General features: G+C 50.6%; 1 protein-coding gene and 1 long non-coding RNA gene across 5 annotated transcripts; both read right to left on the reverse strand.

Annotated features, from left to right (window-relative positions):
- Positions 1–3,088: 3,088 nt before the first annotated feature.
- Positions 3,089–8,334, reverse strand: LOC121143907. The gene is made up of 3 exons (XR_005881209.1): positions 7,938–8,334; positions 7,609–7,703; positions 3,089–3,297 (listed from the first exon to the last, which is right to left on the reverse strand). It is a non-coding gene; the product is annotated as an uncharacterized LOC121143907 (long non-coding RNA).
- A 10,922-nt stretch (positions 8,335–19,256) lies between these two features.
- On the reverse strand, positions 19,257–46,574 carry Fgr (FGR proto-oncogene, Src family tyrosine kinase). 4 transcript variants are annotated; one of them, XM_021232671.2, is made up of 13 exons: positions 46,517–46,574; positions 33,913–33,975; positions 32,302–32,510; positions 31,607–31,709; positions 30,004–30,102; positions 24,832–24,935; positions 24,436–24,585; positions 22,644–22,799; positions 22,373–22,552; positions 21,954–22,030; positions 21,508–21,661; positions 20,386–20,517; positions 19,257–20,299 (listed from the first exon to the last, which is right to left on the reverse strand). In XM_021232671.2, the coding sequence occupies exons 3-13, from the start codon at positions 32,495–32,497 to the stop codon at positions 20,091–20,093; spliced, it is 1,560 nt and encodes a 519-aa protein (XP_021088330.1). In that variant the 5' UTR covers positions 32,498–32,510; positions 33,913–33,975; positions 46,517–46,574; the 3' UTR covers positions 19,257–20,090. The 4 variants fall into 4 exon arrangements, with proteins under 4 accessions (XP_021088330.1, XP_005079605.1, XP_040612364.1 ...); XM_005079548.4 differs by lacking the exon at positions 46,517–46,574 and adding an exon at positions 44,438–44,590; XM_040756430.1 differs by lacking the exon at positions 46,517–46,574 and adding an exon at positions 40,020–40,189.
- Between the last annotated feature and the right edge of the window lie 23,921 nt (positions 46,575–70,495).

Consider the following 70,495-nt stretch of genomic DNA (forward strand, 5'->3'; position numbering starts at 1 on the left):
CTTGTACATTTTGGAGGTCCCGGAGGAGTCAGGAGGCGTGGAAACCTGGGGGGGGGGCGCTGTATGGTGAGAGGAAGTGGAAGTGACCTCTAGGAAGATGAAAGGCAGAGTCCTAGCCTTTGCTCAGGGGTACACCTGGGGACTGCCCCCCTAGAAGCCCTCTGCTGTGGGGTACCTCACACTATTAAGACAGGCAGGGACATCTGTCTCCAGTTGTGACTGGGCCCCAGGAGTACAGCTACTTCCTCTGTCCCTGGGGAGCAACAAAGACTCTCAACCCACCCACCTGCTTTCAGATGGTCCAAGCAGAAGCTTCCACGAGGCTGCCTGGAGGGCGTCACCGTGTGTGAAGAGGCACTGGCTGGGGGGGGGGACTACACAGAAACAGTCCTCATGGAGACTCCTTTGAAAACCACTGCCGCCAGGCAAGAAGGAGCAGGAGGACAGGGGCAGGCAGGTCTGTCCTTGGGCTGTCTGTGTGGGTCAGTCCCCAGCTGCAAGGCCCCTGGTAGCCCTTGTCATGTTTTTATGCTGATGGTCCCTATTCAGGCTGCAGCAAGGCCTTGAAAAACACCCATGCAAGCCAGGACAACAGCACAGCCTGGTACCTGCAGCTGTGCTCACCTATGCACACCCCCTAAGTTCAGACAAACACCCACACACTTCCATATACAATGTGCACCACTGCACCCTTACACATGTAGCTCACCCTCAGGCTCCTGAACACACACACACACACACACACACCATCTGGCTTAGCTACTCATCTCTGTAAAACCCAGTATAGCCACATACCATCTTGTCAAGGCAACCTAGAGTCAAGGTTTCTTTCTTTTTTCTTCTTCTGGTAACACCAGAGATTGAACCTGAGGTCTTGTACATGTTTGGAAAACGCTCCATCATTGAGCTATAGTCCCAGCCTCTCTTTATACTTTATCTCATAAACATGCATCCACATTGATACTTGCCAAGCAATCCTCTCTCTCTTGCACACACACACACACTCTTTCTCTCTGTTACATACCCCATCTCACAGGTGCTCAGTCTTTCTTACATACTCCACAATAGACTCACGTGTGTTCATGTCTGTATGCACACACACCCTTACTGCTCCTCAGGTAGCCTTTCTCACTACTCAATCCTCCATAGCACCTTTGTGCCCAGGCCTTGCCTGGCCTTCTTTGGAGAGCTTCTACCCATCGAGGAGATCCTCTATCAGCTGGGTCAGAATGGGGGTCCTCTGCTCAGGTATGACTCTCACTGTATGATGTCAGAGTTTGAGCTTGTGACAACACATCTGAGACCTCACAGTAGGCCCGTGCGTCACCACCTGGATAGCTAAGGAAGCACAAGCATGTTATCTGTTACATGGTAAGCGACCAAATGGAGGGGCTGGAGAGATGGCTCAGCAGTTAAGAGCACTGGCTGCTCTTCCTGAGGACCTGGGTTCAGTTCCCAGCACCCACATGGCAGCTGACAACTCCTTGTCATCCCAAGATCCAGGACCCTCATACAGACACACACACAGGCAAAACATCAATAAAATAAAAATGAATAAAAAGCTGAGAGGGAGGGAGGGAAGGAGGGAGGGAATATAAAGGTGAACCGCCAGGTCACAAAATGTGTATGTACGGGTGGGAGCCAAGGGGCGCATTTACACAGAGGAACACTCTCCAGCAAGTAGGGAGCATGAGGACCTTTCCTGAGACGAGCAAGTCAAACATTTCTATGCTGGATTAGGGGCCAGGAGAACTCACTCGGCAACCTCCCCTTCCAACAGAAGAGCAGAGAAGAAGGGGCTCGGAAAGGCCCTGCTCTCCCTCTCTCTCTCCCTGACCTCTTTTAGCAGCTGGAAATTGAGCCAGGGGTGGAAGGAATGGAGACTTGGCTGGCTGGCCTGGGGGTTTGGGGAGGGACCAGGCAGAAAACACCTTCCAGATTCTCATCAAATTCCTGTTTGTGGTTTGTAGCCTCCAGTCAGTCAGCCAGTCTCTCAGTGTGTCGCCCCCCCTTTCCGGGTTTCCCCCTTTCTTTATCTCTTCCTGTTTCTCAGTCTCTCCCCATCTTTCTCCTCACTTACACTGTGTCTCCTCAGCCTTTCCGTTTTTCTGACTCCACTCTCTGCCAGCACCTCTGTCTGTCCGTCTCTCCCTGTCCCAGTCCATCTGTCCATCTCTCTCCGTCTGTCTGTGCGTGGGTGTCTCTGTCCATCTGTTCTATCACCCATCTGTCTGTGCTAGTCCTTCGAAAGGTACCCCCACTCTCCTCTTAACTTCCCCTAGGTCAACAAAGGCCTCTCCTGCCTCAGGTCGGGGAAGGGAAGTCGGTCAAGACCTGCAGCTTCTGGCTTCAACAGCATCTGGGAGACTCTGGGAGTTGAGGCCAGCCAGCTGCAGAAGTGGCCCCTCCCTTAGGCTCCCAGGCCAAGGATCCCAGAGCAGGAAGACCAAAAGCAAGGCTTTACCTGCAGCTGCCTTCATACATGGCTTAGCAGGATGCTCAGTTTAGCCTTCCTTCACTAGTCTCTAAAGTCAGACCCTGTAGGAGAAGGCTCCTCAGTGCCCACCTTCCTTAGGTCCTAGCCAACAGGAAGAGACACAGGGATCCTGGGAGAGGGAAAGGCTAGGCCTTAAGGGAAGGAGGGGTTGGGAGGCAGGGCTTCCTGTCAGCTGGGCAGGAGGGGCTCTTTCTCTCCTCCTTTCCAGGCAGTCTCTGGGGACCCCTCCCAACTCCAGGCACTAGGGGCTATAGTGATAGTTCCTGTCAACTCCAGGAGGCCATTTCTACCTCCTATCTACCCACAGGGATATGGGGGTGGGGGAGAACCACACCAGTATCTCGCCCAGAAACAGAGGATGGTTTGGGCCATGTGTGGACCTTGTCCAGTCAGGGCACTGACCATCCTGAGAAGCACAAAGCGACTTACCCACCGCTCACAGCTTCCAAACTAGAAGCTACCTTACCACCCCCCACACACACACGCACGCACACACACGCACACACACGCACGCACGCACACACGCGCACACGCACGCACACACGCGCACACGCACGCGCGCACGCACGCACACACACACACACACGCACGCACACACGCACAGTATCCTAGTGTCACTGCCCACTCACTTGCCCCTACCGCAGGGGCACACACCCAGAGATTGGCTGCCTACCTTGCATTCCCAGCAGGCTCCAACAGTACCCCAGCATCCAGCCATCATCTTAAGGCTGCACCTCCAACATTCTTCCAGCCTGCTGTGTTCACTCCCTCCCCAACAGCTCAGAGTTCAAGTCCCACAACTGACAGAGAAAAAGAGGCACAAGAGGGAAGGGATGGGAAGACACTATCATCCTCCTGAAACCCAGGGGTCAGATCAGCAATGAGACTGATCCAAGAAAAAGACGCAGAAGGGACAAAATAAGGCTCCTTCCTGACCTACCTCAGGCAAAGTCCATATTGGCTGCACCCTACAGTGACACTGGGCTGGGGCCAGGGGCTGGCTGCCTCCCTCCGCAGCTCTCCTGGCCCCTGGCTAGGCTCTCTCCCTCTCCCCCTTCAGAGCAGCCCTCCCTGCCCTCTCCCTCCAAGCTCTGGCTCTCACATCCTCAGCTCTTGGAAGCCTGACTCACTGTTTCCCCTCCCTGCCTCCCTCCCTCTCCTGGCAGCAGAGCCTCCCCCTCCCCTGAGGGGGCTCTGGCCACAAGGGTGCCTGCTTGCTCTTCTCCCCAGGCTCCAGCCCCCCTCTGTGCTGAGGAGGCCCCCCTGCAGCTGATCTAGCTCTCCAGCTACAGTGAAGTAGTGCACAAAACACTGGCGTTGCCACAGTGTCTGTGACCCTGGGCTCCCCTCTCTAGATGTGGATTCCTCCTGACAAGTGGGAAGAGGCAGGACCCCAGTGAATGATGGCAGACACCTTAGGGGTGCTAACGTCCCCCACTTTTATAACATGGGTGTCTCCTAGCGCAGGGTACCTGCCAACCTGTGGAGTGTTCCACGGAGCCCAGGTCCCGCCCACAGGTCCCAAGACCTTAGCCTGGTTCCCAGACATTTGAGAAGAACAGAGAGGAAAAGCCGCTGTGGCTGGCAGCTTAGTCAAGACCCCTGGCATTCCCCCCCCCCCCATCCTGTGAATTCTTCCCTCTTCTTTTTCCCACCTGTCCTCCCCATTTCCCAGAGACATTTGCGCTTATCTTTCCGCCAAAAAACACTCAGTCATGACAGTGAAGACCTCAGTGCCTCCTTGAGTCTGGCTATGTATAGGCAGTGGGACGTGCCTAGACCCTCTGAGGTTCCTGGGGCCCCCTGCTGAACCCTGAGATCTGGCGTTCCTTGCCTATTTTCTCCCTAACTCTCTTCAATGGCTACAGCTCTACCTTTCCCTCTCTTCAGCAGCATGTGGCTGTCTGGGTCTCCTCCCCCACCCCCTCTCTCCCCCTTGGGGGCCCATCTGCTGGCATTAGCAACAGTATTACCCTTGCTTCAACTAGCAGCTCCACCACACCTAGGCTTTGCCCCTTCTCTGTGTCCCAAGAGATCCCAGCCACCAGAGACAGAGCTTGGCTCCATCCCATAATAGTGCATCTGCTTGACCTCACCCAGCCAGACCAGAAGGGCCAGGGCATCTGGTACACAGGCATGGCACCCCCTGGTCTTGGGAGGCTGGCAGAAGACATGGAGCTTGCTCAAGCTCCGCCCCCTCACACACACACACACACACACACATATACACACAAACACACTTGCACACAAGCATAGGCGCACAAATTATTCTGGGGGTTATATAGAGAGCAAGGAGGGGGAAATCACCAGAATCAAGGTCCAATGGGGAGCAGAGGCATGCTTCAGGGTGACATTCCCCTAGGGCTCTACCAGGGCACCCACCCCAACTGTCTTCTGCCAGGAACAGTCTGCCCCAAAGTCACAATGAGCTAGAACCCCTACCCCTTAACATCTTTCAGAATCCAAGTCTAACCTCCCTACTGTGTGCCTCTATTAAACTCAGCAAGCAGGACACCTCTTCCTGCCAATATCCAAGCACATGGCAGCGGGGGGTGGGGGTGGGTGGGTAGGGGTGTCTGCCCCCCCACCCCATCACCAAAGGTCCCATCAGTTGAGCTGGGAACAATATAATTCTGGACACCTCACACATTAAAACTGAGAAACTGTTTGCCCACATTACCTGGGGGTGTCAGGGGCTCCCTGACCCCACAATCTTGTCCCAGACCCCCCCAAACCAACAACCATAATAAACAGCAAACTCTCTTTCTCTCTGACAACAGATTTCTCCAAGCCCAACAGCTCTTTCCATCACTACCTCAGCCATAGATCACATTAAAAACTCACAGAGGGCAACTTAAACACATCACATTTGTTTCTCTCTATATTATTTCAAAAGTAACGGCATTAAAAATGGATTTTAGTACAGAAAATAAATATCAGCACGTGGGCCTGAAGCCCAGGCGGAGAAGAAAGCCCACCAGGGGAATGTCCCTGAGGGCTTCGGCACAACTCAGGCTCTAGCCAGGGAGGTGACTGAATGGCCAAACTGCACCCTGGGGATGCCTGGGGAGGGGGCAGAGTCTGCCCTACCTGGGCACCTGCTCCAATGCCAGGCCAAGTGGGTGATGAGTCACTAGTTTGGGCTAATGCCCATGGGCTCCCAAAGCTTATACCCTCACCAGTCACTGCCACCTCTGAAGGGTGGGGAGCTCTGGGGCCGTAAGTTCATCAGTCTCTGGGGGTTACTCCAACTATTGACACGGGGGAAAATGAATTCAACTTACTATCCAGTTTGATTTTCCATTACTATAAAAATAAATACGCATCTGCTCAAAGGAAGGCAATAACAAGTGGATGCATGTGCTACCTCGAGGGTCCCTCTACAGCTGACCACCACAACCGAGCCTGCCTGCTCCTCCCGCGCAGGGAGGGGGGTGGACAGGCTGGTAATCTTTCACTTACAGCCATACACACCGGGCCACACCGAACAGGAACAAGTCAACAATAGAAACACCCCAAATGCCCCTGGCAGGACTCTGCCCAGGCCTGGGCTCATGCCCCTTCCCTGCCAGCGGCAACAGCAAGAGCGGACAGAATGTGGCCACCCTGACCCGGAGGCAAAGCTTGTCCTCACACCCTGAGCTCAGCCCAGGGAGCTGGGGCCAAGTCCCGCCTGACACCAACTGGTCCAGCGGGAAACGCCTGCCCAGCCAGACAGGCACAGGCCCCCCAAGGGTCCCTCCTTGTGCTCAGGGACCAGGCTGGTGCAGCCCAGCCCTGCCTCCCAGGGTGACGCCTGGGCCCAAATTCAGCTGGCCCTGCCAGTCAGGCACTGGTGCAGAACCGAGGGCACCAGGCTCAGCCCCTCCCAGCCCAGCCCCAGGGCCCCCAAGCTGGGAGGGAGGGGAGGCTCCCCACCCCTCCACATCTGGCCCTGGCCCCTAGGGTCTGCGGTAGAGAATTCCCGCCCCCGCTTCTCTCCCTCCTCCTGCTCTGTGCGATCTGTGCCCGCTGCCCGCCTCAGGGACAGCCCCAGCTCCCGCCTCCGGCCAGCAAGGCCCACATCCTTCCTCCCTCAGCTGGCCCCTTTGCTTGGCAGGAGGCTGGGGGGTCAGACTGCTGGGGAACCCTCCCCCCAGCTCCCATCAGTCCTCATCCCCAGCCCCCAAACTCTGGGTTGCTGTCCCTTTTCCTGTAGAACAGGAAACAAGGTTATTTCCTAGTCTCAGAGCCAGCCCCCTGCCCCTCTGGCTCTGCCCGGGGACCCAGACCCAGCCGGGAAAGGCGCCCTCAGTCAGAAAGCAGAGATTCAGCAGCTCACCCCAGCTCCCGACCTAGGGGGCTGACAGCTGTCACTCAGCACCCCACCCCCTGGGGAAGAGGGGGCCCAATACAATCAGAGCCCTAGAGGAAACGTATTGATAGGCGATTATTTATTTATTTATGCAAAAGTGAGCCGACTTTGTTCGCCAGGTAACCGGGCACGCGGCCCAACCCCTCTGGCCAGGCCGCCCCCAAATCCCTCCTCCACCCCACACCCCCTCCAGGTCATTAGGTCCCCGCCCCTCAACTCCCAGAGCGCCAGCGGAACCTTGGGATTTGGGGGCTGGAGGGGAGGGGCTCCTCCCTCCGCAGTCTCCCCTTTTCCCAGCGCCTATCCTAAAATCCAGCCTTGTTCTCCGCTCCCACGGTCCCCCTACATCCCACCCCCCCACATTCTCAGCAAGCTGGAGAGCAAATTGCAGTTTTAAATCCAAAGGCGGAGGGAGGGGGAAGGAGGAGGGGGTGCGCGGCAGCGCTGGGCGCGCACCTCGCCCCCGAGCCGGGGGAGCCGCGGGGCGGCCAGGAAACCCGAGAACCCCCTCCCCGCCCCCCCTCCCCGTCCACCTCCCCCTTCCCCTTCCCGGCGCTGCCTGCCAGGCTTCGAGCCGAGCCCAGCCGAGCCGCGGGCCCCGGTGGAAACAAAGACCGATCGCACCGCGGGCACCGCAGCCACGGGGTCCGGCGGACCGGACTGGGGGCGCTGGGCCCCCCCCTCAGTGCGCTGCACAAAAGAGCCTGACCGGCCGGTCCCCAGCGGCGTCTAGAGCTGGGCAGGAGGCGCTACTTACCGGAGTGCTGGGCTGCCGGCTCCGTGGGTCCGAGCCAGGCGAGGGGTTTCGGGGGGCGTCTATCTTCCGCCAGCGGCAGCGACGCGGGCGCCCGGCTGCTGGGAAGAGGAGTCGTAGAGGAGCCCTGAGCCGCCTGCCGTCGCTGACAGCATGGCTCGCGCCTCGGCTCACATTCTCCGCCGCTAACTCTGCTGGACACGGCCCCCCGCTCCCGCGGCGCCCCCCACCACGATCACTCCTTCGCTATCTGAGCCCCACTCGCTCCCCCAGCCGCGCACACACTCTCACAGCCCTGGACACCCCCGCCCCCAACCCCCCCAATTGCAAACCTGGGAGGGAAGGCGCCCCGCGTAGTCCTCCTGCTCCTCCTCCGCCGCCCTCCTCCCTCCCGCTCTGTCTGTCTGTCTGTTTGTCTGCCTGTCTCTATTTCTCGCTCTCTCTGCCTTTCTCTGCTCTCCGAGCTGGGTGGGAAAAGGAAATGAGGACAGAAAGCAGACGCTGGCTTTGGGTGGTGGTAGCTGGATTCCCTCTCTCCCTCCCTCCTCCCTCCTCCCCTCCCTCCTCCTGCCTTCTGCTCTCTCCGCTGCGAGCGGGGCTGAGCGCAGCCTGGCGGGTGGCTCGCTCTGCCCGCCCGCCCGCCTGTCTGTCTGTCTGGTCTGCCTCGCTCGCTCGCTCCCTCCCTCCGTCTCTCGCCCTCGCCCTGCCTGCCTTGCCTGCCTCTCTCCGTCTCCACCGCCGCCGCCGCTGCCTCTGCGAGCTCGCCTTACCTTCGCTGCTCACCATCCGGAACCCCAGGGGGGAGCGCGCGCAGGGCACGCCGGGACTTGTAGTCCCCACTCGGCCGCTCCGCGCGCTGGGCGGGCGGGGTCGCTCCCGCTGCTCCGACGGCGCGGCCCGAAGCGGACCCTGTGCCTGAGTCTTCCTGGCCGGGATGAGTCCCGTTTTTATCTAGGACTGTTGATCCTCCTCCAGGGTTAGGAACATTCCCAGCGTTCCGAGGCCCCTACCCCGGGCTCTGGCTGCGCCGAGGTTGCGGGTGGTAGCGCAGGGGCGGGGTCTGAGAATGGAATGAGTGGAATAGGGCATCAGAGGATGAGCCAAGAGGGCTGCGACTTTCTGGGGTGTCCCAAACACGTAGAGAGGGATCATGGAGAGAAGTGAGGACCGACATTCTCGATTTGGGGACGTTTTTCCTTTCAGAAGAGGCTTCTGGCGAGAAAACCGCTCTGGAAACGCCAAAGCCTCCTCCGCACTTAGTGGCCCTTCCCCTCAAACTCAGCCCTGGATTTAATTCCTCCAGCGCCTACTTTTTGTTGTCCAAGGGCGACGAGGGCGCAAAAATCCTGGGCAATTCATAGATACCATGCCTCTTCCCGAATTTGAACAACTGTTTGCAAGCCGAATTCAACAGTTCTCCGGCTCCTGCTGCGGCGTGGGGGCTGGGCTCAGCACTTTCACCTACCTCCTCGTCAGGTCACATCTGTTCTCCAGCCCTTGGCTCTGGGCCCCCTGCCTTGTCTACCCCACAGATGGGAATGTGCGCCGCTGAGGAAGGCTTTGTTACCCCAGGGAGGTGGCTGGACAGCGCGGAAAGGAGAATTCCTGCGGCTGCCATTTACTGAGCACCCGGGCACCACGAAGCCCTTGAGCATCTCAACAACCCTAGAAGACCTTATTTCAATTATAGATACAGGAATTCTGAGGCCCAGGTGTCCGGATTCGAAAGTGGTGACTCCAGGCTCTGGCTAATTCCAAAGCTCGCATACTTAACCCTTGGGCAGTGGCTAAGAGGGGTGGTCCCCTATGTCCCCCTTTCTGGATGACCTTCCCGTGCGTCCGCGTGTCCTCCTTGGCACTTCAGTAGGCAAGTGTTAAGCTGAGGTTTGCAGGAGACACAAATGAATAATGCATGATCACTGCTCTGCTACATGTCTACTGACGGTTCCTGAGCAGATCCCGACTTCACAACTGTGTCTGACATGCCTTTGCCCAGTGGCTGCTGGCTTGGTCCATCTTGGCCCATGTCCGGACCTCCTCTGGCAATGCCCTTACTCCGTGGCTCACCTGCTTCTGAGCCTTCCTTGGACTTTGAGGGTAATGGCTAGTCAACATGTGTCAAAAGTAGACATTCTGCTAACCACAGCACATTCTCGCCACCCTCCCGGGACCTTCACTCCCCCCAGCCCCCTCCTATAGAACACCTGGAATTTTTCCAGAAGACAAGTAACAGGAGAGGTGAAAGGCTCTAAAAAGTATACCCACTGATGTGGCATCATGTGACCTGCTGGGGAGGCCTCAATCTAGAGGCAGCTTCTCTTACTAAGTAACCCTGGGAACTGATTATGATAAGGTCAGATATTAATAAAAGCAGTAGGTATTTGTAGCTTCAAATCCCAGCTCTGAGGTTATCACGAATAAATGACATTTTTGGTGTCTTGTCGTGCAGACCCCGGTGCAGACTTTAACGCTGAAGAGAGTGAGAGAAGCCCAGGGTCCCCCAGGTCTTAAATCTCATGCACCCTTACCACCCTGAGGCTCTACTACAGGATGCGAAGACCCTTACTGTTTAAGTTAATTCAGGGAGAGCACGGGGTGGAGTAATACAGGAAAGCATGGAAGCAGGGAGAAAGAAGGCTAGTGAAAGGGAGACAGAAGTTAGGGAGAATTTTCCGAGTATGCCCTCTCCACTCCAAGCTGCTTTAGGTGTCTCCCTCTGAGGACATAGTGGGAGCCCCAAAGTGTTGCAGATCACTGGAAACAAAGCACAGCAGAGTCTTCCTGGAATTTAGGAACAATTTTTTTTTAAATGGAACCTCTCCAAAGTATGTTGGGGGTTCCCCAAACGCCACACATGAAATATTCTGTGGGCTGCTGCTGCCACCTAGTGTCCAATCTGCAGATCTGCATCAGTAACCCAAGCTGAAAAGAGCTGAGTCCCCGAGAGTTTCCATCTCTTTCTGGTCTCAGCTTCCTTCAACCACTTTTGTTTCAATGGGGGAAAAAAAAAAACCTGGTATATTCAATCTCCAGGAAATCTTGCTGAAAGTCCAGATAAAGATGTGTGGATCGGCCGGGCATTGGTGGCGCACGCCTTTAATCCCAGCACTCGGGAGGCAGAGGCAGGCTGATCTCTGTGAGTTCGAGGCCAGCGTGGTCTACAGATCGAGTTCCAGGATAGCCTCCAAAACAGAGGCTCAGAATAAAAACAAAAACAAAAAACAACAAAGATGTGTGGATTGAAGGTTTTGAAGGCCCTGTAAACTGGGACCCAGGGACGCCTGATCTTGCTTTTATTTATTGTGTGTTCTTGTAGGAGGCTTGGATTCCCCATGAGTAAAACAGTCAGGTTGAGATGAACTTAATATATCGAAGCCGAAGTGCCTTGCAAAATACACTGAGAATAGTGGTGCATGCCTATAATCCCAGCACAGGGGCTGTGGAAGCAGGAAGATCAGAAGTTCAAGGTCATCTCTGGCTGTACTGATAGACATGGCTGACCTTGTCTCCTTGTCTCCAGACTCTCTCTTGAAAACAAAATCCTTTGAAAACTGGCAAGGTACAGGAGAGTCCTAAAAAGCATGGCAATAATTGACAAATCCCTGGGATTCATGCAAAAGGAAACAGAGGTGCGGACGTCCCCACCTAAATACAGAGGTTCTGGGTCTTCTTGGGGGGAGGTTTGGGTCACAAGAGAGGAATCAGCCTAGTCCATACAAGAAGAAAATGGACCCTAACAAGCTTCCCTGAACTTTCCGGAGTCACTAAGCTGCAGATCCAAGAACAAGAAGCCCACTGGACTGGAGTCATTAGGTCCCCACCTCTACCAGCCAGAGCTGGGGCCCAGGAGAACAGGAAAGGAGGAAGCCCTCTCACAGTGGAGACTCAGGCCCCCAAGTCCCCCATTAGCCCTCCTTCTGAGCCCAGCCCCTCTGCCCTCCCCTGTGCAAGTCCTCCCACATTCCTCCAGGCAACAGGAAACCCCAGCTGCAGCCCAGACTTCAAACAGCTCCTCCCTCTGGGGCAGGGGGTGTGGGAGGAGAGGCCAGAGGCCACAGGGCAAAGGTCAGCTTTGTTCCTGCCAGAGGTGGTGAGGGACCTGGAGAAGACAGAGGGGGCAGGGTAGGGCCCTTGACAACCACACGGCATGTGTGTAAATTCCTGTGCCCGTCAGGGTGTACAAGGTCCTGCATCTAGGGGTAAATGTGTGTCCTTGGCTTGCGTTCAGTTGTCTCTCTGACTGTAGGTCAGATCGTTGTTGTCTGTCCTTCAGTACTTAGCCTGGGACATGGCTGATAAATCTGGAGGTGTTATCAAGTCTATCGATATGCCGGGTGCACAGGCCTGTTCAAAGCTAATGTCCTGTGATTGTGACCTCGTGCGGTGCTGTGTGTTCCGAAGGCGCCTCCCTTGCCTCTTCTCCTGTCATCCTGCCTCCTCACTGGTCACCAGGGGTTTTCTTCTGAAAAGTAGATTTGGCTGGACACAGTGGTTCATGCCTGTGCCCCTGCACTCAGGAGGCTGGAGGTGGGTTTGAGGCTAACCTGGACTACATAGTTCCAAGCCAACCTGACCTACAGTGTGAGACTCTGTTTCAGAAGCAAAACAAAACAGGGCGCTGGAGGAATAGCTCATAGGTTTTTTTATGGCTGTTCTTCTAAGGACCAGAGTTCAATTCCCAGCACCCACCTCGGGCAGTCTGGGGGGGGGCGGTATGCCTTTAGCATTCACAAGCACTGTGTGTATGTGTACACACACACACACACACACACACACACACACGCTTAAAAAAAATCTCACAAAACTCTACTTTGACTTCCTGTTGCCTGAGGGTTAGAACCCCAGCAAATGTATGGCTGGCCAGAGCCCTACCCCACAAACTGTCTTCATTTTTAGGCACTAACCCCCTGGAAAGTGTAGTCCCTCCTGTCAATCCTCCCTAGTGTAGGTAATGTTTTTCCCAGAAGTTTCATTTCCTGCCTCTGGGTTCACTTAATTCGCTCTCTTGCTCCTTTAAAAAAGGAAAAAAACAAACGTTTTGAAGTGGGGCACTTTGATACAGGGTATCAGGTAGCCCAGGCTGGCCTGGAACTCACTGGGTAGCTGAGGATGACCTTGGATCCTCAATTCTCCTGCCTCCACCTCCCAAGTGCTGGAATCACAGGCTCACTGCAGCAGACTGCCCCCCCCAATCCTTTCCTTCTCTCACGCCTTTCTTCTTTGAAACAAGGTCTCCTGTGCACCTCAAATTCACAATCCTCAAGTGTATCACCATGCCCCGTCATCCCCCCTTTGCCTGCATTTCAAAAAATTCTATATGTATGAGTGTCTGTCTGTGTGTGTGTGTACCATGTGCATGCCTGGCACCCTGAAAGTCAGAGAAGGGCACTGGATCCCCTGGAACTGGAGTAACGCATGCTGGTGAACTGCCGTGTGGGTGCTGGGAATCCAACCCTGGTCCCCTGGAAGAGCAGTCAGTGCTCTTAACTGCTGAGCCACCTCTCCAGCCCCTGTCCTTTGTCTTTGGTTTTTGTTTTGTTGGTGTTTTTAGACAATCTTTCTGTGTGGTTTATGTAGTTCCAGGTTGGCCTGGAACTCACAGAGAGCAGTTTGCCTCTGTGTCAGAGTGCTAGACTTAATGCCACCCCCCCGCTGGTTTTGTTCTCTTCTCTCCTCTGATAAGTTCCTGCCCAAGCCTAGTATGGTGGCATACACTTTCAATTCCAGCAGAGGCAGGTGGATGTCTGTGGCTTCGAGGTCAGCCTGGTCTATGGGGTGAGTTCTGGGACAGACCTAAAGTAGTGAAAGCCTGTCTTAGAAAAAGAGAAAAAAATCCTGCCCAATTGAGTATGGATCCTCCCCTGTTATCCAACACACCCTAGACTGTCATTTTCTCTGTCTGCCCTCTGAACCCTATTACCATTAAACTTTGTGTATCTTCAGAATGGGAAGTGGGACCCGACACCCTACCATCTAACACAGGAAAAAAGTTTCCTTCATTTTTTGATGTAGTTCTCAGAGCCTCCACTAGGTGGAGGGCAAGCATCACCGCAGGGCTATCCTGGCCATGTGCATGGGATGGGTGGGATAGAGGGAGGGAGGCTTCCTAACTGTACCAGGAAAGCATGTATGGGAGTGGACAGAGGAGTCACCCAACTCATTTTGGGGCAGGGGGACTCAGGAAAGCCTCCTCTAATGTGTCCTGGACGTCCAAATGATTTCTTTCTGGTGTTCAGGAGCCATGACCCTTGATTTCCTGCTTCTCCTGTCTTCTGACCTGCGGCCATCCTTATTCCCCCAGCTGTGTCTACACCCTCAGCCATGCGTTATTTGGGTTTGCCTGAATGAGCCTCCCTCTGCCATACTTCTGGATCTTAGCACATGTTATTCCTCCAGCCAGGATTACCTCATTGTCCTATTATTTCATCAGGCCAATTTATTTCACATACTCCAAGAAATCTCCCTGGGCATCTACACTGGCCTTGCTGCTATGTGTTGAAATTGTTTACTGTCATGCCTCCTGGACAAGACCAGCCTAATGGAGAAAACAGAAAATGAATGCAAAGTAGTCAAACAGGGTGGCAGATGCCTGTAATCCCAGCACTCGAGAAGCCGCAACAGGAGGATTCGGGGCCAGCCCGGACTACATAGACCATGGCCATCTCAGAAACAGCAACAACAAAGAGAGAACTAAACCCATCAAAAACTACAAACAAAGCTGGGCGTTGGTGGCTCACGCCTTTAATCCCAGCACTCGGGAGGCAGAGGCAGGTGGATCACTGTGAGTTCGAGACCAGCCTGGTCTACTGAGCGAGTTCCAGGACAGCCTCCAAAGCCACAGGGAAACCCTGTCTCGGGGAAAAAAAAAAACTACAAACAAAACAGCACAAAAAAATGGTGTATATAAAATTAGCAAATGGCTAGGTTGGGGAGTTTATTATTTATTTCTTTACTTATGTGTATGTATGTATACCTGCATGAGTTAATGTACAGGTACTAGTGCAGGTGCCAGAGTGGGGCATTGAATCCCCTGAAGCTGGGGCTCCAACCAGTTATGAGTCTCCAGCTATGGGTGCTGGGAACTGAACCCAGGCCCTCTGCAAGAGCAGCAAGCACTGAGCTATTTCTCAGTGCAATCGGCAGTGTGTATGCAGACACTGCGGTTCCATATTTATCTATACCCACAGCCTCCCTGGGTCAGTATTAGTTTTTGCCATGCGGCTCTATCAGAGGGATGCATGAGTGTTAGAGTTCAAACCCGGACTCCATCGTCTCACTGGGTGACCTTGGGTGAGGGTCAGAGCCCTCATTGCCTTTATTTTTGTAGCCGGTTATAATCTCACATTGCTGCAGAGCCTCGTGGCGAGGATCAAATTAGACCATGCAAGTGAAACACCCTGCATCAGCCAATTAGGTGCCCTCCCCCAGCATGAACTTGGAAATAAAATTGCCCTCCGAGTCTTAAGCCAGTAAAATCTACACATCACGGAGGAGAAGAGCCAGGTGGGGGAGTGAATGAGGCGAGAGATGGTTTTGTAAACGACTGAAGAGTTTTGTGAACGGTGCAAGTTGCAATCAAGGTGACCCGCCTGGAATCTCAGGGAGGCAGGGCGAGAGGATGTGATTGAAATGGAGAGAGCAGTGGTCTAATCAATCGCATTGTGCTCTATCTGGAGGGAACAGAAGGCGCTACTGAAATGGGGGTGCTGAGGAGGTTCATCCAGCTGCTCTGCAGGGAGTGATGGGGAACCTGTAGACACAGGGATGCTCTGGTCTGTTGAAGAGCAGCCGGGGCCTGGAGAACTCCAGATGGTTCACTGCACTGCTGGGCCTTTACTGAAACCACATGGGCAGCAGGCAGCAGGCAGGGCCCCAGGAGGCAGACAAGAATATCCTGGTTCCAGGAAAGGGCTGTGGAAGCTGAGTACTAAATCCGGGGCCAGAGACTTGGTCTCAGTCCCTGATCTATGGCTTACATGCTAGACACCTTCAAAATTTTGACTTAGGCAGGGCATGATGGCATATGTCTATGATCCCAGCACCAGGAAACCTGGGCAATACAGAGGAAGCCTATCTCAAAAGAACGTGTGTGGCGGGATACGATTTCCCTCACAGTGCCTCAGTTTATCAGAACAGTCTCCTGTTTTCCTAGGCTATGTGAGGTTGAAATGGCAGCATACCCTTAGCAGACACCTGGCATGCAGTCATGCAGTCAACATTCTGTAAATGTCAGTGGCCGGCAGCCGGCTGACATTGTATTAAACATTTTACAACTTACCGAAATTAAAAACTTGCATAGAACCCCATAGCCAAGTTTGAGGCCAGCCTGGTCTACAGAGCCAGTTCCAGGACAGCCTTCAAAACAATACAGAGGTGCGGGGTGCGGGAGAGGGAGCTGGGATTGACATATGAAGCAAGCTCTTTTCTAAAAAAAAAAGAGAAACCCTGTCTCGAAACGCCCCCCCCCAAAAAGAACCCCATAGTCAGCCAGGGTAGAGGCAGAAGTCAGGGCAGGAACCAAAGCCCAAGAGCTGTGTTCTTAACTGTTTGTTTTGTTATTTATTTATTTATCTATTTTTACTTCATGTGCATTGGAGCTTTGCCTGCATATGTGCCTGTGTGAGGGTGCCGAATTCCCTGGAACTAGAGTTACAGTTGTGAGTTGCCCTGTGGGTGCTGGGAATTGAACCTGGGTCCTCTGGAAGAACAGCCAGTGCTTTTAACCACTGAGCCATCTCTCCAGATCTCCTCTTAACTGTTGACTTCTGGCTGGTACATCAGGTTCCTGTGAATTCCATTGGTTAGGAGACTGTGGTCACAAAAAACCTCGGTGCCTACGAGTTTGTCTGCAGAGCTAAGGCTACCATCCTGTGACAATGTCTCTGAGCAGCCACTTAGATTCCACTCGACAAACCCCAGCACAGGGAACTCTTAGTAGACGCCACCTTGCCGCCTTACCTTTAGACCCCTCAGCTTGGCTGAAGTTTCTAGGGAATCTTTCTGCCAATAACTAGAGAACACACACACACACACACACACACACACACACACACACACACACACCACACCCTTTCGAAAGCCCAGTGGGAACGCAGTCTGAAGGGACTCTGGGCTTTGTATAAGATCAGCTCTGCAGCATGCATCTGAGGGATCCAGGCATATCATGTAACCCTGGGACCTCCATTTTCTTATCCAGTGGAACTAATCTTAGAAAACAGTCTCAGCATTAGAGTACATGGGGGATGGAGGCAAACACATCTGCTATTCAGCAGGCACTTTGTTTGTTTGTTTGAGGCAGGGTCTCATAATGTATTCCTGACTGGCCTGGAACTCTCTATGTAGACCAGGCTGGCCTTAAACATGGACATCTGCTTGCTTCTGCCTCCCAAGTAGTGGGACTAAAGGTGTGTGCCACCATGCCCGAGTCAGTTTAATATATTAAACTGGGCATGCTGGTGCACATCAGTAACCCTTACATTTGGAAGGTGGGAGCAGGAAGATCAGGAGTTCAAGGTCACTGTTGGCTATGTGGAGAGTTTGAGGTCAGCCTGGGTTAGATGAGACCATACCTCATTTTTTTAATTGAAAGATAAGTTATTATTTATTTATTATTTATTCAGTCTAAGGGAACTCCTCCAGGACTGGAATAGATCTTACTCATTTTTATGTGCCCAGGGCCCATCAGAATCAACTCTTGGTAATTACCTAGCACAGCAGTGGCTTGCAAATCCTGGACTCTTTCTCTGATAGGAGAGGTGGGAATCCATATTTCCTACTCTCCTTCTTTCCAGACAGAGGCATGTGAGCTACCAGGTTCTCCAGGAGGATTTAGGAGGTGGGACCATTCTTTTATAGTGCAGAAGTACATTAATGATTGTAGCCTGATGGTGGTGGCACACACTGTTAATCCCAGCACTTGGGAGGCAGAAGCAGGCAGATCTCTGAGTTCAAGACCAGCCTTGTCTACAGAGTTCCAGGACATCCAGGGCTACACAGTGAAACTTTTTTGGGGGGGTTGAGACAGGGTTTCTCTGTGTAGCTTTGGAGCCTGTCCTGGCATTCGCTCTGTAGACTAGACTGGCCTTGAACTCACAGAAATCCATCTGCCTCTGCCTCCCCAGTGCTGGGACTAAAGGCATGCACCACCAACGCTCGGCAGAAGCTTGTTTTACTCCATCTGAATTCATTTACTCTATCTGAATCTATTTACTCCATCTGAAACCCTGTCTCAAGAAAAACAAAAATAACCCGGGGGTTGATGGCATATGCGCTTAATCCCAGTATTCGGGAGGCAGAGGCAGAGGCAGAGGCAGAGGCAGGCGGACCTCTGTGAGTTCAAGACTAGCCTGGTCTACAAGAGCTAGTTCCAGGATAGCCTCCAAAGCCACAGAGAAACTCTGTCTTGAAAAAAGAAAATAATAAATAAATAAATATAAAAAAGCCAGGTGGTGGTGGCACACACCTTTAGTCCCAGCATTCGGGAGGCAAAGGCAGGCAGATCTCTGTGAGTTTGAGGACAGCCTGCTCTACAGAGCCAGTGCCAGGACAAACTTCAGACCTACACAGAGAAATCCTGTCTTGGGGAAGAAAGATTGTTTACCACCCCTGATTCCCCCTAATAGGCTCTCCTAGTCACTATAACAAATAAAGATACTTCCAAAGGTCTCCAAAAGCTCCCTGGGGTGGAAAAGAGCTCCCTCAGTGAGGTTCCATGAGCTAGGCCTCTTCCCTCCTCCTATGCCCCGTTTTGGAGAACCTAACTGCTACATTCTTCTCCATGCTTGTGCTGTGGGAGGCCTAAGACTGTCAGTGGTGGTTTGAATGTAATTGGCCTCCATAATCTCATAGGGAGTGGCACTATTAGGAGGTGTGGCTTTGTTAGAGTAGGGATGGCCTTGTTGGAGGAAGTGTACCACTGTGGGGGCAGGCTTTTAGGTTTCCTATGCTCAGGATACCGCCCAGGGTCTCAGTTGACTTCCTGTTGCCTGCAAGATGTAGAACTCTCAGCTCCTTCTCCAGCACCACATCTGCCTGCAAGCTGTCGTACTCCCTGCCGGGACAACATTGGACCCAATCTCTGAAACTGTAAGCGAGCCAATTCAATGGAATGTTTTCATTTGTAAGAGTTGCTGTGGTCAGCAGGGCCGTGGTAGCACATGTCTTTAATCCCAGACTTGAGAGGCAGAGGCAGGTGGATCTCTGTGAATTTGAGGCCAGCCTGATCTACAAAGCGAGTGCCAGGTGCCAGGACAGGCTCCAAAGCTACACAGAGAAGCATTGTCTTAACGCCCCCCCCCCCAAAAAGTCCCTGTGGTCATGGTGTCTCTTCACAGCAACAAAAACCCTAACTAAGACACTGTCCCAGTGTGCTTGTGGTGGGGGGGAAATGGCTGGTATGAATTAAGGAATTAACTGTACACAGATTCAAAGTCACATTCATCTGTTTCCAATTACCTGTTTTCTGTATCTCAACTCATGGTAAACTGACATGTGAATGACCAGTGGGACTTTGGGGTGTTCTGAAACTCCAAGCACTGGGTACCTTGAACTTAGGAGGCAAGAGGGAGCTCCTCACTGTCCACCAAATCTGTCCTGCTCACCTCCTGTGGACTACCATCCCTTCCCAAAGATGGCTCAGAGAATTTTCATGCTCAATGTTCACAGCATCATTGTTCTTACTTACATAATGAATAGCACATACACATTAATCAGAGGGGCGGTGAGCCTTCAACAGCTCTCTCCCTCAGCCCTGGGCCTGGACCAGAGCATCCAATCTGCAGGAAGCGAATCAAGCAAAAACGTTCCCTGCCATTGTGACTTGGAGAAACCCAAGAGAACCGAGAACAGTAATTGAATTCTCAGGGCCTGGACTGGAGCAGGTGGACAGGAGGTAGGAGAGCAGGAATAAGAGATAAGTGAAGGAAGGGAAATACAACTTTATAAATAACTAGACAAAGTGTTTTTAGGAGGTGGAAGAAAGACGCTAACAGCGCGAAGGAGCCTAGTGGGACAGGAAAAATGGTGCCTGGGGTCAGAGTGTGTGAGAGATGAATTCTGAGCATCCATTTACCCCATCGGAAACATGAGTGGGTGCCCTAGATTTTTGGAAGGGAAAAGAGAGTGCTTGGGGTCAGAGAAGGTAAGAGATGAGATCCTGCTGGGCGTTGGTGGTGCACACCTTTAATCCCAGCACTCAGGAGGCAAAGGCAGGTGGATCTCTATGAGTTCAAGACCAGCCTGGTCTACAAGAGCTAGTTCCAGGACAGCCTCCAAAGCCACAGAGAAACCATGCCTCAAAATCCCCCTCCCCCACAAAAAAGAGACAAGATCTTAGCTTCCATTTGCACCATCTATAAAATGACTTCGGAGCTCCTGGCCTTCTCGAATTCATAGGGTTCCAAGTCTGGGGGCACTGGAACCAGAGAGCCCTGGGAGTTGGCAAGGGCAAGCAGATACTCCCAGAAGGTCACTGAGTCCCAGCAGGGCTATGTCTGGTCTCCAGGCTGGTACTGTGGCTCTGTGGAGGTAAAATAGTCTTCCAGGAAAGACTGCAGGTACTCAAAGGTGGGCCTCTCCTCTGGATCCAGACGCCAGGTCTGCTCCATGACTTCATACAGGGACGCTGGGCAGCCCGGGGGGCATGGCATGTGGTAGCCATGCTCCACCTGTTCCAACACTTCTCGGTTGTTCATGCCTGATGGGTGGAGCCCTGTCAGCGGTGCAAGGAGAAGGGGGGGAGAAGCCCCTTCCCCGTGACCACACCCCCAGCCCCCAGCTCACCTGGGTAAGGAACTCGGCCCTTGGTGATCAGTTCAGTGAGCAGAATCCCAAAGGACCACACATCTGACTTGACAGTGAATTTGCCAAAAAGGGCGGCCTCTGGGGCTGTCCACTTGATGGGGAACTTGGTGCCTGGAGAGATTGGGGAAGGCAAGGTTAGCAAGGGGGGGTCAATGGAAACTGCTAGATTAAGAGAATGAGGACTTTAGGATTAGGCCTCTTGGGAACACTGGACATAGAAATTTCTGTGCACAGCAGAAAAAAAAATCTGTTATCTATGTAGTCAGCACCTACTGTGTGTCTAGTATGGTGCTGAGCACTTCCACAGTTATGCTTCTCATGACAAAATATTAGAATGTTGTGTTGGTGGCGCACGCTTTTAATCCCAGCACTCGGGAGGCAGAGGCAGGTGGATCTCTGTGAGCTACAGAGCGAGTTCCAGGACAGCCTCCAAAACAAAAAAGAGAAACCCTGTCTTGAAAAACCAAAAACCAAAAAAAAAAAAGATATTAAATGTCTCTAACCTTTACTAAGTTTTACCAAGTTCTGGGCAGTTTTGTTTGTCTTTGCTTGGGTTTTACGGTGCTGGGAGAAAACTCAGTCCCGCTTCCACTGAGCAAGCATTCTCTAATGAGTTATACTGTCCCCTCCCCTTGGCCCAGGTATTGTTTTAGGCAATGTGCCTGCATTGTCAACACTTGAGTCCTCGCTATCATTGGCCTCGTCTTACCAGTGAGGAAAAGAAGATGCCAAATAAGTTCTTTGCCCAGCTCACACAACCAGCAAGTGTCTGAGAGTCACACAAGGCGTTCTGCCTACAGATCGGGCACTGTTATACTCCATTGCCTTCTGTTGAAGACTCACAACAACGCCTGGTACTTAGTCAGTAGCTGGTAAATGCTTATTGACTTACTGTTGTCTATGTATTTTCATTTTATCAGAAATGGCAAACCACAGAAGTTAGGTAACTCAAGATATGTGGTAGCAAATGCTTGAGCTGGGACTTGAACTCAGAATTACGTTTGCTTTCCGTCAGGCTGGGGGAGGGGGGTTCCAGTATCATCAGGGATGGGGAAGGGTTTCTGATTATGTGGGGTAGCTTTTAATCTCTGGGGAGGTCACCTTGGCGGGGGTTGTACTCATTATCCTCTATGAGGCGTGCCAGCCCGAAGTCCGCGATCTTGCATATTAGCTGTTCCCCCACCAGGATGTTGGCGGCTCTCAAGTCTCGGTGGATGTAGTTCATGCGCTCCATGTAGGCCATGCCCTCGGCTACCTACAGAGGAGGAAAGGAAGTGACAGGCAGGACCTAACAAGGACTCACCACACCGTAATTGGACCTCAGGGGTGTGTGGGAGTCACCTGAAAAATCCACTCTCCTGATGGAACCCCTCCCCCACACCACCACAGTCCAGCACACATGGGGACTCAACAGCATCCTCCTGCCTCAGGTCTTAGAGCTCATAAGGTGGGCTAGGCTGCAGTTTTAGGTGTATGAAGGCACGTGGGGTTTATGAGAGGATAATAGGATAGAGGTCTGGGAGATGAAACCTGCTAGCCCAGTTTACCTGGGCGGCCATGTCCACTAGATGGGGCAGCCTCAAGTTCTGGCGTCCTCGATCCTTTAGGAAATCCAGCAAGCTACCTAGGGAGAAGCAGCCAATATGCCTTCTCTACATTGGTCTTGCCCCTATCCTGCTAATCTAGCCTCGCTCTGCGCCCCATTCTGCTCTCTCACCTGCATCAACCCTCCGAACCCCTGGACAAACCCCACTTAGACTCCTCCCCAGGTCCGCCCTCATCCCAGATCCTGCTCCGGTTTGCTCAAATGGATCCACTAGTTGGCAAACCACCTTCTACCAAGAGGAGGCTCCACCCCCTGCCACTGACCCCGCCCCTCGCTGGAAATGCACCTGTGTCCAGTACCGTAACAGGCAGCGGCTGAGGCCCCACCCACCCACACCCGGCCTCCTACTCTGCTCCTCACCGTGGCACATAAACTCTGTCACAATATAAATGGGTTCCTCCGACACCACCGCGTACAGCTGCACCAGCTTGTCATGCCTCAGCAGCTTCATGATCTGCGCCTCCTCCAGGAAGGCCTTCGGGGACATGGTGCCCGGCTTCAGCGTCTTCACCGCCACCTTCGTGCTGCAGTTCCACGTGCCTGCTCGGCGGCCGCGTCTCATCAAGCCCGGCTCCCTGCCAGCCCTGCCCCTTACCCCAGCCCCCAGCCCCGGGCCCCGAGACCTTCCTACCCAGCCACACTTCTCCAAAGCAGCCGGTGCCCAGCCTGCGTTCAAGCGCTATGGAGCTACGGTTGATCTCCCAGGCATCCTTGGCCAGGCCCAGCGTCTGGGGCTTCATGGTGGTACAGGGCGCCGTGAGCAAGTAGCACAGGCCGTCATTCACTTCTGGAGGAAGGGCAGACAGGAGGGGTCACAGATGGGGCATATGATAACTCTCCCCGAAATCCTAACACAACCCAGCGTCGGGCCTCAAGCTTGGCTACAAATAACTGGGCCCTAGTGGAACACGGCGGTTCATGTCTGTCATTCCGGCACTCAGTGAGAAAGGAGGACTGTAACGAGTTTGGTGCCAGCCTAGGCTACAGTGTTTTAAAAAAAAATCTAAAGAAACAAAAGTAGTTTGCCTTCACAAGGCAGGATTAAAAAAATTTTTTTTTAAGTAACTGATACATGGTTTAGGTCACAGTTAGGAAAGAAGGCAGTTCAGGCCTCCGAGTAGGCCAACTTGTTGGTGCCCAAGGAAGAGGATGGCATAGAGGAGACACCATCCCCATGGGAACTTCATGGCTCTTCCTGGGAGGCAGCCTCCAGCAGGGCCTCTCCGGATAAGCACTGGTTCTGACCAACAGGCAAAAAGGGAGGTGAAGCTCTGAGAAAAAACTGTGGACATGCAGCCCATGCCTCATGGACCTCATCCTGGGTCTAACGGCTAAGACGGAAACAGCCCTGGGAGGAGCACCATTGCTTACTCCCACAACCGGGCCTCCATCTGGTCAGGCCCGCGCCTGTTCTGATTGTCTGTGCAGTCCCTGATTCCATCTGGCCACTGTCTTTGCCTGGGCAATGACCACAGCAGCCCAGGGACCTCTCCTTCTGCCTTGTCCCTGGCATCCCGAGAGCCTCAAAGTTCAGACCAGCTTCTGCAACCCACTGCTGGGAGCAGTGGTTCTCAACCTGTGGGTTGCAACCCCTATTGGTTCTCAACCTGAGTCACAGCCCCTTTGGAGGGGGTTGAATCATAACTTCATAGAAGTTGCATATCAGACACCCTGCATAGTCAGATACTCACATTATGATTCATAATAGCAAATTATAGTTATGAAGTAGCAACAGAAATAATTTTATGGTTGGGGGATCATCACAACATGAGGAACTGTATTAAAGGGTCCCAGGATTAGGACATGTGAGAACCATTGGCTTAGAGCCTATGATGGTGACTCTGCCTAGGAAATACAGCAGGGCCAGGACTGGCTTCTGCAAGTTGTCCTCTGACTTCCACACAGGGCACACACACACACACACACACACACACAGAGAGAGAGAGAGAGAGAGAGAGAGAGAGAGAGAGAGAGAGAGAGAGAGAGAGAGAGAGAGACGGCTCAGCAGGCAAGTGTCTGAGGCCCAACCTGATAATCTGAGTTTCATCCCCACTAGGTTGAAAGAGAGAACAAAGTTCCACAGGTTGTCCTCCGACCTCCACACCCACGCTCTGGCATGCATCCAGGCATGAACCCCTCCCACAAATAAATAAAATAAAATGTAACTTTCTAAAAAGTCCCGCTGGTTTAGGTCTGGAAGCGTTCCCTACTTGGACATCAGGAGGCACCACTTTGTCTTTGCCACCTGGGGCCTCAGTTCCCTCAGAACCCACACAGGGCAGGATCCTGGCTGGAGACGTGCACACTTGGTCCAGTCAGTACTACTACGGGGATCACTTCCTTCTCTAGGTGCCAGCCTCTCCATCAGGACAGCACACCAGCCTCTCCATCACGACAGCACGCCGTCTCCTGGAGCTGCTCACCCATGTAGTGCCGCACCAGGTCCTGCACGGATTCGAATTGGGCCCGTGTGGTGATGTAGTAGCCGCCCGTATCCAGCTTTCGGATCTTATAATGCTTTATATGGTCGCCTCTGTTCTGGTCCCAGTCCCGGATGGACAGGGAGTAGGCACCTGCGTGGGAGGGGTCACTTAGTCCTCCTGTCCCTCAGACTGAGAGCAGGAAGCGGCATCAGAGGTAATTCCCAGAGCCCACTTTAGCTTTGCCTCTTAGCCCTGACCCAAGCACCCCACCCTCCCCACCCCCACTCCCCACGTCCCCGCCTCCCTCATCCCCCATCCCCCACTCTCCCCACCCCCCACTCCCTACCCCCTCCACCTTAATGGCAGGTGGCACAGAGTGACACCTTAACCACACACCTTTGGTTGTTTCACTCTCCCGAATGAGAAAGGCCCCCTGAGGGTTGCCAGCTGAGAGAAGCTGCCTCTCCGCATCCTTCCTACTGATCTTCCCAAAGTACCACCTGTGAGGAGAGGCCCATAGAGTCAGACACATTCTCTTCAAACCCCAGTCCACCTTCCTGGGAAGTCACCTCACAAGCCTCGATTTCCTGACCTGAGAAATGGGCTGTTACAGTCTACGTGATGCTATAAGGATCACAGAGAAGGGAGATGGAAAAGTGTCTGGCACACATAGTAGGTGCCTTAAAAGACCAGGATCCTCCTTTCTACCCACTGGTGTCTCTTGAATTAAAATTAAAGCAGCAAGCCGGGCGTTGGTGGTGCACGCCTTTAATCCCAGCCCTCGGGAGGCAGAGGCAGGTGGATCTCTGTGAGTTTGAGGCTGGGCTGGACCGATAGCCTCCAAAAAAAATTAAAGCAGCAAATTCTAGGCCAGTCAGGGCTACATAGTGAAACTCTATCTTAAAAATAAAAATGTGTATAATCCCAGCACTCAGGAGGCACAGGCAGGCAGATGTTCCAAACCAACCAAGGCTGCACAGTGAGACCCTGTCTCAAACAACCAGCCAAACGAGTGGAACCAGGCCATCAGTGACCTCATGGTCATCGCCACAGGGCCCTTAGCTCATCCCACTAGAACTCTCCACAGCCCAGTTTACAGAGGAAGAACTCAGGGCTCAGAAGGGAACTGACTTATCCACCGGGCCAGCTGACGTGGACCGCCTGAAGTCCTCCCCACCCCAGTTCCCTCCCCCCACACCAGGTGACCATTCAGACTCCTACTCCACCCTAGCCCCTGCTTCTTTCCCCCACTGACGGTTTCTGCGACTGAACTGTAGCCCCAACCCAACTGTGCAAAGACATGGGGGTGGGTGACTGAGTGACCACACATGCCATAGAAGATTCCGTTGTCATCTCCTCTGGTGGCTGAAGTGACCATACCACGTGGGCTCAATAGAAGGGAACTCAGGCATGGCCAGTCTGTACCTGGGCACTAGGCAAATCTGGGGGACAGGAAGAGCCCTTGGCAAATGGTGTGCCTAGGAGGGCAGACGGCAAAGGGAAACGACTGAGGACTCTGTAGCCGGCATTTTCCAAAACCTCCTCCACCCCAGCCATGACGTTAGTAACTTCCTTAAGGGTCAACAAAGTCAGTCAGTACTGAGGAGACTGAGATTCTGAGTGTGCGGCAGCCTGAGCTACATAGAAAGACCTGCTTCAAAATAAAAACCAAACCTTAATAGGCTGGGCACTCTTTCTGTGGTGGACATGGACCCTGCACATACATGTTCTCCCTAGTAACGTTCAGAGGGAGGTGCCTCGTTTCAACTCGGACACGGAAAAGGAAACTGAACTAACTGCTTAGTGGTTAAGCAAACTTGCCCGAGGCCAGGCTGTGACTCCCAAACAGGAGCCCAGTTGTCTACTCTCAATCATGACGCGGCCCTGAGCACTTCAGATGTCAGCACGCTGTCCAAGCTGTGCACACAGCATGTGCTCCAAGCCCCGGTCCTTGGCTTCGCTGCCCCATTACCCTTCCTTTATGCTCCTGTCACTCTTTCCACAATGTGGCCTCATCCCATTTAGGCGCTGGACTTGCCCGTGTCCCTCTGCTCAAGAAACCCAACCTCACCCCATGGACGACTCCTCGAAACTGTCCCTCCATCAAATTCTAAACACACATACTTTCTTCCTTCCTAGAGGGAAGTTCTGATGCTACATTGTTGTTGTGCTTTAAAGATTTATTTATTTTTAATTACCGCATGTGTACATGCTTGTGAGTGCAAGTTTCCATGGAGGCCAGAAGGGGGCATCAGAAGCCCTAAAACTGGAGTTAATGAGAGTTGTCACCATGAGGGTACTAGGAATCGAACCCTGGAACTCTGGAAGAGTAGTCAGTGCTCTTAACTTCTGAGCCATCTCTACAGCCCCCCCTATTTTTTTTAAACAAAAAACTTATTGCATTTTATGTGTTTATTTTGTGTGTGCACATGCGTGTATGCATGCTACAACAAAGGAGTGAAGGTCAGGGTGAAATCTGTGCACGTTAGCTTTTTCCTTTCATCACATGGGTTTTCTGGAGATCAGACTCTGGCTGTCAGGCTTGACAGCAAGGGCCTTTTCCTGCTGAGCCATCTTCTGCATGCTAGGCCCTGGCTTCCCACCTTGCCTTCACTTAGACCACACTTTCCTCTTGGGTCAAATATTCTTTCCGCACTTCCTCACCCTCCCTCCTTCCTGGACTCTGCTGTCAGGCCTCACCTTTACTTCCCATGAGACAAGATTCCTTATGATGGTCACCCCATCGCCAAGGATGAGGGTAGCCTCAGACAGCCCTGCTTTCAGGGATTTCTTTCCTCCAGTCCTGGATGATCTACGTTGGCCTGGGTGATTTCCTCGCTTCTCCAGAGGCTCTTTTCTTCTCCAGGGCATCAAACCCCCCAGAGCCAGGTTCTTTTCTTCTCCAGGGTGTCACCCCCCCGTCACCCCCCCGCAGCCAGGTCCTAGGATAACTCTGTCCTCTCTGCCTGCCTCTCTCTCTCCTTCCCCTTTACTGCTGAGCAAGCTAATTGTCATCTCTACCCAGGTGAGTCCCAGTTCCCACCAGCACAGGTGTGCCATTGCCCAGGGCTACAGGGAACAAATGACAGAGTCTCGTGACAATTAGGAACAGGTGCCCCTTGCCCTGGGATAATGTAGTGGCATGGCCAGGTGCATCTCACGCACAGCACAGCCTGGTCTAGCTTCTGGCAGCTTCCTTTACCTGGGTGTTCCTCTCTACAAACCTCAGAACAACAGTCCCCCAGGGAGCCCACCTGTACCTCCACCTGTTCTGGTGTCCCCCATTTTAGTAACTGGTACCACACTTAACTTGCTTTTTCAAAAGATAGTGGATCACCCCCAATTCCTTTCCCTCCCCACAGTCCAACTACAAACCAATTGCCAACTCCTTAGGTTTCCCGTTCTGGTTTTGGATTGCACTTTTTAGAGACAGTCTTAAGTAGCCCAGGCTACCCTCAAATTCACTACAAATGCTGGGATTACAGGCATGTGCCACCATGCCCAGCCCAGTTCTTCAAAGTCTCTTTTGTCATTTTTTTTCACAAATGTGTGGGATACATGGTAAGGATAGCTTTTTTATTTTTTATTTTTTGAGGTAGGGGGAGAAAGTACTAAAGATGGAATCTAGGGCCTTGCACATGTTAAGCTACACTCCAGCCCCTCTCTGTCTAATTAATAAAATTACTTTTAAGAATTGTTCCCTTGCAAGCCTTCCTCATACTAAATATGCACTGTGCCACTGAACTATACCCTCAGTTCTACTAGCTTCTTCTTAGACTTAACTTAATTTCATGTGTATGAGTGTTTTGCCTCCATGTATGTCCATGGACCACATGTGTGCCTGGTGCCTGAAGAGGCCAGAAGAGGCTACCAGATGCCCTAGCACTGGAGTTATAGTTGTAAGTCACCATTTGGTTGCTGGAAATTGAATCTGGGTCCAGTGCACCTAACTGCTAAGTCATCTCTCCAATCCTATTTTGCTTTGTTTTTGTGGGTTCTATGTTTTGTTTGAGACAGGACCTCACTTCTTTTCTTTTTTTCTTTCTTTTTTTTTTTTTTTTTTTTTTTTTTTTGGTTTTTCGAGACAGGGTTTCTCTGTGGCTTTGGAGGTTGTCCTGGAACTCGCTTGGTAGTCCAGGCTGGTCTGGAACTCACAGAGATCCGCCTGCCTCTGCCTCCCGAGTGCTGGGATTAAAGGCGTGCGCCACCAACGCCCGGCCAGGACCTCATTTCTTACAGGCTGACCTCAAACTCACTACATCAAGGATGACCTTGAACTTCTGATTCTCCTGCCTCTGCTTCCCAAAGTGTGGGATTATAGACAAGTGCCATCATGGTTGATTCTGTATGGGAAATCAGATCCAAGACCTCATGCCTGCTAGACAAACACTCTACCAAGTGAGGCACATCGCCAGAGCCCTAGTTCCACTTTTTAGGTTTATCTATGTGTAGGTATGTACATGTGTGTGAGTGTTTGCTGTACATGCTCTTGCGCGCGCGCGCGCGTGTGTGTGTGTGTGTGTATGTGTGTGTACGTCTGTGTGTGTACGTCTGTGTGTGCGCAAAGCCAGAAGAGAGTCAGATCCCGTAGAGTTGGAGTTATCAATGGTTGTGAGCTGCCTGCCTGCCTGCCTTGGGTGCTGGGAACCAAACTCCAGACCCTGCAAGGACAGAAAGCAATGTGGACCACTGAGCAATCTCTCTAGTTCCTACCCCTTATAGCTTTGAAAGCTCATGGGTAGGCATCTCTGGGCATTCCTCCTACTCTCAGAAGTTCTTTCACGCTTTTCCTTTAAATCTACATTCTCTCTGCTAAGGTAGATGCTCAATAGCTAGACAGACAAATACATTTTGACATAATGCTACTCTTACAGATAGGCAAGGTACAAGCTGGCTTGCACCTGGTTTGTGTCTAGCTGAGTTCACACACCAGCTCCACACCTTACCAGTTATGAAAATTTGGATTAGATATTCATTTTCTCTGAACCTCAGCTTCCTCATTTTTTTTTATTGAGAAAAAAACAAATCTCATTATGTAGCTGGCCTGGAACTCACTGTGTAGACCAAGCTAACCTCAAACTCAGAGAGATCTATCCGCCTCTCCCTCCCACGTGCTAGGATTAAAGATGTGCACCTTCACACCTGGCTAGGTTCCTCATTTGTAAAATAGCAATAGTTTCTAACTTGATCACACAGAAACTCCTCAGTTACAGAACACAGCATCTACTGTATGGCATTATCTAAGGTTACCATCATCATCGACATCTTCTTTTCTTTTTCAAGATGGGGGAGGGGCAGCGGAGTGTTTCTCTGTGTAGCCCTGGCTGTCCTGGAACTTGCTCTGTAGACCAGGCTGACCTCGAACTCAGAGATCCTCCTGCCTCTGCCTCCTGAGTGCTGGGATTAAAGGTGAGCACAGCTGGCTGTCATCTGCTTTCAGCTCTACAATGACCATTTAACCTTGCAGATGAGGAAGCAGGCTGAGAGTGAGGCAGTCATTTCTAAAAGACGGCCTTGGAAGTTAGACACTAGGCTTTTCTCCACAGGGCTGGCCCCAACCCTACTCACTCTTCAGCCTGGATGGAATCCACAGGAGCCACATAGTTGCTGGGAATGTAGCCAGTGTGTCCGGAGCTCAGGGACCGAGCCTCCCACCAGTCACCTTCACTGTAGACACAGAACACAGGGGTGGGTAGTCAGCACTTGGGGTCCAGGTAGGGCCACATTACCTGGAGAGTGGCCCTGCCAATCCTCACCTTTGACCCCTCCCCACTCAGAGAGCTTTAGTCTGTCTGTCTTCCAGACACTGCAGCTGCCCTAGCTGTTTTCACCTGGGAAAGGACTGTTTGCAACCCCTAGGCTTCTTCTTCTAGTTCTTCCTTTGAGCAGGTACAATGGACGCTAACCAGGGTGCTCCCCACTGGGAACTCCCCTTGGCTACAGATTTCCTTCCAGATAAAACTCAGGCTTCACCACCCAGCTTTAAAGGCCTGTGGATTCTGACCTGCCTGTGTGTCTCCAACTTCTGCTTTCTATTCTAAATTGGATTCCTCCTCCTCCCCCTCTTCCCTCACTGGGACTCAAACCCAAAGCCTTGAGCTCTGTAGTCAGGAACACAGTCAGAGAGATGATACATGGTAAACAATGCCTTGGGGAACTTGTGAGAGTGACTCCAGGAAAAACAGGCAGAGGGACTTTTGCCTCAAATGCATTTTGTTTCCTGGGTTGTTCTTTGGACACGATTTTGTGCCTCCTTTGACAAACATTTACACATTCCTACAGTCTATCATTGGGGCACACTCCCAGACCTGCCGCTCACCCTCCTTCCCTTCCTCCCACTCTCCCTCCCTCTCTCCCTCCCTTTCTTTTTTTCTAGCTGTCCTAGAACTTGCTTTGTAGCCCAGGCTGGCCTGGAACTCAGAGATCCTCCTGCCTCTGCCTTCCCAGTACTAGGATTAAAGGCATGCAGCACCACTGCTCAGCATGTTTTTTTTTTAAATTTTTAGTATTTGCATGTATTTAGTGTGTGTGCAGGCATGTGTGTGGAGACCAAAAGACAATTATAAGAGCCATTTTCTCCTTCCACCATAGGGGGCCTAGGGGCCGACCTCACATAGTCAGGCTTGGTGGCAGGCAGCCCTTACCAGCTGAGTCACCCTCCCAGCCCCACACCTCATCTAGTATGCTTTACCCACATGCAACTCCTCTGTACTTTCTAGAAATAATGGTTAATCTTATTCCCTACTTTCTCACCTCTTCCTTCATTGTCGACTCATTTTTCCTAGTCTCTACTTAAAAATCTCTAGGAAGCCTGCCTCAATCACTGCTACTCAGGGGGCCAAGTTTAGTATTCTGCTTGTATCCCAAGTCCTTCTCCTTCCCTCTCCCTGCATGGTAGGCAGCAATCACTTAGTGTTTCCCTGTTGTCATTTGTTTGCAGTGCTCTAGATGGAACTCAAGGCCCACATGCTAGGCAAGTCCTTTACTGTGAGTTATAGTCCCAGCCCTCATCCAGGACTTTTATCGGCATGCATATGTGTCCCCTCCCAAGCTGGAACTTTCCAGACAGGGATCAGAGTTTACTCCTCTAGAGGACTTTCTTCCAGCCCAGGCCATACCCTCTCCCAGGAATCCCAGTCCACACCCTCCCCTAGGCAGCCCAGTCACTTACGAATTGTTCAGGATGTGGAACTTCTCGCCTTTGGTGAAGGATAAGTCTTCCCTTGTCCTGGCCTCATAGTCATACAGGGCGATGAACATGGTCACTCCAGTCCCTGTAGAGTCAGAGCTGCTCAGCAGAGTACCACATAGAGTAGAGAACCAAGGAGCCAAGGAGGCCGCACCCTGCATTCCAGTTCCCCACCATCACAATGTCTAGGTTCCCAAAGGAGTTCAGCGACCAGTGGGATTTCTGATTGGGTGTCACAGCTTGCCCCACTAGGTCCAGGATAAATAACCTCATGCCAGCCCTTCTCACTCTGGAAAGTTCCTAAGTTGCGCCTTCTTCCTCTTCCCCACCAAGATGTCTCATCTTCTGAGATGTCACTTAAGAGGATAGAAGTGTGTGTGTGTGTGTGGCTTTTGAGACAGAGCCCCTGAAACTCATGATGCTACTGTATCTGTCTTCCAAATGGAAATGTTCTCTTTGCTACATGAAATTAACACTGGGGTCCCTCTGTGAAGGGAACAGAAAAAAAACAAATTGGGCTCCTAGGGTATATTTACACACACTGACTTAGCTGTTGTGAGCTAGAGAATAGGGCTGTGTCTCCTATTCATTCTAGAGGCTTCTAAGGACAAGTCGGAGCCTCTCCTTAGTTTTTCCCAGAACCCAGGCTGCTGTTGTCTTTGGCTCTAGAGACCCACCTGAGATGCTCCTCATGGTGCCAGCACTAAGGAAAGCTGGGCTGGTAGGCTGAGGAGAGAAGGTCTGTGACCGGCCTTGACCTTTAGTCGGGTCAGGATAATATCGTTCTTCAGGCGCTTGACTCCTGAAGCCCCCTTCCAGGTCAGCATCCTCCTTGGATGCAGGCTCCAACTTCTTGCAGAACACACAGCCCATTCCAGGTGCCCGGCTGCAGAATGGAGACAAGCTTAAATCTGGGTGACCTGGCTGGTGTACCACCTGAAGCACACACAGTCCCACAAATTGGGGTCTTTATAAGTAAGGGCCACCTTTGGTCTGCCCCTAGCTGCTTTCTTTCTTCCTTTCTTTCTTTCTTCCTTCCTTTCTTTCTTTCATGCATTTCTCTTTACTTTATGTGCATTGGTATTTTGTCTGCATGTATGTCTGTGTGAGGGTATCAGATCTTAGAGTTACAGACAGTTGTGAACTGCCATGTGGGTGCTGGGAATTGAACCTGGGTCCTATGGAAGAGCAACCAGTGCTCTTAATACCTGAGTCAGCTCTCCAGTCTTGGGCAGAGCTCAGTTTATGAATTTTTGACTCCTGTTGCTTTGATGCATTATGTTTCTGTGACTCCTTTATGGTGTTTACTTTCCCCTATGTGTCTTTAAACATATTTGTCATGCATGTATGCAGTTCTTGGGGAATGTCTCTGTGTATAGAAGAATGTGTTAATCTTGGGACATAGCATGCATGAAACCTTGGGTTCAATCCCCAGTGCAGCATAGACTCAGCCGGGTGGTGTGGTCCTATAATCCCAGCACTTGGGAGATGAAAGCAGAAAGATCAGAAATTCAAGGCCATTTTTAGCTACATATCAAGTGTCAGGTGAGCTTGGGATACATGGAACCTCATATCAAAAAACAAAATTGGGCTATGTGTATGCATGTCTATATGAGTTTGGTAGGCAAGTGATTATGTGTGCCCGTGTGTGTGTGTGTGTGTGTGTGTGTGTGTGTGTGTGTGTGTGTGTCTGTGACTGTGACTGTACACAGCTCTGTGTGAAAGTATATGTGCCTCTGTGTCTGTGTGTCTGTGTGTATGTGTGTGTGTGTGTGTGTGTATGTGTTTACTGGTCTGTGTGACTGTACAAAGCTCTGTGTGGAAGTATATATACTTCTCTTCTCTCTGTGTGTGTGTGTGTGTGTGTGTGTGTGTATACAGTATACAGGCAGGTCTGTGTGACTGTGACTGTACATAGCTCTATGTGGAAGTATGTGTGCCTCTCTCAGTGTGTGTGTGTGTGTGTGTGTGTGTGTGTGTGTGTGTGTGCAGGCATGTGTGTGCTTTGTAATTCACATCTGTAAAGCTGCACATGTTTGAGAATGTGTGAGGGCAATGTGCCTGCACCTGGAGATTCCCTGCAGAGGGGGATCAAGGCCATTTCCTGTCATGAGTCCAGCCTCCAGCCTCTCAAGCTGCCTCATTCTGGCTCCTCTATCGGTTTCCTAGCAACAGGGCCCTTGTAGGAGGAGGAGGGGGCTGTGAGGCAGGCATTGTGGGGCCCAGGAAAGCGACCCCACCCTGTTCCCTGACCCTGAAAGCTTCAGCACACTTCACACCCTACTCACCCCACAGGCCCCTATTCCTGGGTCAGTAGGACTGATGCATGATCCTTGGAAGGTGCAGGAACCCTGAGGGTGAGACAGAAGAACATGAAAGATGAAGAAGGCCTTGTCAGTGTTTCTGCCAGCCTGCTGCCCAGATCCTACCCTCCTCAGGAAGCCAGAAGGCCCGTGTTCTGTCCCATCATGACTTCTACCTGCGTTGTCTCTCCCACCACTCCTGGACACCTGCACATCCATCTCCACATAGGACGCACCACCTGTGCCAACTCCTGCACACTCAGTCCCTCCTGAGATGTGGCAAAAAGACACACACAGGCACTGCCATACGTCATCACAGCGTATGCCTGAGTGTCTTACCAACATCAGTGCACACTCACATTCTCGAATGAGCTCTGGTGCACAATAACACACACACATCTGTACCTACACATATATGTATTATTATTATTATTATAGTTTTTCAGATAGGATAGGATCTCTCTGTGTAACTGACTGTCCTGGAACTTGCTCTGTAGATCTGTAGACCAGGCTGGCCTTGAACTCTTGGATATACACCTACCTCTGTCTCCCAAGTGCTGGGATTAAAGGTATTCGCCACCACCGCCAGACCACATACCTGTATATGTGCGCACACATATATGCACATGTATATCTGGATGCTTCTCAGGTTAGCACACTTGCACAATCATAGTTGTGCCCAGACTCATCTCTCAAACTCCAGAACTATCAAATAATTCATGCTTGGCTCACAGGACCTCTGTTATGATTGCCTAAAACCTTTCCCGAGAACCCTGCCTCTGCCCTCAGCCTGGACAAGTCCCAGCAGACCTATGTTCCCTCTGGTGCCAGAATGAAAGTGACAGTTACCTGCAGACCAGGATTAGGGAGAGGTCCTGGTCAGAAGCTGGGACCACCATAGTCTCTTGAAGAGCTTGGAACAAGTCAAACTTTTCCCAGCAGCTATATCCTTTGAGAAACTCCACAGGAAGGTCATTGAGCAAGGGGTCGTCACCCCACCTCATCTCCTGCCCCACCCCCTGCCGAAAAACTCCACTGTTGCAACACTCAACTCAACTCACAGAGGAACTGCCTGGGGAGAATGCTGGTTTCCTAAGACAGAGTGTTTGTTGTAAGGTGGGGCCAGCCTAGGGCCAGTCAGGGTCCTCCACTGGGGCCCTAAAGATCGCTGCTCCCATCCCGTTTTCCCCATGGTGTCAAGTCCTGCTCTTTTTATCTGAACACTCACCTCTTCCAGGAAGCTTTCCTTCCTGGAGCTAATAGGTCTGGTTGCTGGTTCAGTCACCTGAGAGTCCCAAACTACATCCTGGCTCGTCTCACTCTTCACCAAAATCATTCTTCTATGTGTGTTGAGGTGTGGGGCAAGCTGTGACAATAGGCCTGTCCCAAAGCAACTCCTATTCACTTAACCTTACTGAGATCTTCACCTCGGGATGTCCCAGCCCCAGGGAGGGAGGGACCAGTATGTCTGAAAGGGCCCAGCATCCCAGATTGGTTCAGGTGGGGGGGGGGTAAATGTGGAGGGGAGAGAGCCACTCTCACCCCCAGCCAAGCTGACGGGGTTTCAAGAAGAGAAGAGAGAGAAGAGATAGGGTAACATGGAAGCAAAGACTACAGGTGAGAGAGAAACTCCCCTCACAGAAACAGAAAGACATGCCACAAACCTGTACTGAGCCACACAAGACTTGTAACACAGCCTCAGACGTACATATCTTCTCAGAAACACACAGATCATACAGACTCCAAGTTCATCAATACTTATTTCCAGACACACACATTTGTGATCATAGCATATTCATAAGCAACACCCTACAGCACACACACACCATGTACCCTCTCCACAAGAAAACAAAACATTACAGCCCTTATTGTGTGTCTACTACTGCTTTAAACACTATGTCTGAACCACTTCCTTTTACTCTCACTGCAAACCCAGTTTTAAATATTATTATTATTATTATTATTATTGATGAAGCAACGGAGGCATGGAACTGCTTAGATATTTGCCTAAGGTCACACACATGAGAAACTCCATCATTTGAGACTAGAATCTGAGCCATTTCCCTGCATTGCTTGTCACGAGAAAGACTTGTAGCCCTTCCTGAAATCATATGCAAATACATTGCCTGGGTAGGACTGGCTGGGATGTTCACAGGACTCCCCAGGAGACCCAGCCGTCCCTGCTGGGAGGGCTCCTCTATGGGATACAAACTTACACAGCCCAGGGTCCCTCAGTTGGAACAATATTGCCATGCTGTATACCCAAGTGCCTATTGCTAGGGTATACCGCCCCCCCCCACACACACACACAAGGGAACTCCTATAATCTGTTTGCCTGTGAGGGAGGAAGGTTCAAATAGAATCTCTATGGGCTGAGTGTGAGTCCTGGCCGGGTTGACAGTGTAGCCAGCAGGCAGAACTGGACAGCCCTCAGGGCTCTGTCACCCCCAGATTTTGAGAGGACTGTTATCCTGTGTGGACCTGGCTTTCTGACATGAGTATATGAAGTGCTCAGGCATGGTGACCGGGGTACATTCAAGGCCAGGTGTAGGGAAGAACCACGGAGAATGTGATCTTGAACACCAGTGGAAAGATGGGTAGGAAAATGCCTCTGAGGGAGAGGCAGAGACTGAAAGAAACAGAGAGACAGTGAAAGACACTGACAACTAGGGAGGGGTGGAGATGAAAAGACAAAGACAGTGTGGTGTGCTGATTTGGGGGGGACGACAACAAACCCCAAGCCCTGATTTGTAGCATTTGCTAATTTCCATGGTGTAAATATTCCCACTGTGGCTGATTTAAAGCTACTGGAGCAACTTCCTGATAGCTTGGCCGGGGAAGGGATGCACAGAATGAGTTCCCCTGAGTCAGTGTTAGTGAGCCAGCACATGGCTGCCAGAAAGAACTGAGACCAGAGACAAAGGCACAGACATTCCAGGTAAAGAGTACCAGAAGACCAGAGTAGTAGTGTGCCCCCCATAATCCTAGCATTCAAGAGGCCGAAGCAGGAAGATAGCAAGATGGAAGCTGGTGCAGGCTAATTAGTGCCTCCAAACCAAGGACTAAGGACTTAGAGTGCTTGCCTGAGGCCATAAACTCAAGCCCCTACACTCAAGAGGGGATAGGATTGGGGAAGACAAGGGAGATGGTTCAGTTGGTAACGAGATTGCCACACAAGCATTGAGGATTCAATCTTTAGTACCCATGTTAAGGCTGGTGGTATGTAGCCGAAATCTCAATGTGGACAAGTGAGGTGAACCCTGGGACTCAATGGCTAGTTAGTCTAGCACTAAGTTCAGTAGGAAAAGAGGGGCTGGAGAGATGGTTAAGAGCACTGGCTGCTCCTCCAGAGGATCTAGGTTTGATTCTCAACGCCACATGTGACTCACAACATCTGTAACTCCAGTTTCAGGAGGTCCAACATCTTCTTCTGGCTCCCATTGGTACCAGACATGCACAGGTTGTACAAACATCTGTGCAAGACAAAATACCCATACACATACTATAATGATTTTACCACTTTAAAAAATGATTTATGGGCTGGAGAGATGACTCAGTGGTTAAGAGCACTGACTGCTCTTCCAAAGGACCCAGGTTCAATTCCCAGCACCCACATGGCAGCTCACAACTGTCCCTAACTCCTGTTTCAGGGTATACAATACCCTCATAAAAACGTTCATGCCAGCAAAACACCAATGTACATAAAATAAATAATAAGAAAAAAGAGATTTATTAGCTGGGTGGTGGTGGCACACATCTTTAGTCCCAGCACTTGGGAGGCAGGTGGGTCTCTGTGAGTTTGAGACTAGCCTGATCTATAAGAACTAGTTCCAGGACAGGCTCCAAAGCTACGCAGAGAAACCATGTCTCCAAAAAAAGATTTATTTATTTATTCTTAATCTTGCATTGGTATTTTCCCTGCATCTGGTGTGTTCCAGATCACCTGGAGCCGGGCGTTGGTGGCGCACGCCTTTAATCCCAGCACTCGGGAGGCAGAGGCAGGCGGATCTCTGTGAGTTCGAGGCCGGGCTGGACTACCAAGCAAGTTCCAGGACAGCCTCCAAAGCCACAGAGAAACCCTGTCTCGAAAAACAAAACAAAACAAAAAAACAAAAACCAGATCACCTGGAACTGGAGTTACAGACAGTTGTGAACTGCCATATCGATGGTGGAAATTGAACCCAGGTCCTCTGGAAAAACAGTCAGTGCTCTTAACTGATAAGTCATCTGTCCAGCCCCATATATTATAAATTTTTCTAAATTAAAAAAAATTTGCCCAGCGTTGGTGGCGCATGCCTTTAATCCCAGCATTTGGGAGGCAGAGGCAGGCAGATCTCTGTGAGTTCATATCCAGCCTAGTCTACAGAGGGAGTACAAGGACAGCCAAGGCTACACAGAGAAACCCTGTCTCAAAAAAGCAAAACAACACATTTAAACAAAAAATGGGGAGCGATTTAAGAAGACATCAGCATTGCCCACTGGCCGTTACACCCATACCCACACATGACATGTACACAAATATATATCCCCCCCCAAAAAAAAGAAGAAAAGAAAGAAAGAAATGGGGCTGGAGAGATGGCTCAGAGGTTAAGAGCACTGGCTGTTCTTCCAGAGGTTCTGAGTTCAATTCCCAGCAACCACATGGTGGCTCACAACCATCTGTAACAAGATTTGGTGCCCTCTTCTGACCTACAGGCAGACATGCAGGAGGAGCACTGTATACTATACAAATAAATCTTTAGAGAGAGAGAGAGAGAGAGAGAGAGAGAGAGAGAGAAGTGAAGTGACAGAGACAGAGACAGAGACAGAGACAGAGAGAATGGTTGATGTGAAGAGAGTCAGGGACGGGAAGAGGAAGTGACTCTGTCCACTCAGGCGTTGGCATGAAAATGACCAGAGATCTCTCTCCTCTTCCTCTTTGCTTTCACAACAAGCACTATCTCTTTAGGGAGTCATTGGTCTCTCCAGAAGTCTGGGTGGCAGTAACTATTAGGGAAAATGTGCTAATTTATCAAACACTTACACAGTGACTGGCACCTTTCCAAGACATTTCTACACATGCTGTCTTTAGTGACCTCCTGAGGCAGGTTTTAGTTTTAACCCTTATTGGATTAGGACACTGAGGCACAGCAATGTTAAGTAACTTGGGAAGTGAAACAATACCAACCAGTTTGGCCACCTCATGTACTCTTCTACTTTGCAATCTTTGAAGGAGCATTGACACACACCTCTCTGAATGCCCACTGTGTGCCAGCCCTTATCATAAATACAGCATGGAGCAAAAATGATCTGTCCTCTCCCCCTTTTCTTGTTTTTATTCTTGTGTATTTATTGGTGCGTGCGTGCATGCGTGCGTGTGTGCGTGCGTGCATGCGTGTGTGTGTGTGTGTGTGTGTGTGTGTGTGTGTGTGTGTGTGTGTGTGTCAGAGAACAAATTGGAGTCTGTCCCCTCCTTTCACCGTGAGTTCCATGGATCAGACTCAGGTTTGTCAGGCCTGTCAGCATTAACTTCTGAGTCATCTTGGATGAACAACCACACATCTCCCTGGCCCTCCTGTCTCTTTGTGGACTTTGGCTGCTTGTTAACATCAGAAAGGGAGCAGCGTAAGAAGTGGCCACCAGCAAGTCAGGGGCTTCTGTTTGTTCATGTATAACAATGCTAGTTTTGTTCTGGTGCTAGGGTTTGACTTGGTACACTTCAGTTGCACACTCTACCACTAAGCTGAACTCCAACCCCAAGTTAAGTCTGGTTGAAAGGAATCAATTCAGGAGCCCTATCAACGTTGGAATCAGGTTATGGGTATCACAACTAAGGTCTAACCCTGAACCACAGTGCTGCCCACTTCAGTATCTGCCCCTGTGTGGTAAGCGTGTTCTTTCTCTCTCTCCCTCTCTTGTCTTTTCCTTCTTCTCTCCCTCCCTGGCTTCCTCCCTCCCTCAAAGGCATACAGGATCTCTCTGTCTAAGCCTCCCCTTGAACCTGTGGTCTTTCTGCCACAGGGTTAGGAGTGAGCACTCGGCCTCCAGCTCTGTTCTTCAGCAGGCTGTAGCACTGGATGGAAGACAGCACATCTGAGCGCGCGTTTTCTCACCTGCGCCCTCTGTGCAGAGCGGTTGTGAGGATTTTGAGATGAGGCTCTGGCTCAGTGTGCAGTGGCCAGGCCAGGATGAGAACACAGCAGCAGAGAGGCCCACGGGCACTTGGTCCACCTGCCTCTTGCAGATACCAGAAAAGCGAGTTTCCTGAGGTCACACAGGCCAACTGGAGATTCAAATGACTGAAAGTCAGTCCATGGTTCTGTTCCTGGCATTGTGGCTGGGTTCTCCAAAGCACGGGCAGTATCGTGCTGTCCCTAACTGGTAAATGTCAGTCTTCCCACACGGCCAATGGCCAACTAAATCTGTCTGAACAGCCAACAGGAACCCTGCCTCCACACATCTGTGTCCCTGGACACAAGAGCCCGAGCTTCTCGTCCTTTCCCAAGGGTTTTATTTCCCAACACCATGTCAAGGAGATGATGTAGACTTGGGAATCTACAACCTGTATGAAAGAGAACCAGAGACAGGTCTAGGTTCAGATTCTGTCCCTGTGTAACAACTGGCTTGAGGCACTGGGCAAGTCAGTCTATCTCTCTAAGACGTAAGGAGACAGATCTCTTCCTTGTTGCTCTGGTTCATCAGATGCTGCCAAGTCCCTGAGCATCCGCCACGTAGTGGGTAGGTGCCCAGTGAACTTTCATTTCCTTCGCTCTCTTTGGAAAGGTCTCTCTGAGGTTGGGGGAGGTGGAAAGAGATACATGGCTGGCCAGGGCTGAGAAGAAAGAGAAGTTCCCAGAATGCAAGGGCAGTAAACCCTGAGGACTTCACCCAAAAGGAACTAAGACTTTGGGCAGTGGCAGGAAACCACCATCCTGCAAGAGTTCCGGTTTCTTCTCAGAGCTTGGGGTAGGGACAGACTAGGCTGGAGGGACAAATACACATTTACGACGTACAGGCACTGCCATCCCTCATCAGCCCTGTCCTCCCACTGAGCACTGACACCCTACTAGGACCTCATCTTGTCACCAACTCCTTATCATTCTGCACCATCGTTTCCTGAGACCCACATCTGGTCCCGTCCTGACAGTCAGATTCTAGACATGCCACCATCTCCACACTATCCCAGATCTTCCCCTCACATGAATCTTAGGGCATCAACTGAGTTTTCCCCACTTGGTATTAGTAAAAGTGGTTCTAACTGGCTGGGCATAGTAGTACGAAACCTTAATCCCAGCACTCAGGAGGCAGAGGCCAGGTGGATCTTTGTGAGTTCAAGGCCAGCCTGGTCTACATAATGAGTTCCAGGACAGCCAGAATTACACAGTGAGACCCTGTCTTAGAAAGACAGGGAGAGGGGAGGAGGGCTGATGTGGTGGGCGAAGAAGCATTTCATCTCAGCGCTCAGGAGGCAGAGGCAGGTAGGCCTCTGTAAACTCAAGGACATATAGTGAGATTCTTAAAAAAAAAAAAAAGAAAGAACCAGGTGTTGGTGTTGCACGCCTTTAATCCCAGCACTCGGGAGGCAGAGGTGGACAGACCTCTGTGAGTTCGAGGCCACCCTGTTCCCCAGAGCAAGTTTCAAGACAGCCTCCAAAGCAATACAGAGAAACCCTGTCTCAAAAAACCAAAAAAGAAAAAAGAAAGCGAAAGAAAGAAAATAGAAAAGATGGTTCTGTATATCTCAGAAAGTTAACCCATCAGCCTCTAAAACAAGAATCTTTGGGTTACCTAGCCTGGGACTTGAGATTTCCAGGCATGAGTGGGAGCTAGAGACTGAATATAAATTTCGGTGTGTGGAATGGGGGCAGCCTGCCTTCTTCCACCATGGGCCAGCCCAATGTGCTGTGTGGAAGGGACTTTAGCTCCTCCTTACTTCTTCAGCTCTGTAGTACCTTACCCAGCCTGCCAGGGTGGGTCACTTCCTTGTCACTTCAGCCTCAGGGGACTGCAGGAAAACTCACAAATAAGCACCCAGGCTTGAATATATTCACTTCAAACCCACAGGACACAGCCTCCTTCCCACTGGGGAGCACTCCACAGCCTCCTTCCCACTGAGGAGCACTCCCACAGCCTCCTTCGCACTGGGGAGCACTCCCACAGCCTCCTTCCCACTGAGGAGCACTCCCACAGCCTCCTTTGCACTGGGGAGCACTCCCACAGCCTCCTTCGCACTGGGGAGCACTCCCACAGCCTCCTTCCCACTGAGGAGCACTCCCACAGCCTCCTTCCCACTGGGGAGCACTCCCACAGCCTCCTTCGCACTGGGGAGCACTCTCACAGCCTCCTTCACACTGGGGAGCAGGAGCTGGCCATGCGGCCACAAGCCCCACTCCATTCTCTCTCTCTGGTCCATATAAACTTAACAAAGAATGGCGGTAGACTCAGACCTTCAGTTAGGCTACCTCCTTTGCCATTTCTAGATGCTCTGGACTTCTGCCCCACTCTTGGTAAACTAATCCACCCACCTTCCCACTACAGATGAAAGGGTGCACACAGCATCAGCTTCTAGATGACAACATGCTCATAGAGTGGCCACCTGGTGTGGAGAGTAGGTATAGATCTGAGCCCTGTGGACCACCTTGGAATGGGTCCTCCACAGATTCAGAGACATTTAGTAGATGCCAACCGTGTGCTGGTACCCAAAGGTCCAACTGTGTGCTGGTACCCAAAGACCCAAAAGCTTTTTGGTCTTTTATGTTTTTTGTTTGTTTGTTTGTTTTTGTTTCTTGAGACAGGGTTTCTCTGTGTAGTCTTAGCTGTCCTAGAACTCACTCTGTAGACCAGGCTGGCCTCGAACTCACAGAAATCCACCTGCCTCTGCCTCCGGAGTGCTGGGATTAAAGGTGTGATTAAAGATGTGATTAAAGGTGTGCATCATCACCATGTAGAACAGGTGGACCTGGTTCTCTTAGAGATTCATCTGTCTCAGCCTTTAGTCCCTCCTCTCCCCTCCCCTCCCCTCCCTTCCTCTCTTCTCCTTCCCCCTTCCCCTCCACTAGCCTCTCCTCCTCTTCTTCCCCTTCCCTCCCTTCCTCTCCCTGCTAGTCCCACCCCCCCACCCTCCTCTTTCTTCTGCTTAAGTAGCTCAAGTTGACCTCAAACTAGTGACAACCCTACCTTAGTTTTCTTAGTGCTGGAATTTTTGTTTTGTTTTGTTTTGTTTCGAGACAGGGTTTCTCTGTGGCTTTGAAGGCTGTCCTGGAACTCACTTTGTAGACCAGGCTGATCTCGAACTCACAGAGATCCGCCTGCCTCTACCTCCTGAGTGCTGGGATTAAAGGCCAGCGCCACCAACGCCCGGCTAAATGCTGCGATTATTATAGGCATGTGCCTCTAGGCATAGCTTTCACTTGGGGGATAGTTTCTCCCCAAAGTTCCGATGAGGAAAACAAGAAAGAATCCAGAGACGCCTCCTACTAACTCCTGTGATCTACACAGCAATTATGGGCCGGTTCTTGTCAAGGGCCCAGGACTCTGAAACAGCAAATCCTTGAACACCAAGCAGCACCCTCTCACTCCGTTGGGCAACACAACCAGACCAAGGACTAAAAATGGGGACGAAGGCAGGGACCAAAGGTGGCTGCCAGCCCGCAGCCGCCCAGGGCTCACTTGCTTCACTGGCCTGTGTTGCCATAGAAACAGCCCCTGCAGGCATTGGCGGTCAAAAGCAGGATTTCCGTCGGGGCTGCCAGCAATTCCAGGATCCCGACACGGACCCAGACCGCCACCGCGGATAGGGAGCGGCACCCAAGGAGGTCGGTCGGTACCCAGGGTGAGGACTTCCCCAGGAAGCCCAGACCCATGCATCCAGCACCTAGAAGGAATCCCCGGGGCGCCCGGAACCAGCCCCCCTCCCCAGTGACGCAGAAAGAAAGCCTGGGAGCTGCAGACGCCCCACTTCCCCTGACCTCTGCGGTATCCAGATAGGGGTCCCGAGACCCCAGAACTGTACTCTGGACTCCGCGTTCTGCGGAAATCACTCTTTGACTCCTCGGGAACTGCAACACCAGATTCCCTCAGTATCCCCTCCTGATCCTTCCAGTATCCCCACCTACAACGACCCCCTCTCAAACCCCTCAGCTTCCTCCCATTTTCTCACCCTCCGTGCCTCTGAGTGTTCTCCCTAGACCCTTTTGGGGTGCACACAGCGCCTTCCCGCGACTCTTTCAGCCCTCTTCCCAAATTCTATCAATTCACTCCATAAGTTCCCTCCATTTCCCGCTTCAGGCTTTTTGGGGGAAATTTCTGGCCTGCCTTCCCCACACTCCCTCAGCCTTCGCCCCAGGTTTTATCAGTCTTTCCCAAGTTTCCTTAGTTTTCCTCCTTAATTCTTTTTCTGGACGGGGTCCCCGCTTTCAGCTTTCTCTGCTCTCAAACTCAGGTTTACCTCCAAATCTTCCCTACAGGGTGAGGGCGGGCGGGGGCGGGGAAACACCTGCCTTGCCAGCCGCCACCTGGTTTGGCCGCCTACCTGGTCCCCGGGGAGCGAGCTGCCAATGACCCGATCTGGGGCGAGCCAACCCTAGCTCACTGCAGCCAGGAGAGACGATGTAGGGGAGTAGTGGGGTGCTGCCCGCTTCTGTCCCTACCACCTACTCTGGACAGGGAGGAGGAAGCCGCTTCGGACTTCTCTTATTTTGGTGGCTGCGGAGGAGGCGGCGGCAGGAGAATTCGCAGTCACGCCTCAGCCCCAAGTCAGCTGCCCAAAGCTAGGAGGGGCCCTCAGATCCCAGGTCGGCTTGCTAGCCCTTCTCGCCTTTCAAGGTTATCGTGGATGGGTTTTCACCTCCCAGTTCGTGTACCCCAAAAGTCCCCTCCGAAGGGACAGGCTCCTCATCCGCAGAGGCACCTGCTCCTTCAGAGTCACCAGAGTGGGATACAGAGAGATTTGGACCGTCGCTGAGGCTCCCGCTCCCCACTCCTCTTCCAGATGGGAAAACCCAGAGCCAGGCCAGGCCAGTCTGGCCCGAGTTCGCAGAATCTGTTACCCTTACACTGCTGCCACCAGATCTACCGTGGATCTTGTCACCTGTCACCATACTCTGCTACTCCATCTTTAGGGACTGTGTGGTGGCTATAGGGACCTTACCTTTGTTTGGGTAACTGCTTTTCAGGGAATGAGTTCCTATCAGGCCACGGCCAAACAAGTTTCAGGAAAAGTGAGGAGAGAGTCCTTAATCAGTGTCTCTTAGGTGTTCCTCCCTGAACCTGCCCCAACTTGACGTCTCTCACCCCAGTATTACCTCTTCAGTCATAAACCAGAGTCCAGGGAAACGCAGGAAACCTCCCTGTCTGGGGGGGGGGGATGTTCAGATGGGTGTGGGGCCTTGCTGATTGTAAGCAATGGCATGATGGCCAGTTTTAGCATCAACAACTCGAACATTGTGCATCAGGTGTGTTTCTGTGTATAGGCAGGGGTGCGTAAGCAAAGAGAAGTTCAGGAGCATCACAGTGTAACCCATGACAGCAAGAGATGGATCAGATAAGAATGTTTCTCTCGCTGGGGTGTGGTGGCAGTGTATTTGGTGAATCTCTGAGTTCAAGGCCAGCCTGGTCTATAACATGAGCTCTAGAATAACCAAGTCTACACAGAGTAACCCTGTCTGAAAAAAAGCTTCTCTCAGGAAAATATGAGATGGGGTGAGGGGGAAGACAGGGAAGGAGAGTTAGTAGAGATTCAGAGACTTTGGGAGAGCAGCTTCATCCTACCTGGGTAGCATTGCTACCATTGAAGAGCAAGCACCCTCTGGGTTGGCCTTGGTCCATGTGTTCAATTAACAAATAAATGTTTATCATGGCCCATGGGATGCCAGCAATAGGGAGCCCAGATACAAAAGGGATGGTCACACCAGCTGCACTCCCAACTACTCAGAAGAATTGCTTGAGCTCTATGGGCAATATAGTGATTGTCTACCTCAGAGGCGGGAGAAAAGTGAGAGAGGGAGGAGAGAGACAGAGAGGGAGAGGCAGGGGAGACGGGACAGGAGATGACAGAGGAAAGGGAAGAAAGGAAGAGAAGAAGACAGGAGAGGAGGAGGGGAGAAAAAGACAGGAGAGGAAAGACTGGGAAGGGAAATGAGGAGAAGAGAGAGGGAAGAGAGGGGAGGAAAAGGCAGGAGAGAAGAAAGGGAGGGGGAATAAGGGAGAGACAGAAAGGCACACACTGAACTTGGGGGATCTTCCAACCATCAGAATTACTTGAGTTGCGTGGTGGTGGCACACGCCTTTAATCCTAACACTTGGGAGGCAGAGGCAGGTGGATCTCTGTGATTTTGAGGTCAGCCTGGTCTACAGAGTGAGTTCCAGAACAGCCTGGGCTACACAGAAAAACCCTGTCTTGAAAAAAACAAAACAAAACAACAACAAAAAAGATTTCTTTAGTTATTCCAAATCCGGCTCCTGGTTTTCTCCTTAGGGGTCTTCCCTGATGTCCACCCCTTCCTAGAAGAGCACTCGTAACTCTTGCCTGGAGCACTCCTTCTGGTTGGTTACTGTGTGTGATCCCTTCTCGGAGAAGCCTTCCCGACCACAGGCTTCTGGCCCCTCTTACCTGTCGACTCTACCTCTTCCTCGATCTGTTTCCCTTGGACAAGTGTTGTTCTTGCTCTCTGCACCTCAGTTCCTCATCTGCAAAACAAGAGCCATAGTAGACCACACTTCTCAGAATCCTTGGGAGAAATCTGGTAGCTGTCACACCAAGTGCCCGCCACATGGTAAATGCTATGTGTTTGCTGCCATTCCTTCACTTACTCCTTCAATCAAACTTCAGATGTTTGAGTTGCTGCTCAGCTCTGGGCTGGGTTTGCCGCTGGGGCTCTGGTGGGGGCAGTGGGGGGGTCGGTTCTACTACAGTCTGGTAGCACAGAGCAAAGCAAGAAGTCACAGGATGAGTCTGTTGAGACTGCTAACCCTCCCACGAAGGCTGAGTCCCTCACTGCCCTATGTTCATGTTCCTTTAAAGCAATTCCAAAAGCTGATACCAAAAGCAAAAGTCAAAGCCAGCCTGTCCTCCATCTCCTGTCACCACTTCCCTTCTCAGGCAGCTCGGCTTCTCCTGTCCTTGGTCCCGTAGTCCTCTTGGCAAAGTCCCAAAGACCCAGTGCTTGCCTTGAAGCCACGGCTACAAGGATCCAAACACCCACCTTCCCTGAGGAGGAGAGGAAGCCACAGACTGTTTGATCAGGGCTACGACTGCATGACTTCAGGAGGAAGCTACCTGGAGCTGGCCAGAGAGACACTGTAAAGCAGACTCTCCCTCCGCTCAACCTTCTGGGGACTCAGACCTTCTGTGATTCCTTCTCCCGCACCAACCATCCCTCTCTGTCACACTTACCCCCTCAGACTAGAAACATATTCTAGAATCTGCTTCCAAAGAGAAACATAAAGTCATACTCATTGGTATATATATTTTTTCACTTTGCACAAATGTGTGTGTGTGTGTGTAGGTCAGAGGGCAATTTAAGAGAGTCATTTCTTAAGGGATTGGATTTAGATAGCCGGGCTTGGCATTAAATGCCTTTGCCTGTTGAGCCACCTCTTGAACCCTTGCTTATTTATTTGTGACAGAGGAGGTGTGTGAGTATAGAGATCAAAGAACAACTTTTTCTGTTGTTTTTTTTTTTTTTTTTTTTTTTTTGGTTTTTCGAGACAGGGTTTCTCTGTATTGTTTTGGAGGCTGTCCTGGAACTCACTCTGTAGACCAGGCTGGCCTCGAACTCACAGAGATCCCCCTGCCTCTGCCTCCCGAGTGCTGGGATTAAAGGCGTGCGCAACCAACGCCTGGCAACTTTTTCTGTTGTTGTTGTTGTTGTTTGTTTTTTTCAAGACAGGCTTTCACTGTGTAGTCCTGTCTGTCCTAGAACTTACTCTGTAGACCATGTTGGCCTCAAACTCCCAGAGATTCTGCCAAATGCTGGGATTAATGCCTGGCTGTATATTCTAGATACAAACCTTCCCCCCACCCCCACATCACCTGTTTTTTGAGACAGGGTTTCCTTGTATAGCCCTGGCTGTTTGGAAACTTGCTCTGTAGACCAGGCTGGCCTCAAACTCAAGAGATCTGCCTACCTCTGTCTCCCTAGTGCTGGTATTAAAGGCTGTGTCACCACCTCTTAGCAGAGGGAAACTTTTAAGAGTTGGTTCTGGGCTGGGCATTGGTGGCTCATGCCTTTAATCCCAGCACTCAGCAGGCAGAGACAGGTGAATCTCTGTGAGTTTGAGGCCAGCCTGGTCTACAGATCAAGTTTCAGGACAACCTTCAAAGCCACAGAGAAACCCTGTTTCAAAAAAAACAAAAGAATAAAAAGAGTTTGTTCTGTACTTCTAGCATGGGGCTCCCTGAGATGGGACTCAGATTGTCAAACCTGGAAGCAAGTGCCATACTACAGAGTCAATTCACTGGCCCATACTGGCCCATACTCTGACTTTTTATGTCTTATTTTGTTGAGGAACCATGGTCCATTTTTTATGGATGAGGAAAATCTTCTTTAGAGAAAAATACCATGTAGGTGTGAGCCCAGGCCAAGCCAATGGCTGTCAATAGACCAGAAGAAAAGATTGTAGCATGAGTCATATACCTTGAGACTCCATATCTGGGGATTGCTCAGTCTGCAGAATGCTTTTGTTGTTTAAGAAAAATAGAAAAGAAAAGGACAAACGAGTCAGGCGGTGGTGGCTCATGCCTTTAATCCCAGCACTTGGGAGGCAGAGGCAGAGGCAGGCAGATCTCCATGAGTTTGAGGCCATAAATAGAGCTAGTTCCCTGACAGCCAAGACTACATAGTGAAACCCTGTTTCAGAAACCAAAATAAAAAACAAAACAAAACAATAAACTCCATTTAGCAACCCCAGTTCTATATCCCATTTAGAGATAAGATGTAGCAAAGCAGTAGAACATTTGCCTAACATAAATGAGGTGTGGCAGTGGGGTTTGAGTCTCAGCACTGAGAGTCATTGATTTAAAGAGCTGTCCTCAGGCACAAGCCTATAATCCTTGAAGGCAGGAAGATCCGGGATCAGAAACGAGGGGTCAGGAGTTCAAGTCCATCCTTGGCTCCCTGGCAAGTTAGAGACCAGCCTACATAAAACTCTATCAAAACAAACTAAAAAGAATTGTTACCAGGCATATTGACTCCTGTTTGTAATTCTAGCATTTATGAGGTTAAATTGGAACGACTGTGAGTCTATACCTAGTCCTTTCTCAAAAGCTAACAACAAACAAACAAAAAATAGGACTGGTGAGATGGTTCGGTGGATAAAGATGCCTGTCACCAGGCCTGCTGACGTAAACTCAATCTCCAGAACTCACATAATGGAAGAAGAGAACTGACTCCAACAGCTTGTACACACACACACACACACACACACACACACACTACAAACTTATAAAAAACAGTGAAGAACCTGGCGATGGAGATGCACACCTGTAATCCAAGAACTCAGCAGGCGCCGGGTGGTGGTGGCGCACGCCTTTAATCCCAGCACTCGGGAGGCAGAGGCAGGCGGATCTCTGTGAGTTCGAGGCCAGCCTGGTCTACAAAGTGAGTTCCAGGACAGCATCCAAAGCCACAGAGAAACCCTGTCTCGAAAAACCAAAAAAAAAAAAAAAAAAAAAAAAAAAAAAGAACTCAGCAGGCAGAGACAGTTTAATCTCTGAGTTCAAAGCCAGCCTGGTCGACAGAGCAAGTTCTGGGGCTACACAGTGAAACCCTATCTCAAAGTAAATAAACAAATAAATAAAGCAAAGAACAAATAAACATATGAAAAGAATTGCCAATGATGCTGTCTTACTCATTTTGGACTGTAACAAAACCACATAGACTACATACCTTAAGCAACATACATGTGCCTTCTTACAGTTCTGAAGTCTTCAAGGCCCAGCTCAAGGCTCAGCGGGGGGTGGTTTCTGGTGAGGACATGATGCCTGAATTTCACATAGCAGCTACCTTCTAGTCTCTTGACCTCACATGGTAAGATGATAGCAAACCCTCTGGGATCTCACCTGGTAAATGCCCTAATCCTTAGTCCTTTAGGTTAAGGTCCTATCTGATGACTTCATTCAAGCTTTAATTGTTCTGGGAAGGTCCATTCTTGACATATTGTTACATTGGGGAGGGAAGGAGGGAGGCTTCAGCACATGAATGGGGGAAGGTGCTAAAACCACCAAGGGAGGTGGTGGTAAAGAGTTTAAAGAGCAGCCTGTTCACACAGTGTGAGGGTGCCAGTGGACACCACGGTATTGGCCAAGAGTGAGTCTCTCTTTCCACTGTGGGTCTGGCTGACCAATGTGCTGAACTGGTGGTCAGTAGTTGCTCATGCCAGGAAAGGAGATACGTCACTGGGAAGCATTCTTTCTTTCTTTTATTTTTTGATTTTCGAGGACACAGGGTTTCTCTGTGTAGTCTTGGCTGTCTTATCTTTCAACCAGGTAGCGTCAGACTCACAGAGATCCTCCTGCCTCTGCCTCCCGAGTGCTGGAATCAAAGGTGTACAACACCACGCCCATCCAGACTAGAAGCATTTTTTTTTTTTTTTTGCCACGAATGCTTGGCAAAAATTCAATCCTGTGATCAAGTCAACTATGGCCATCCACCTGGCTCTGTGTAGCCAGTGAGCTAAGAAAAGGAAGTAAAGAGACAGACAAGTTACTTCTATGTCACTCAGGCTGGCTTTAAATTCCTGGGTTTAAGATTCTCCTGCTTCAGCTCCCTGAACAGCCGGATCTGCAGGTACACCCTACACTTGCAGCTTTCGCCATATATTTATATATTTTAAGCTTCTCGTTATATTAATTCATTTGTTTGGGGGTGAGTGAAGTCAGAGGCCAGTTTGAGGGAGCCAGTGCTCTCCTTTAATCTTAACCATGTCTAAGACGTGGAACCCAGGACTTGAGGGGTGACAGCAAGCACCTTCACCTGCTGAGCCTTCTCAATGGCTCCTTAACAAAGATTTTTACATTTTTAAATGACTTTTAAAAAAAGACAAGAAAAAAGGAAGAATAATATTTCAGGGGATTTGAAATGAAGTTAAAACCAATTTGTACTGTGCACAAACAAAGTTGGGAACCCAGCCAGGTTCCATTTATGTATCGCACACGGCAGCTTTCATGTTACCATGACAGAGCTGAGTAGCTGCAACCAAGACCGGATGGCCAGCAAAAGCAAAAATATTTATATTCTGGTCCTTTACAGAAACAGTTGGCCAAGCTCTGCTCTACACCACTTCCAATTCCAAGAGAGGACTAGGGCGCCATCATTGTGAGGGCACTCCCAGACCCGTCTGCAGTGTGGAGACCATCAGCTGGCACACTCTAAAAAGTAGTTGTCACTCTTTGGCTACATAATGAGTTTAATAAGGCTAGCCTGATGCCAGGTGGTGGTGGCACACCTTTAATCCCAGCACTGGGGAGGCAGAGGCAGGAGGATCTCTGAGTTTGAGGCCAGCCTGATCTACAGAGTGAGTTCCAGGACATCCAGGACTACACAGAGAAACCCTGTCTTTTTTTTTTTTTTTTCCAAGACAGGGTGTCTGTGTATTGTTTTGGAGTCTGTCCTGGAACTTACTCTGTAGACCAGGCTGGCCTCGAACTCACAGAGATCCGCCTGCCTCTGCCTCCCCAGTGCTGGGATTAAAGGTGATCGCCTAAGAAATCCTGTTTTAAAGGGAAAAAAAAAAAAAAAAAAAAAAAAGGCCAGCCTGGGCTCTATGAGAGCATGTCTCAAAAACAAACGATAGTGGTGGAGCCTGGGGTGATGATTCCATGGGTAAAATGGCTGCCACACAAATGTGAAGACCTCAGTTCAAGTTCCTGGAATCCACATATCTCTGGGCAGTTAAGCTTGTGTGTAATTTCAGCTTTCTTATGGTGAGGTGGAGGGTGGGGATGGGAATCCCGGGAAGCTTGAGAGCCTAGCTAGACTGGCGAACGTGGCAAGGAAAGCAGGAGATTCTGTCTTAGACATGGTGGGAATCGAAGCTGTCACCGGACCCCTACATATGCACTGTAGCATGTATGCACCCTTATTCCAACACATGAAGGTAAACACACACACACACACACACACACACACACACACACACACACACACAGAGAGAGATTTAAAAATAGAAGAAGAAAAAAATAGTTGTCAAAAGGAAGCAGTCAAGGGGTGACAGCTTTGTATCATAAGAAGGAGTCATATGTTACCACATGTAACATGAATCTTGAATTGAGTTCTTTTGGAAAAAAGAGCCAGTAAGGACAGGGATGGTGGTTGAATGTGCATAATTCCAGCATGTGAGAAACAGAGGCAGGAGGATCTCTGTGAGTTCAAGACCAGCCTGATCTACATAGAGTGATCCAGGTCAGCCAGAACTACATAGTGGGGGGGAAAAAATAAAAAAACAAACAACACAACAAACAAACAAAAACTAGCACGTGGGACACAAAGGCAAGCAGGCCTCTGTGGGTTCAAAGTCATTCTAGTAGGCCTAGCAAGTGCCAGACCAACTACATAGTGAGATCCTGTCTCAAACAAAACCAAACCAAAGCTAACCAACACACACACACACACACACACACACACACCTCGAATACATACATATACACATATCCTCATAGAACACATGTACACACATGTTCTCTATCATTGAGCTTACTCTCAGCCCCGTTTTCTGTGATTTCCTCTTTCCTTCCCAGACCCTAAGCTCCACTTTTACTATTTCTTAGGAGAGGCTGATACCCACTAGATGCTGACTGGAAACAGGGACAAAGACATTTTGGTGGGCTGGGGTGGGGGCACGCCTTCCCAGCAAAGCCATCTTGAAGTTTATTCCTTTTGTTGGTCTTCCAAGCACTGGAGCTCACACCCAGAGCCTTAGCATTACTGTCACCGAGCTACATCCCCACCCTCAGGAAGAGCAGGTGGCCGGCCCATGGTGGATCTTTCTCTTAGGGGCTCCAATGCCAGCAATGACACTTACTTGGGGAGCTTCAGACAGCAGAGCTCTGACCAGATACAGAGACTTGAATAGGCCAGCTTTCATCTTGGGAGCAAATCCGCAGTCATCACAACAGCTTAGCAGCAGGGTGGCTGGTGTCAGGAGGAGACAGGGTGAGCCAACATAGGACTGCCCCCATAGATGGGCTGGAGATGGGTCTCCATGGTGATTCTACCGCCAAGCCTTTACCCACCTGCTGGGCTCTGGCCTTTTGTGCCCCAGGCTCAGCAATTCTAGGCAGGTAGCATTTTCTCCCTTTTCTAACCTCCCTCCCCTTTTTTTTTCATTTTCTGAGACAGGGTTTTGCTATGCAGTTCATGCTGGCCTTACAGCCTCTGGAATGCAGCGGTCACAGGCTGAGCCACAAGACCTGTGAACACTTCTTGCTTGCACCAATAGGGACACATTGGCTTGCTGTGACATTTATGGAAGGTGCACAGAGGTTTTTCTGTTTTGTTTATCTATTTGTTTTGGTTTCTTTTTTTTTTTTTTTTGGTTTTCCAGACAGGGTTTCTGTGCAGCTTTGGAGGCTGTCCTGGAACTTGCTCTGTAGATCAGGCTGGCCTCGAACTCACAAGAGAGAGAGAGAGAGAGATCTGGGGGCAGGGAAAGGCTCAGTGTTTAAGTGCATTGGCTGCTATTCCAGAAGACCTGGGTTCAATTCTCAACACTCACATGGCAGCTCACCAATGTCTATAACTCAAGTTCCAATGGATTTGATTTCTCACAAAGACATGCATGCAGGCCAAACACCAATGCATAAAAAACAAAAAACTTTGGCTGTCCTGGAACTCACTCTGTAGACCAGGTTTGTCTTGAACTCACAGAGGTCTGCTTGTCTCTGCCTCCCAAGTACTTGGATTAAAGGTGTATTCCACTATTCCCAGCTGTTTTGTTTTTTAAAGAGGTTCTTAGTCTGTAGCCTAGGGAGGCCTAGCATTGTGTAACCTAGGTTGTCCCCAAGCTCATGACTATCCCACCGCCCCAGCCTCCTGAGAGCTGGGATTGCTAACATGAGCCAACACATCTGGTTTCTAGCTACCTTCTTATCAACAGACTCATGTTGTCTCAAAACCACATGATAAGGAACCTGGGCCAGTGTTGGGACTGTATCTATGGGGCTGATCCAGTACATGGAGCTCATGACATGTTATCCTGGCAGGTCAAAAACAGGCATTTGGAAGCTGCCATCATATTTCTGTTCCCTAGGGCTTTTGGCATGGGGACAGCGGCTCCGTGGGGCTGCAGAAGCCATGCGCCCTTTGCCCAGTTCCTCCACCAGTATGCTTATTCTCTCAATGCCGAGTGCAGGAGGCCAGGAGGACTGGCGAATTCTAGCAAGATCTGGATTCTGCTATCAAGGACACTCTGGCGAGGCTAGATTTTAACAGAGAGGAGCATGCTGTTAGTGGCTGGAGGCTGTCAGAGATGACTGAATTGTCATACAGCTGGGTCTAAATAATTCCTCAGAATGGCGTGAGATGGCTGCTCAGCAGGCAATCCCCACCAGCCTTACGTGGTGGGAGAAGAGAATCTGCCCCATAAGGTTGCTCTCTAACTTGCCCATGCATGCTATGGCGAGTGGAAGAGCACCCACCTGCAGCCAATAAATAAACGTAATGCATTTCAGAAAAAAAAGAATTCCTCTGAGACTGGGTTATCGAAGAACATTCTAGAATATTTGGAGAAGTCCAAGAGAACCTATGAGTATTTCAGAGGGAGGCCAGAATACCACAAAAAAGGTTGAATCCTTCAGGGAACCTGAACTACTTCAGAAGGAAAAGGGATGTTTTGGTGGACAGTTCAGCCTTCTATAGCAAAGGGTGGGAATTCAGGTGTGAGAGAGGGAGTGGGTGTTGTGTATGGCCTTGGAGGCTGCAACCAAAGGTCCCTCCTTCAACTCTGAGCTTGCAAAGATCTGGAGACTGGGGTGGAAGGTGGTCTTAGGGAGGCCAATAGTGTGTTTTCTCTTGTCTCCCGGGATAGGTCAGGACTAGCCCAGCCATAGCAGTCCTTCAGCATAGACTATAGGGATGAGTTATGACCACAGCTTTGGGGACCAAAGCTACTGTTGTACTCCAAGTCCTGGTGTGAAGTATTCTCTCTGACTTCTGGGGTTTTTAGGTACAAGTTACCCTGGCCAACCCTTTACCAGTATGGGTGTGGGCAGAAGTCTCTTCCCCAGGAACCCTTTTCCAGGAATGGAACTCCTACAGAAGCAATCTGTGCAATCTCTCCCACTTTTTTTTTTTTTATGGTTGAGAAAGCATGTTGTTGTATAGCCCAGGTTATTATTTTTCTTTTTGGTTTTTCAAGACAGAGTTTCTCTGTGTAGCTTTGGAGCCTGTCCTGGAACTCACTCTGTAGACCAGGCTTGGTCTTGAACTCACAGAGATCCACCTGCCTCTGCCTCTCGAGTGCTGTGATTAAAGGCATGCGCCACCAATGCCCGGTTCAGGTTATTCTCAAACTGACAATCCTATTGCTTCAGCCTCCTAGGTTCTGGGACTACAGATGTGTACCATGTTGTGATAAAGCACGAGGAGGACCTTGGTGGATTCCATGGCAGGTGACGTTGACCAAGGCGGGGGACAAACATGCCAAACAGACAGAGCTTAGTGAGAAGTTTTATTAGAAGTGGGGAGGGGAGAGATAAAGAAACACAGACACAGAGAGGAGAGAAGAGAAAAGGGAGGTAGGAAAAATCCTGTCTGCCCCAGGGGAACGGCAGGAAAGAGGGCAGGATTTTTCTTTTAAAGGCAGACCGACTACGAGGCCGTGGAACCCTGAACCGACCAGGGTACTGCCTGAGTGCATTCTGGCAGGTGACAGGGGCAGGCCAGCGTGATGCCTGAGTCCTTACATACCACCACACCCAGCTAGTTCTCGGGTTAATGGAGTTGGTGCAGTTCTTGAATACTGGAGCCCTGTTGGGCTGAGGTTGCCTGTTTGTTTCCGTGGCCCCTAAGACTTTCTGCACCCTGTGAGATCTGCGGCCAGGAGTGCTCGATCTGTGCTAGAAAAGGTGTCAGTGGGTGACATGGGGGAAGAGGTGTGTGCCAGCTGTAAGTGGCTTTGGACCCCCTTTGACATGCACCTGTTAAAATGTGCTAAGTCTTGCAGCAGCTGTTGGCTGTGCTGCATTCGGCCCTTCCCTGGTGACTGGGATAGAGTCCCAGCCCACCAACCTCAGTTTCCATGGCTCCTGAGGTTGCAGAGCCGTGGAGTCTTGCTCAAGATCACAGCTAGCAACTGTGTGAAACACAGAGCGAGGCTGTTCCTGCTTGTCTTTCGTACCCTGAAGTAGGCCTCAGACACACCCTCACTCTTCTTTCTGTCAGTGTGACCATGAACAAGAGAAATAAAGTGTGTAAGCCTCCGGTTCATCATCTGTGAAATGCACATGCTAACAATGCTAAGGGGCATGATGAAATGAGATGACACGTTCAAGGGCCAGGTAAGGCACAGTGACCATCAGATGACATCAAAACCTGGAACTGGCACTCTAGGTGTTTCGCTATGGGTGTCAGGTCCCCTGTAGCTGGAACTACAGACAGTTGTGAACTGTCATGTGGATGCGGAAAAATTGAACCCCTGTACAATTACAATGTTTTTGTTTTTTCTGAGACAGGGTTTCTCTGTGTAACAGCCCTAGCTGTCCTGGAACTAGCTCTGTAGATCATCAGGCTGGTCTTGAACTCACAGAGACTGTCACTTTAGAGATTTAGCTCCACCCCAATTTAGGCCTTGGCTTAAGAACCTCTAGTCTTGGAGTGGGGAGAGGGCTCTGCCTGGCTGCCCAAGGGTAAAGACCTATTCTGTGTGCAGCGGTGTATGCTTGGAATCCTAGCTCTGCGGAGGTGGAGGCAGGAGGATCCCTGCTCTCTAGCCAGTCAATCTATCCTAACTGGCGAGCTCCAGGCTGAAGGGAAACATGTCAGGCATTTCTGAGGATGATACCAATGACTTACCTGTGCCCCTTACACTCACTCGCATACATACATGTATGCACACACGTATGCACTGTTCTTATCTCCATGTTACAGACATGGAGGAGAGAAAGCTGTGTGTTACACACAGGGGCAGTGGTGCTCTCATGGTCTGTTTGACTTGACATATGGGTGGGAACAGTAGATTTTGGCTCTGCCCGAGTCCCCAGATTGGAGGTTCTGTGGTGAGGGGTCACTTCCCAGTCCCTGACAGCCAACAAAATTTGACACATGAAAAACCCCTGGCCCAGTTGCTCTGAGAAGCCCTCAGGAAACAAAGAGGAAATTAATTTTTCATGGTTGCAGAAGCGATTCCAGTTAGATGGCAGAAGGGACTTACTGACAAGAGAGGAACTAGGCGGCAGGGGAATTCCTCAGCAGAGTCAGGAAGTGACAGAGTGGTCCCTGTAGACAGCTCCCTAGGCAGAGCTAGGTGAGTCTTGAACTCACAGAGATCCACCTGCCTCTGCCTCTCGAGTGCTGGGATTAAAGGCGTGCGCCACCACCGCCCGGCTAGGAGTTTGGGTTTTTTTGTGTTGCCTTTATCAATCTTCTCTTTTTTTATTACATTTTCAGTCATCATTAGACTTTTTCCACTATGAGATTATAAAGCCTCCCGAGTTTTCCCCTGCGCTTTTATGGCTTTCTTTTGGACTTTTCTAGCACTTGAATCTTTGATCCTTTGGGGCTCATCCTGGTGTTACCTGAGAGCACCTGGCTATCCCAACCTCCTGTTAAAGACTCCCTGTCCACTTGGACAGGCCACCTTTATCAACTCCTGGATTCCCAAGTGCCCCACAGGCTATTTCCAGACTTTCTATTCCCGTCCATTTGTCTGTTGGTCTCTTCCTGGACCCTAACTGGCTTGTTCCAATTGCTGAGGCTTGCTGAGCGGTAGAGACACACCTTTTTAATCCCAGCAGAGGCTGGTAGATTTGGCCAGCCTGGTCTACAGAGTGCAAGGACAGGCTCCAAAGCTATACAGAGAAACCCTGTCAGGAAAAACTGAAACAAAACCAAGTGCTGAGGTTTTTGTTTGTGGTGCTTGGGATTGAACCCAGGGCCTCACCCACAAGTTTCTTACCAATGAACTACTTGAGGGGGAGGCTTAAAATACAATCATCTAGTAGTGATAAGATTAGTGTTAGTCAGGCAGTGGTGACCCAAACTTTTAATCCCAGCACTCAGGAGGCAAAGGCAGGCAGATCTCTGTGAGTTCTAGGCCAGCCTGGTCTACAGAGTAAGTTCCAGGACAGCCAGGGCTACACAGAGAAACCCTGTCTCAAAAAAATTAACAAACAAACAAAAAGGTTGGTGTTGACTTCTCCTACTAACTTCTTTTTTCCTTGGGGTGGGGATCAGGCTCTTGCTAGTTCAGACATTCCAGTAGCCACAGTCTTCCCCAGCCTCCAGAGAACAGGGATTATATAGGTCATGCCTGGGTTGCTGCCTCCCGCACCCCCCAGACAGGGTCTCACATAGCCTAGGCTGGAGGAGGGCCAATGTTGAACACCTGACCACTTGTCTTCAGCCCACAAGTGCTGGGATTACAGACATCACACCCAGATCATCCACTCTACCTCCCTTCCTTCCCTCCCCCCTTCTGTCTTTTCTCTTCTACTTCCCTTCCTTCTTTTCCATAATTCATAGTCTCTTCCCCTCCACCTCTCTCTCTCTCTCTCTCCTTCCCTCCCTCCTGAACTCTCCTGGGTCTTACAGACCAGTAGGCAAACAGAGAACAAACAAGTAATTGCATGCCATTTGGTTGCTCTGCAGAGAAGCGATAATAGAGCAGGTGAAGGGACCAGGGAGGCAGAGGAGGAGCCAGAGGCTTTTGGGGAGGAACTCTCAGACAGCCAGGGGAAGCATCCAAGTGGGAAGGAGGCCCTGTGGCTCCCTGGAGGGCAGAAGCAAAAGCCCCAGGCAGGAGCCTGCTTGCAAACAGAAGCTTTGGCTTGGGGAGGGGGGTGCACTGCCTAGGGATGGAGGCCAGTGAGGTGGTGGCAGAGGCTTGTAGGTCACAGCAAGGACACTGCTTCTCTTCTAACACCTGGAGCCATGAGGACAGTCGGTTGAATGGCATTAGCAACAAATCCTGACCTCTCTCTCCTCAGGATGGCTCTAGAGGCTGCCCAGAGCGGTGGCAACTGGGAGGGTGGTAGGCAGGATTTTCAGGAAGAGGGGAGTGAACTCAGCCTCTGTGTTGGGCACTCATCAGGCGCTGGAAGCCGGCATGAAGGAGGAGGAAAGGGAAGCTGGGAAAATGGATGAGACACGGAAGCAGAGTGGTTGGAGACTGCCTCTGCCAAATCTATAGGAAGCAAAGGGGGCAAAACCCAAGAGTTGCTTCTGTACCAGGGCCCAACATGCCCCAGACAACTTAAAAGCTGTTACTGCCTTCAAGATCTGGGCAGTTCATACTTGCAACTCAGGAAGCTAAGACAGGAGGATGATGAGTTTGGGGCCAGCCTGGGTTACGTAGTATGATCCCATTTGTACACACACACAAAGTAACAAACAAGCCTGAGGACTTAGCTCAGTTGGTAGAGGGCATGCATGAAGCTCTGGGTTTGATCCCCAGTGCCACATAAAGCCATTGTGGTGGCACATGCCTTCCATCCCAGCAGGAGGTGAAAGCAGGGGACATCCAAAACTTAAGGTCAGAAAGCTGGTTTGGTGGCTTCTCTGTGACCCCGGTGTTGCAGGAGCAGAGGCAGGCATGTCCCTGGGGATCTTATTAGCCAGCTTGTCTAGCCTGGAAGGTGAGCTCTGGGTTCAGTGAAAGAGCCTGTCTCAAAAATGAAAGGTGGAGAGTGGTGGAGGAAATACTTGACGTTGACCTCTGGTCTATGAAGGAGTACAAACACACAAATATGCGTGTGCGTGTGCACACACACACACACACACAAACACACGTCCACACATAAAATTTAAGAAAAGAGGGCCAGCAAAATGGCTTCCTTTGGAGCTCAGCAGGGCATCTCTTGGCCCTGACTGGGTTAGACAGGAATTAGAGGCCTTCTCACTGGCAAATGGGAGCGAACTGCTTCAGAAGTAGTGGATTTTTTTTTTTTTTGGTTGAGACAGGGATTTAAGGGCAGTAGTGGTGGCGCTTGCCTTTGATCCCAGCACTCGGGAGGCAGAGGCAGGCAGACCTCTGTGAGTTCGAGATCAGCCTGGTCTACAAGAGCTAGTTCCAGGACAGCCTCCAAAACAATACAGAGAAACCCTGTCTTGAAAAACCAAAAAAAAAAAAAAAAAAAAAAAAAGCCCAGAGGCTAACCTGAAAATTCAGCATGGCTAGAGGGAAGGACACAAGAGGGGGAAGACTGAGTCACTTCCTAGTCTTCAGCCTCTCCTACAGGCTCAAGGGTGAAGGGTTAGCTTGGAGAAAGGTGAGGGGTGAAGGAAGAAGACTGTCCCAGAAGAGAGCTGACGTACAGCTGGGCTAGACAGAGAAACAAACAAACGAAATCCCAGGGAGAGGGAAAAGCTGAGGAGCTCACTTTGGCTAGAGCCTGGTAGAGAGAGACAGAGAGAAGGAGAGAGAGGGAAAGGGGGAAGGCTCGGCTAGAAATAGAGACCCAAGGCACAGCCTTATGGGTCTTACTTAGTGTGGCTTATATAGAGGAATGACCCACTCTCAGTTGGAACATGGAAAATCCTGCCCTAGGATGTTCTGGAAGGTATTTAAAGCTAACCCTAGTACCTCAAAAGAACCTCTGAAGAGGGAGGACAGAATATCTATGAAGGCCAAGTTCAGTCCCCAGTGTTCTCTCCAAACAAACCATAACATCAGATAGTGACCATCACACAGTGGGCATCATCACACAGTGGGCATCATCACACAGTGGGCATCATCACACAGTGGGCATCATCACACAGTGGGCATCATCACACAGTGGGCATCATCACACAGTAGACAGACATCACACAGCAGACAGACATCACACAGTGATCATCACAAAATGCCCTTGGGGAGTCCAGCCCTCTTTCACACAAAGACCTTAGTGTCATCACAGCAAGATTAGGAAACTCCTTTGTCAGAGGAACCACAGTGAAATCAAGTGAGGAAGCCTAGAGATGGGTTTGAGGGAGCTTGTGGAGAGGGAAGGGTCCATGAAAGGAGTGTGTCTGTGGTTCCCGACCACACCCACACACAGGTCTGCTCTCAGCTCACTGCCGGCTCAGTGACTCAAGAGGTCTCAGCTTCCCGGACCTGGGCATCTCCTCATCCTACAGCAGTGTGGTCCAAGGGACTGAAGTGAAATAATTGCTCTGTCACAGACAAATTGGTGTGTGATCAAGGTCATGGGGAAAAAAAATAGTGTATCTATGAAGGGGTCTTTTTTTTTTCCTTTTTAAACCAGAATCTAGTGTTTTCCAGGCTCAAATTTGATACTTTGAACTTCTGATCCTCCTGCTTCCCCCTTTGGAGTGTTGGAATCTGCCATTGCAGGTGGGCACCAGTACGAGTTTCATGCATTGCTGGGGATCCAACTCAGGGAGGGTCTCATGTATAGTAACTGAGCTACACTCCCGGTGCTGTTTTTTGTTTGTTTGATGTTTGTTTGTTTGATTTTAGTTTTCATTGTGTGTTTGTTTTTCAGATAGGGTCTTTCTGTTGTAAGTTAGACTCGCCTCAAACTTGCACCAGCCTCCTGCCTTCCAAGAGTTGGGATTCTGGGAGTTTCATGCATCCTGTCAATCAACCAAGTACAGACAAGCAAACAGGTCTGGAAAGGCAGGACTCTTGTTCGGAGTGACAAAGTGAGGGCCACCGGCCTGCGGTCTCCTGCTCCCGAGGCCACTTTAAGTTTGGGGTTGTGGGAGAGGACAGGCGAGAGACGTGTAAAAGGAGAGGAGGGGATAGGTGTGGCTGCCTCTGGGACTTTCCTTATTGAGATCAGCGTCCTCGAAATAGCTGTACTGGGTGAGCGGCTGAGGCTTGGTCACACCCTCTGCCCCGCCTGCTGCAGGGAGCGGTCCCACTGCAGCGCTTGTCCCCTCAGCTGTCACTTCCCCTGCAGGCAGGAGCTATCTGAGCCTGTGCCCTGAAGATGCTAGGGCGTTCCTGGGAGGCCTCTGCAGTCACTTCGACGAACCCAGACCACTGCCACTGCCGCGAGCTTCGCGAAGCTGTCCTGTACCTTCCAATCAGGAAGCAAAAGCTCGTTCCCACCATGCACCTGACCTGATGTTACTCGGGAAGTCCCTGAAACCAAGGAGGACACTTGTAGGACTTTGGCTGTGAACTTCCAAAGGGTGAAAATTCCCACGTGTATCATGCACATCTTAAGTGCACTGAACTGGAGAGATGACTCAGGGCTTAAAAACATGCACTGCTCTTGCAGATTCCTGAGTTTGATTCCCCACAATATGCATATACTTACAAACATACGCATGGTTATGAATAATGATAAAAACATATGCGTAGCTAAGGACAACACAGTCAGGCAGTGGTGGTGCACGCCTTTAATCCCAGCACTCAGGCAGCAGAGGCAGGCAGATTTCTGTGAGTTCGAGGCCACACTACAAAGTGAGTTCCAGGACAGCCAAGGCTATACAGAGAGACCCTGTCTTGAAAAACAAAACAAAAACAAAAAAATGAAATAAAAAAGAATAATATAAATAGGTGACTGGAGAGACGGTTCAGTGAGTTCCAAAGGATCCAGACTTGATTCCCAGCACAAACATGTTAGCCCACAACTATCTGTAACTCCACACATGTGGGGCATATATACGCAGACAAAACACCCACATACATAAAAATAAATAAATAAGCAAATAAATAGAATAGCAAAAATAAATTTAAAACAATAACAGTCCTTGGTCAGCTATGGTGACACACGTCTTTAATCTGAGCACTTGGGAGGCAGAGGCAGGTGGATTTCTGTGTCTCAAAAATAAAATAAGGGCTGGAGAAATGGCTCAGCAGTTAAGAGCACTGGCTGTTCTTCCAGAGGATCTGGATTCAATTCCCAGCAACCACATGGTGGCTCACAACTGTCTGTAACTACAGTTCCAGGGAACCTGACACCTCCACACCTATGTACACAAAATTAATTAAAAAAATAAAATGAAAAAGAACTACCCTAAGAAATACAGGCAAAGCAAACAGGTTCCCAATTTTCTTCAGAGCACAGGGTGTTGAGTCCAGGGCCCTGCACATGAAAGTGCTCAGCCTCTGAGTTGAACCTCCAGCCATCTTTTTTTTTTTTTTTTTTTTTTTTTTGGTTTTATGAGACAGGGTTTCTCTGTATTATTTTGGAGGCTGTCGGTCCAGCCCAGCCTCGAACTCACAGAGATCCGCCTGTCTCTGCCTCCCGAGTGCTGGGATTAAAGGCGTGCGCCACCACCGCCCAGCCATCTTTTTACTTTATTTTGTTTTTGCTTGTTTAAGAGATGAGAGGTCTTAATCTATAGCTTGGGTAGATTCGAACTTGTGATTTTCTTGCTTTGGCTTCTAAGTTACTGGTATTACTGACCTGAATCACCAGGCCCAGCTCCGTGTGTGTGTGTGCACAGACATGCATGAGGATGCCAGAGGGTAACATTGGGGGGTCCTCCTCAAACATTCTCCACCTTAATTTTTGCCACAGGGTCTCTCACTGAACCTGGCTAGCCCCATTGGCCATTCAGTCCCAAGGGTTCTGTGTCTGCCTCCCTAGTCTTGGGATTACGAGTATGTATAACATCACACTGGGTTCTCATATCTGTGTGGCAAGTGCTTTACTGGCTGAATCATCCACCCAGCTCCTGGCTTTTATGTGTAGCAAGGTCTGGCTTCAAACTCTGAACCCTGCTCTTAGGCTTGTAAGTGCTGGAGTTGCGGAGGCATGCCACTACATCCATCCAGATCTTTCTACCAAGAGTGGACACTGAAAACCTATGTCTTCTGTGATGGAGGGTAGCAAGCTAGGTAACAGGAAAACATATGGGTGGAGAGACGTGAATAGATTTAAAAAAAATACTAGGACTCAGGTTAACTGTGATAGCAGGCATGTCTAGCACACACAAGACTCTGGATCTCATCCCGGGCACTATAAAAGAACAATATATGACTAGAAGACAGTCTATAGGCTGTGGATGGGTAAGTCAGAGGGAAGTTATTATTGCCAGGCACTGGCCATGTCTTATGAAGGCCCCTCCCTTCAGTCACAGGGAACTGTTCTAGACAGGCCTCCTGGGTTCACATGCTGGCTCTCTGCCTTAGGAAAGTTAGTCCCCTCTCTGCCCTTTGATGCCCTCACCTGTGAACTGGGACTCCTAAGAATATCCCAGAACATTGCTGTTATGCAGTGGCTCTCACCTTCCTAATGCTGCAGCCCTTTAATGCAGTTCCTCAGGTTGCGGTGACCCCACCCTCCCACCGTAAAATTATTTTTTGTTTTGCTGCTTCTTCACAACTGTAATTTTGCTCTTGTTATGAATTGCAATGAAAATATTTTTTGGAGATAGAGGTGTGGCAGGGGGTGGCAGCTCACAGGCTGAGAACCTCTACTGGAAAGGTTACCATGTGCAGGATGCTGGATGTGTGGATTTGGAGATAGGTTCTGAGGTTAGAGGCTTGGACTTAGTATTCAGGGCTGGGTGCGTAGGCCTGCTTCTTGGTGTTACCGTGGCTCCTATGTCCTTACTGCTCTTATGCATAAAAACAGTGATGGGGTGAAGCAGGGCTCGCCATACCCATTGACACACAGAGTTGCTTTGTCTGTCTTATTTTTAATTCCAAATCCCAAGCTGTACCCAAGGCCAGTTAGACAGCAATCTCTCCAGTAAGATGCAGGCACCAGTATATTTGATGCCCCCAAGTGGTTTCAGGTACAGAGAAAAGCGGAGACTACGGAGGTAGTGAGAAACATGGCTTTGCAAAGGTGTGCTGTCTGGGCTCCTGTCTGCACCGGCGGGGGTGGCTTCCACAGCCTGCCTATGGATGCACTGCTAAGTGAAAACACTCTACTCTTTGTTTCTTGCTTGTTTTTCGTGACAGGCTTTCTTGGGAGACTTTCTTGGGACTCAGTCTGCAGACTAGGCTGACCTGGAACTCACAGAGACCCACCTGTCTCTGCTAGGACTAAAGGCCACCACCGCCCAGCTGACACTCTTTCGGCAGGTCAGAATCTGGGGTGCTCCTGGCAGCTGTGGGTGCTGACAAGTGGGCCCCACTGGTTCATCAGGAGTTCATGCTCAGCCTGGCGTTGGTGGCGCACGCCTTTAATCCCAGCACTCGGGAGGCAGAGGCAGTCGGATCTCTGTAAATTCGAGACCAGCCTGGACTACCAAGGGAGTTCCAGGACAGCCTCCAAAGCCACAGAGAAACTCTGTCTCGAAAAACCAAAAAAACAAAACAACAACAACAAAAAAAGAGTTCATGCTCAGGCAGGCAGGATGGCTCAGTGGATAAGGACAACTGCTGTCAAGTCTGATGACCTGGGTTCCATCCCCAGGTCTCACCCCATGGAAGGAGAGGACGAGCTTCTGTAAGTTGTCCTCTGACCAGCACAGGAGCTGGACAGGGAAGGTTCCAGCAGAGCTCTTAGTCCCTGACTCTCTTAGGTACATTGGCTTCTCAATGGCTGTGGCATGAGAGTATGAGGTAAGATCCCACCCGGGACAAACAAGCTGTATGTAAAGGGCAAAGGCAGTGACCCTGGCCAGGTTGGGGTGTGTGATTATTTGCATGGCTGGACTGGCATTTCCTTGGTGTTGGCTACAGGGACGAGTCGGTCCAGTAAATAGATCCTGTAAGAATGATCGGGGTCAAGCTTTCTTCTGGGACCATGTGTTCGTACTCATAAAGAACCTCTGAGCCCCCATTCCCGAGTCCCCAGCCTCTAACAGGACACTAGATCCTCTGCCTGCAAGGTGGTACCTGCAGTTGGGAACTGGGAGTCAGCTGGGTTTTTGAGGTCAAGTACTTGGGGCTGGGGTTCTCCGTCTGAGCTTCTGAGGTTGGTCATTGAAACCTGGGTACTTGTGGCTAGGTGCTTGGACTTGTCATCTGGGTGAGCAAACCTGTTTCCTCCCCTGACTTCTCTGTGGCCGTCATAGTGCATGGCCTCACATGAATGACACTGTTTGTCTTGCCTGTCTATCTTTGGAGATGACAGAGGCTGAAAGGCAAGAGAAAGCTTTGCCCAGCCTCTCCACAAACATTCCTGGGAACCTTTTCTCTCCTGACCAGGAGGCCCTAGTTTCCTAGTCTTCCACCCCTCCCCCCAGCCATCTGCTTGAAGGAAGTGGCTCCTTGGTTCTTCACAGGAAGCCACAGGCCTCTTCTGCTTCAGCAACCTCCAGCTGCTGCTGGCCCAGGCCCCTTTCCTGGCCGGCCTAGTGACGCCCAGTTCCGAGCATCTCCCTCTACCGCCAGCCAAGAAGCCTGTGTGGCATGTTTTTCTTTTAAATCCTTAAGGCTCTGTCTGGGGCATAGACTGCGGACCTGAAAGACAGACGTAATGGCAGAGGGTCCTGAATTGTGGCACTGAGAGCAGGAGGGAGGTCCTTCAGAAATCCCGAGTATGATCATTCCAGCGTCCAGGGTTCCTGTTGCAGAGCAGAAGCTGCGTGCATTCATTCCAGTCTCGAAGACGGTGGTGGAGACTGCCCCAGGGAAGGCTTTTAGTAATTGCGGAGCAGCTCAAGGATAATGAGGGTTGAGGAAGAGTCTAGCTCGGGACTATACTGCCACCTGGTGGTCATAGTCACACACAGCAACACGAAATTGTGGGAGCCTTTAGAGGAGCAGGATATTGAAGGGTACTAAGGGTCTGGAAGGCCCTTAAAGAACAAGGAGACTCCTAGATAAAGAAATTTTATGAATGGTCAGGGGTCAGGACTCCTCTAAGTCAGCTGAATATGCCTGTACTCCAGCGTTAGAGGAGGCTGAGGAAGAATTGTTGAGCCAAGGAGTTCAAGGCTAGCCCAGCAAGAAAGAAAGAAAGAAAAAAAAGCAAAGAGCTGGAGATGGCTAGGCAGTTGCGCTCTTCCAGAAGATGGAGGTTCCGTTTAGTGACTCACAATGACCTGCAACTCTAGCTCCTCCCTCTTCCGGCCCCCATGGACACATGCACACATTTTTAAAAGATCTTTAAGATAACAGAGATACCACTTCTGAAGTCAGCACCTGGGAAGGACATCCTTGGTGTAGGCGAGACTCCTCTGACCCCATTTGCCAGACTAGGAAACAGAGGACCAGAGATGATGAGCTTGGCATTGTCTTACAGCAAGACAGTCAGAAATGGGGGTCGGATTTTATGTGTTTATTTATGCTTGGGATTGAGCCCGGTGCCAGGAGGGTCTAATTTGGGGCTCGTCTGAGGACGTGGCTCCAGAGTAAAGAGAACCCTCTGCTCATTCCTAGTCGCCCCTGTTTGTGACCAAACATGGCATTGCCCTGCACCACCGCCACTTCAGTCACCAAAGTTGGCACTACAAGGTGGCTTTTCCCAAAAATAAACTCCACTCCGAGGCACGAGGATCTGAGGAGGCTAGGGGTTACAGAGTGTGTGCTTGGGGCTCAGCAGACACTTTAGAAGAGGAAGCCCACGGGGCTGGAGAGATGACTCCAGTCACAAGAGCTTTCTGCTCTTCCAGAGTGATCGTTAGGTCCCTAGCACCCACACCAGGGGCTAACAATTGCCTGTAACTTTACTTCCAGGGGATCCAACACCTTCTTCTGGACCACACACACACACACACACACACACACACACACACACACACTTAAAAATAAAAATTTTAAAGAGTTAAAAATCTTATTTAAAAAAACAACAACAACAAAACCCCAACCACTCTAGCGGAAGAAACCCACTGGTTTTAAAGAAAAGGGAATTGGGACTTCAAGAATGCAAGTAAGTTGTCAGGGCCCAACCCTGCAGCTGGGCCAGGACTCAGCTGTGTCTTGCCTGAAGGTCACTTCCAGAGAGACGTCTAGGAGTGCACACATGTCACAGGGCCCTCGAGCTGTGTGGCGCTGTGTGGCGTGCTGTCTGGTGCTGTGTGAATGCAGTAGCTGAAGTCTGTGAGGACTGACAAGGATTTGGGGTTGGAAGAGAAATGGGGGTGAGAGGGAGGTGAGCGAGAAGGGAAAGGAAGCCTCATGTGTTCCTTGTGAGCTGCGAGTAGGCAGGAAGTGGGTCTCGTGTGCCGTGGGGTCCTTAGCACCTGGCACAGTGCCTGGCATAGATTGATTACTCAGTAAACGCCTGTGGGATGAAGGTGAAGAATTAAGTTGCATTCTGGGAGAACACTGTGAGGAGAAGAACGGGCCGGCCATTTTCAGTGTAATGCAGCCTGAGGATTGCTGGGGCCCGGGATCTAGAGCACTAGGGACATATACCAGCAAACCCTAATACTCAAGGCCGAGGGAGGAGCACAGTCATGAGTTTGTAACCAGCCTGGGATACAAAGCAAGAGGAATTAATTATGAGGCTGGAGAGATGCCTCAGAGGTTAAGAGCACTTGCTGTGCATTCAGAAGACCTGAGTTCAGTTCCCAGAATCCACATGGCAGCTTCCAGCTGTCTGTAACTCCAGTTCCAGGGAATCACACACCCTCTTCTGGCTTCCTCAGCCACTAGGTACACACATGGTGCACAGACATACATGCAGTTAAAAACACCCACACACATAAAATAAATAAATATTTTTTAAAATGTACTAATTGCCGGCGTTGGTGGCATATGCCTTTAATCCCAGCACTTGGGAGGCAGAGGCAGGAGGATCTCTGTGAGTTCGAGACCAGCCTAGTCTACAGAGCGAGTTCCAGGACAGGCTCCAAAACAATACAAAGAAACCCTGTCTCGAAAATCCCCCCCCCAAAGTACTAATTATAGCTAGGCCGTGGTGGTGCACACCTTTAATCCCAGCACTCTGAAGGCAGAGGCAGCTGGATTTCTTGAGTTTGAGGCCAGCCTGGTCTACAGAGCAAGTGCCAGGACAGCCAGGGCTACACAGAGAAACACTGTCTCAAAAAGCCAATAAATATACAAGCAGCTCTGAGAGAGAGAGAGAGAGAGAGAGAGAGAGAGAGAGAGAGAGAGAGAGAGAGAGAGAGAGAGAGAGAGAGATCTTTCTCCCCCAAAATTAGACCTGTGGGAGCAGAGTTGCCCATCTTTCTTTGATGATGTCCAAAGGACAGGGGGTGCTCCAGGAGGGAGGGAACCAAATTTGATGCCCATCGTTGGGAGAAAGGAAGAACTCTGAGCGCCTAAGAGCAAAGCCGGGCTCCACAGTTAGGTTTCCTGATTCCCAGCTTGTTCCTTGGCTGTTTCATTTATTTCCTCCGCTCCCTTACTGTGGTGGCAGCTGACATTTACCGCATGCTTGCCGAGTGCCAGGTAGGTGCCTTTCCATGTTCTGCCTCTGCCTCTTATGCTTCTGCCAGGCATGCTTCTCTGGGGACAATCCGGTGGTGGCAAACTCTGCGGAGCTGGCCCTGGCACGACGGGAGGAGCGAGCAGGAGGCGTAGAAGACGGGAATCATGAGAGGCAGCGGGTAGAGGAGGCCTGAGGGCACCTGGCTTCAAGTCCCTCCTCACCGTGCTGTGCTAGGCCTCCTGACGTCTTTAAATTGCAGCTCTTGGGGAAGCAGCCTCTGCTGTTCACGGATGGCCCTCTTCTAGAGGGCCAGGTCTTTCCAGCAGACTTGGCAAGCATTGAACCCACTCAACGGTGTGCCCGATTAGATGAAAACCATAGCATGGTTCCTCCTCCTTAGGGCTGGAAACCACGCCCCCCCACGCCCCCGCCCTCTTGGTTATTTTGTTGTACCTTTTGAGGCAGTCTTGATATGAAGTTCATGCTGGCCTTGAACTCTGGATCCTCCTGTCTCGGCCTTGCCACGACTGGGATTACAGGCATGCACTACCATGCCTGGATTTGCGGCTGCCATTTGATTTATCGGGTCTTTTTGACCTTCTCCTGCCTTGACGTGGGTACTGGAATGTTCCTGGACACTCCTCCCCAACTGAGACAAACATTAAATCCACCCAGCACAGCTTGGGTAATGTTTCTCTTCCAATTACCACTCAAGAGGTCTGCGGGCTCCATGTACAAACCTCTTCCTCCTCCACTGGAGCGCTGTGAGGACAGGGAGGCCTTGCCAAGCCTTCACAAAGTAACTTCTCATGAGCTTGGGCACACGCGCGGACACACAGGCACACGCGCACAAACGCACTCACGCGCGTATGCACCCAGATACACGCAGCAGTTTGTATTCTCCGTCCAATGGAGTCACCAAAATGTTCTCCAGAGATTGGCGACCTGGTTTATCCACCTCTGCCTAAGCAGAGAGTAAATATCCTGTCAGTCAGTACAAAGTCCCTGGGCCCCACACCTCACAGCCAGGACCCTGGACAAGAGCACTGTGGCCTAACAGGGAGCATTGAGGAGGAACCCCAGGGAGGTCATATCTCAGAACAGAAAGGAAGACTTTTCTGCAGGCAGGTGAACTTTGGAAGGAGACTCCAGGCAGAGAACAGCTCGTGCTCTGGGCCAGAAACAAAATCAGCTGGTTTTGTTCCAGAACTGTGGCTGACTTGAGGAGAAAATGAGGGTGGG

Source organism: Mesocricetus auratus, unplaced genomic scaffold (assembly GCF_017639785.1).
Source record: "Mesocricetus auratus isolate SY011 unplaced genomic scaffold, BCM_Maur_2.0 Super-Scaffold_100014, whole genome shotgun sequence".
Classification (NCBI taxonomy): domain Eukaryota; kingdom Metazoa; phylum Chordata; class Mammalia; order Rodentia; family Cricetidae; genus Mesocricetus; species Mesocricetus auratus.

Bases quoted from the DNA above. Each gene is read 5' to 3' on its own strand.
- Fgr (XM_021232671.2), bottom strand. From the start codon at position 32,497: ATGGGCTGTGTGTTCTGCAAGAAGTTGGAGCCTGCATCCAAGGAGGAT. The intron at 30,103-31,606 runs GTAAGTGACTGG...CTGTGTCTACAG, and splicing joins TTCCACATCCTGAACAATTC to TGAAGGTGACTGGTGGGAGG. The intron at 21,662-21,953 runs GTAAACTGGGCT...CCTCCTCTGTAG, and splicing joins TAGTGGACATGGCCGCCCAG to GTAGCCGAGGGCATGGCCTA.